We start from the raw sequence: 72,089 nt of genomic DNA, 5'->3' as shown, positions 1-72,089 counted from the left end.
CACATACACACGTTCCTGTGCTGGTCCCACTCTCCACATGGCACAGCCTTGGTTTACTTTTCCCGTTCCTACCTACATCTCGCATTACACGGAAAATCACAGGAAAAACAAACGATAGATGGATGGCGGTATTTTTCCTATTTTCCCAGCCTGGATCGCTCCTTCCGCCAACGGCCCACACCGCTCTGTTTGCAGTCAGAGTCCACTCCACCGCCGCCACCATCAGATGCAACGATGATGGAGGAAAGGGACATTCCAAATATTTGTCTTTCGCTTGCTTTCGCTGCCTACTCTGGCTAATTCCCATTCCCTTGCAGGCTGGAGACCAAACGAAAAAAAAGTGACGTTTCATGCGGGTCCCTTGGCATTTTCAGTTTGCTCTTTTTTTCCTGTGTCGTCGGAAGCTTGTTGGATTCGCTAAATTTATTTTTCCACTGTTTTTTTTTTGTTGGCTAATCCGAGACCAACGAAAGGCCACTTAAACTCTTAAGAGTGTGGAAATGCTGGAGACACGTCACTGAGAGGATTTTGCCTTTGGGTAGCGGCTGTTGCTGTTGGCTTGATGACTTCCTGGTGAAATTATGGAAGCCGGATAAAGCGAATTGGGGATTGTTAGAGGATAGGAAAATTAGGTGATAAAATAATACGAAGTACAGAAAAATAACACAATTTTGATTGAAAGGACAAACATTAAAACAATTAGGTAGAGATCGATGAAACAGTGAAAAGTCTTATCATACAATAATGCGAGGTCTACCATCTGGCTGGAATAGAAAACATTGAAGATGGTATTGATGAGGCAAACAAAATGTTTTGTTGTGAAGATTCATGTAGTGTCAAGTGTGGTGAAGTATTTAAAAATTATTTTATACAATTTTATGTTGGAACTGTTAATACTTTATCACTGTTACATTTTGACAAACTCACAATACACAATTATGCTTTCTAAATTGAAAGAAAATATTGCAATATAAAACGAAATATATTAAAATAAAATCTATGTGCACTAATACGGCATTCCAATCAAGTATCCATCCTGACATTGTCCGTCCGCACCGTGGCCACCCAACCAACCGTCAACTGTCCCCCTCAGTGTAAACATCACCGGAGAACACGAACAGGAAATTGAAATAAATCATCACTTAATACTTAAAATTCTGTTACACCATATGGTGACATCGATCCTTCCCCCCACTTCAACCCTACCACGAATCTTTGTGCACTCGATCCGAGGCTCTCGCACACGTGTGGTGCCACCGGGCAAGAAGCATCCACCGAAGCAACACCGACTCGGCTGGACCAAGAGCACAAGAGTAGACCACTGGGTTCCGTGCGAACGACCACGTCTCCGGATTTGGTCCGTTGATGCTTATTTGTTTATAGGCTAAATGGCCCCCAGCCCGCTCGGTTGGCCTCGCACTGCGTCACACAATTTACTGGATCGATGCCTCGGAGGGGCAAGTCGGCCTCGCTTCGCGTCCATCCCAAGTCTAATTTAGAGCTGCAGGCCATAAATTGATTCGTTTGCCGTAGTCCTCATCGGTGTCGTCTGCTTTTTCCCCGATGGCGCGATGACCAACCGAGGTCGAAATTTATTCCAGCTAATAGCCCATCGACTCTGTTGCTCTCGTCGTTGCAACACAGTTCCCAAGCCGCCCCCTCGTATATGTAGGGTGACCATGTGGTACATGCCATGTGTGATAATGTGCCTACAATTCAGAGAAGTTTTACCAAAATTTGAACAATCAACGTCTTTATTTCGGCAAAAACCCTATTTGGTCACCCCGAATTGAACGGACAGACACTGCCTGTGTTCACTGATTTGTTTATTCGGACTCGGTTCAGTAACATCACACCCCACTCCGGTGTTCGCCATGGCCGCTCATCATTGTGTGTCCCACAGGTTTATTTTTGTTTGCGTTGTCAATTTTGTCCACGCCGAGGTTTCGTTTCACGTTCCCGGTGATGACCGTAATGAAAGGGGATGATGTTGATGGGGGTCGTTCTTTTTTCTCCATTTCTGCACCCGGGAAAACGACTTCATGCACTTCATTCCGCAGTCGGAGTGCAAATCGATCGGGTCAGTTTGGCTTGCGGAAGGGAATCTGCTGTTTACAGAGATACAAAAAATCGTCATCCATTGGAAAAACAACGTCCGACAAAGACCGACGACGAAAAAACGCGGCCCCCGTTTAAGAGAGTTACACTTTTTGGCGGAATCTGCAGTTGGGACAAAAAATGTCGTTGTTTGTGAAAATAATCGTAAATCAAACGGATCCGATGGCTTAAGCCGTTTACTCGATGATGGTACGACGCTGGGATATATATTTTTGGTGTTTTGTTGATAATTGGTTCGATTTTTGGCGTATGGGATCTGAGGAATCATTGGAGGTAAGAGTAAAATAGTGTCTTAAATTAAGCAGGTCTTTTTTTTTTGCACGGATCGTCACGACCTATAAGAGTGATGGATTTATTGTCTGTAAAATAACTTAAATAGCCGCCTTTAACGTATTGCCACTTGTAAACATTATGGAGGAATGTACGAGTTCATGATTATCACGCTTAACCTTTAGAAGGCTGGGACGACAGTCACCTCGTTCAAAGTGCTCGTTTTCAGTCATGCCACAATGGTTGGGCTGGGGCAGCAGGGACTATGTCCAAGGGCTTTACGACCCCTCCCGAAGTGACAGCGAGTAAGGGGGTCTGCCTGGAAGTTTGTGGGGTTTGGCAGTGGGCTCTGTGTAATCCCTCCCAAAAAACACAAGTGTCCGTAAGCAGACTCTATCAAAGCGACCGTGTGTCGCTTATAAAGCATAAGCTCAGGGAGTGCCATCGGCACATCAGGGTTGATTCCAGTAAGATCCTGATTATGGTATACTGACTCGATGCATGTTATTGGACTATGTTTTTGAATATTGCAATACATATTGTGAAGCGAGGGCTGCTAATCTGGACATTCTATTCTCTTAGTAAGGCCGAGTGGCACTGACCTGAAACGGCGAATGGGCTAATGGTCAGGCTGTCTTCCGTCCTATAAAACCGTGGCGGGCCTTGCAGCACACAGTTACAGTGCCATCTAAGAGTATAGATACGGAAACTCGTCCGGAGAGGATTTAGTGTACAGTTGGTCCCAAGGTCTTCCAATGGCAGTGGCAAGCGAAAGGACAAAGTCGATTATCGTCAAGACTAACGGTAAAAGCTACGCCGACGTCTTGAAGACTATGAGATGCAACGAAAAGCCTTCTGGTCTAGGAAGAGATGCTAACTGCATCCGTCGAACGCGGAAAGGCGATATGGTTCTCTTCTGAAACAGGATGCTGCTCAGAAGAGTTGTGAGTATGAAAAGTTGACAGAGGAGGTCCTGGGAAATGGAGTTCAAGTTAGAGCCCTATGCCCAGTTTTGAACATACAGTGCAAGGGTCTGGATGAGATAACCGAGGCCGGAGACCTGGTAGATGCACTGAGAAATCAGTGCAATGTCGATATCTAGGATTTGATTACGCAAAGGCTATGCGGGAATGCAGGTTGCCTCATTCCAAGTACCTGTGGCTGAGGCAAAGAAGGTACTGGATAAGGCAAAACTGAAAGTGGGCTGGTCCGTATGCTCGTTGAGCACAAGCCAACCAGTTCAGGCCTGTTGCAGGTACCTTGGGCCCGGTCTGAATCCTGTGACTACAAGGGGCCGTAGTAAGCCTTGCCGTAGGTGTGGAGCTGAAAACACCAAGCTCGCACCTGTCAGGCTGAACCAAGATGTCTGATTTTTCCCCCGGGCTGTCGGCCGAGGGTCGTTTAGCCGAAAGGGTTGTTTGGCTGAAAGAGTCATTTGGCCGAAAGAGTTGTTTGGCTGAAAGCGTCATTTGGTCGAAAAGGTCATTTGGCCGAAGAGGTCATTTGGCCGAAAGGGGCGTTTGGCCGAAAGCGTCATTTGACCGGAAGGGTCGTTCGTCCGAAAAGGTCATTTGGCCGAAGAGGTCATTTGGCCGAAAGGGTGATTTGGACGGAAGGGTCATTTGGCCGAAAGCGTCATTTGGTCGATCATTTGACTGAAAGTATCATTTGGCCTAAAGGGTTATTAGGCTGAAAGAATCGTTTGACTGAAAGTGTCATTTGGCCGAATAGGACATTTGACCGAGTAGGTCATTTGAAAAGTGAGAAATTATTAGTGAGGAGAGAGACGTCTCAATTCTCATTCCTCATTTCTAATTTGAACCGGTGCCAGCGAAAGTGGTACATAAACCATTTTTGTCGATTTTGTGTGTTTTACACTAACGGCTAGCAAAGATCTGCTAAGGGAATGACGAAAAATTGATTTTTGACAACCAAATCTGGAGATATGCACTTTTTAATTTCTGGTATGGCAATTGGCAATATGGAAATTTCGTTGACAAGAAAAGTGGTACATGTACAGTTCTTCCCACTAAAATCAGCTTATTGAAAAGAAAATTTAACAACAAAGATGTTCCCACAACAGATTTTAACTCTATTTTAAATTTCCAAGTGGTTAACTGTCGTTTAAAATAATTTTATGAATAAACATGTACCACTTTTACTGGCAACGATTTTCGGTTTCTGTTGCATTTTGTTGAACTTCCGGAGGAATTCCTGGAGGAACTTCCGGAGGAATTCCTGGAGGAACTTCCGGAGGAATTCCTGGAGGAACTTTCGGAGGAATTCCTGGAGGAACTTCCGGAGGAATTCCTGGAGGAACTTCCGGAAGAACTTCCGGAGGAATTTCTGGACGGGGGAATTCCTGGAGGAGCATCCGGAGGAATTCCTGGAGAAACTTCCGGAGGAATTCCTGGAGGAACTTCCGGAGGAATTCCTGGAGGAACTTCCGGAGGAATTTCTGGAGGAACTTCCGGAGGATTTCCTGGAGGAACTTCCGGAAGATTTCCTGGAGGAACTTCCGGAGGAATTTCTGGAGGAACCTGCGGAGGAATTCCTGGAGGAACTTCCGGGGGAATTCCTGGAGGAACTTCCAAAGGAACTCCTGGAGGAACTTCCGGAAGAATTCCTGGAGGAACTTCGGAGAAATTCCTGGAGGAACTTCCGGAGGAATTCCTGGAGGAACTTCCGGAGGAATTCCTGGTGGAACTTCCGGAGGAATTCCTGGAGGAACTTCGGAGGAATTCCTGGAGGAACTTCCGGAGGAATTCCTGGAGGAACTTCCGGAGGAATTCCTGGAGGAACTTCCGGAGGAATTCCTGGAGGAACTTCGGAGGAATTCCTGGAGGAACTTCCGGAGGAATTCCTGGAGGAACTTCGAAGGAATTCCTGGAGGAACTTCGAAGGAACTCCTGGAGGAACTTCCGAAGGAATTCCTGGAGGAACTTCGAAGGAATTCCTGGAGGAACTTCCGAAGGAATTCCTGGAGGAACTTCCGGAGCAATTCCTGGAGCAGCTTCGGAAGAATTCCTGGAGGAACTTCCGGAGGAATTCCTGGAGGAACTTCGGAGGAATTCCTGGAGGAATTTCCGGAGGAACTCCTGGAGGAACATCCGGAGGAATTCCTGGAGGAACTTACTGAGGAATTCCGGGAGGAACTTCCGGAGGAATTTCTGGAGGAACTTCCGGAAGAATTCCTGGTGGAAATTCCGGATGAACTTTCGGAGGAACTTCCGAAGGAATTCCTGAAGGAACTTCGGGTGGAATTCCTAAAGGAACTTCCGGTGGAATTCCTGAAGGAACTTCGGGTGGAATTCCTAAAGGAACTTCCGGTGGAATTCCTGAAGGAACTTGCGAAGGAATTCCTGTAGGAACTTCGGAGGAATTCCTGGAGGAACTTCCGGAAGAATTCCTGGAGTAACTTCCGGAGGAATTCCTGGAGTAACTTCCGGAGGAATTCCTGGAGGAACTTCCGGAGGAATTCCTGGAGGAACTTCCGGAGGAATTCCTGGAGGAACTTCGGAGGAATTCCTGGAGGAACTTCGGAGGAATTCCTGGAGGAACTTCGGAGGAATTCCTGGAGGAACTTCCGGAGGAATTCCTGGAGGAACTTCGAAGGAATTCCTGGAGGAACTTCGAAGGAATTCCTGGAGGAACTTCCGGAGCAATTCCTGGAGGAGCTTCCGGAAGAATTCCTGGAGGAACTTCCGGAGGAATTCCTGGAGGAACTTCCGGAGGAATTCCTGGAGGAACTTCCGGAGGAATTCCTGGAGGAACTTCCAGAGGAATTCCTGGAGGAACTTTCGGAGGAATTCCTGGAGGAACTGGAGGAACTCCTGGAGGAACTTCCGGAGGAATTCCTGGAGGAACTTCCGGAGGAATTCCTGGAGGAACTTCCGGAGGAATTCCTGGAGGAACTTCGGAGGAATTCCTGGAGGAACTTCCGGAGGAATTCCTGGAGGAACTTCCGGAGGAATTCCTGGAGGAACTTCCGGAGGAATTCCTGGAGGAACTTCCGGAGGAATTCCTGGAGGAACTTCCGGAGGAATTCCTGGAGGAACTTCCGGAGGAATTCCTGGAGGAACTTCGGAGGAATTCCTGGAGGAACTTCCGGAGGAATTCCTGGAGGAACTTCCGGAGGAATTCCTGGAGGAACTTCGGAGGAATTCCTGGAGGAACTTCCGGAGGAATTCCTGGAGGAACTTCCGGAGGAATTCCTGGAGGAACTTCCGGAGGAATTCCTGGAGGAACTTCCGGAGGAATTCCTGGAGGAACTTCCGGAGGAATTCCTGGAGGAACTTCCGGAGGAATTCCTGGAGGAACTTCCGGAGGAATTCCTGGAGGAACTTCCGGATGAATTTCTGAAGAAACTTCCGGAACAATTCCTGGAGGAACTTTCGGAGGAATTCCTGGAGGAACTTCCGGAAGAATTTCTGGAGGAACTTCCGGAAGAATTCCTGGAGGAACTTCCGGAGGAATTCCTAGAGGAACTTCCGGAAGAATTCCTAGAGGAACTTTCGGAGGAATTCCTAGAGGAACTTCCGGAGGAATTCCTGGAGGAACTTCCGGAGGAATTCCTGGAGGAACTTCCGGAGGAATTCCTGGAGGAACTTCCGGAGGAATTCCTGGAGGAACTTCCGGAGGAATTCCTGGAGGAACTTCCGGAGGAATTCCTGGAGGAACTTCCGGAGGAATTCCTGGAGGAACTTCCGGAGGAATTCCTGGAGGAACTTCCGGAGGAATTCCTGGAGGAACTTTTGGAGGAATTCCCGGAGGAACTTCTGGAGGAATTCCTGGAGGATTTTCCGGAGAAATTCCTGAAATTTACTACAATACTTTGAGCTCCTGATGTGTTTTCATGAAGTTTGAGCAGTCGCATGCCCAGTTTCATTGCTTTTGGTGATATGGCCCTTGCTCTCCCCATTCGGACCCCTGAATCCGGCCCTGGTCAAAATTTCAGAAGGTCAATTTCAAATTCAAACAGAGTTCTTTGAGCTCCTGATGTGTTTTCATGAAGTTTGAGCAGTCGCATGCCCAGTTTCATTGCAATTGGTGATATGGCCCCTGGTCACCCCGATTTTGACCCCTAAATTCGGCCCTGATAAGAATTTCAGAAGGTCAATTTCAATTGAAAATTAAATATTTAAAACTCCTGATTTGTAAAAATTGTGCAGCCGCATGCTTATTACGTCATGCAAATTTCATTGTAATTGAAGTTTTAGCCCATACTTTACCATTGTAACTCCTGAATGCGGCCCTGAATTCAGTCAATACTGCCCTACTCAAATGGTGAAAACATCGGAATCGACTAAAAATCTTTACAAATATCTTTTTGGGTTGGTTTGATGGGTGATTTGATAAATTTTGGGCATGAACACGTCCAGAATATTGAAGAGATGTTTGAATTATAGGAAAAACACCCCGCGCACTTATTTTTAGCAATAACTCGGACCTGAACAAAATTTCTATTTGAAAATGCATCAGAGCAAAATATAGCTATTCCCATTGAGCACAAACGAAACCGCGAGGAATTCCGACGATCAGGTGCTGAATGCGAGCCATTTGAAAAAAATCCGTTCGTCCCGGGTCTTAGAGGGTTAATAGTGGTACATGTGCATTTTGTTCAAACAAACTTGAAATTTGTCAAGAAACTTCGCATATTTCTCATTACTACCTTTAGGCACACCAGTCATAGCACGTTGGTACAGTTGAATTGCAGAAAATAGCTAATTCGAATTTTATTTTTGAAGTTTTTGGAAAAATGCATCTCCTGTAAAATTTACTCAATGTAACATGTACCACTTTCGCTGGCACCGGTTCATTTCTTACTGTGAAAAATGAGAAGCGTGAAGTGAGTAGTGAGACGATTCACTACCCACTTCGCACTACTCACTTTTCAAAGTGAAGAGAGTACTGAGACGTCTCATTTCTTACTTTTCATGTTTCTCTTCTCATTGTAGAAAGTGAGAAGCGCGAAGTGAATAGTGAGGCGTCTCACTACTCACTTCACGCTTCTCATTTTTTCACAGTGAGAAGTGAGTAGTGTGGAGTGGGTAGTGAGACGTCTTACTACTCACTTCATGCTTCTCACTTTCTACAGCGAGAGAGAGAGAGAGTGTGAGACGTCTCACTTCTCACCCTTTCATCCAAATGACGCTTTCAGCCATACGACCTTTCCGGCCTAATGACCCTTTCGACCAAATGACCCTTTCGGCCAAATCTAGACCAACATTTGAAAAAAAAAATTATTCCTTCTGATTCTTTGTCCACTTATATTCGAGTTCATACGGAATTTATTGGAATTTTTGGGTTAGGTTCGAGAGGCAGAGGGTAGTCTTGGTTAACTGGCTGCCAATGTGATAGATGAGAGAAAGCAACTGATGTAATTCCTAATTGGGTGTAGGAAGCGAGCTTTTTAGTTCATTTACAATTCTAGCAGATACTGTTACACACTTAAAATTCTAATTTTGGTAAACTTTACCGAGTCATCGGTAATCGTTACCGAGATCTCGGCAAGAAAGCTGTTTAATCTCTCGGTTCAGCAATGCGAATTTCCCGTCCGTTGGAAATTCTCTTATATGTTCCCAATCTACAAGAAAGGAGACAAACGAGACATCCTTAATTATCGTGGAATCACCTCTTTGTGCGCCTGTTCTAATAATTGTTCAGAAATCACTCTTTTTGTGCTCTAAAAACTACATCGACACCGAGCAACATGGATTTTACCCAAAGCGATCAGTCTCAACAAATTTGATGCAGTTCACCTCCAACTGTTTGCGGTGCATGGATAAGGGGTGATAGACTGAGGCTGCGCATATGGACCTAAAGACGCCATTCGAGTACCAGCGATTATCAGTTAATGATAGAGACAATCTCCTGAAATCAAATGGATATGCTGGAACTGCTTCAGGACGGGGCACCAGGCGAAGGATTGTAATACAGCTGCAAAAACTGCAAGGGACGTCACCATACTTTGGTATGTTTTAAGTCAGCAAAGGAGAAGTTTGGCAAGAATACGGTTGTTGCTGGGGGAAACGTGCCTTTTACTCCTGAAGATCAACCGGAATCATACAGTTCATCTTCCTAACATGTGGCTCACATGTCGACTACAGAGTCTGTAATGTCCGCAACAGATCATTCGCATCAAGTTCTGTTGGTTACGGCGGTGGTGTTAATTGAAAACGATAAGGGAAATCGTATTCCAGCTGTTGGATTCCGGGTAGGAAAGTAATTTTATTACGGAGAATTTATGTCAGCAAATTAAAGGTACGTGAGATCAAATGGATATCACTATCCCAGACATCTGACAAACAGGTACAAGGGTCAAACAAAGGATTCATGCAACTGTTCGTTATCTTCGTTGTTATGTGCGATGGAACGATGTGAACCTTCCAACCACAACTACCAACAAGCATAACTGGTCATTTCCAATAGGAATTCAATTAGCAGACGTACTTAGAACGCAAAGAAGTTGATCTGGTACTCGGTAAAGAATCCTTCTTTGATTTCTTTCAAATTGGACGGAGGATTTTCTTGGTTGCAGGGAGTCCCTCTCTCAACGTATCTGTTTTCGGCGGTGATATTTCGGCGCCTAACCGCTCGCTACAAATCAGCTGCATTGCGTCAACTTTGGATGACCTTGACATGCTGATTTCTCGTTTCTGGCTGTGCGAAGAAATAGAGTCAGGCAAAGCTCTTTCACCGGAGGAAAGGAGGTGTGAATACATTCGTACTACATTCGTACTGTTTGTTTGCGTAGTACCCACCCAATTACAACCCTGTTGTGCAACCGGCGAACGGTCAGCTTCTCGATAGCCAGACAGTTGTTTACATCTGATATACCATTGTTCTTCACGGACTGTACTCTACCGGTGCAGCGATCGTCGATAGGTATATAATTGGATAGAGGTATCTAACCACGGAAGGCTCTGCGCTATGCATCGTATTGGGATGAGAGTCTTTAGAGAGACTAAGCATATGGAGATTTGGGCTAGAGTCGAATGATAGGGAGATTAGAGAAGACGGCCAGTTGGAATGTACATAGGTCAGAGAAGATTAGTTAGTTGCAAAGAGGTCGTCGGGAAATCTGTATCGCTTGCTGATATGCATGAAGAATTGTGTAGTTTGTAATTAAGGTAGTTATAATGTCGGGAAATAAATGTAGAGTGTGGACTGAATTAGTGTAAGAATAAACTGTTTTACGGGAATAAAGTGTACATTTTCTGGTATAATCGAGTTGTGCGAGTGGTATGTAGTGAAAGAAGAACCATTAAGACAATCATTTACAAGACAAGGATTATTGTTTCCCTCTGAAGCCATATTGGGCAGTGTTCATTTCATACCACCCATCTGTGAGTCCAAATTACGTGTTGGTGTTCTGGCGATCATCAATTTAGTTCCGCTGAATCGAAGGTAGATAGGACCAGGCCCAACATATGGTCCTTCGAGCCGGATGAACTCCGATTGACATTTAAGATTTGGACCGACAAAACCTGAAGTTTACGCCAAAGTTAAACTTGTTGGAAACCGCGGAAGTGCATTGTGTACCATTGTCTGTGAATACAATCACTCTCTTGTACCATCGTGGAACGTTGGAAACGCGGAACATTACCTCAATGATTGGCGCCATTGGTCTGCTCCGGCTCTACAGCTACGACATTTTGGAATTTGATACACTACGGCATTCTGACAACATCTATGACTTGTGGCTACAATCGGTTTGGAATCGACATCATACGGGAGATTGTAGCATAGAATACTGAGTCTGGACGACTTTCTGTTTGCACAGGTAAGCTTTATAAACTCAGTATATGTCTGCCGAAGCATATTTCGCATCGATACTAACACAACAATCTCGACCCTACGACCATTCGGGAACCTGCGTGACGAATAACGACGGAGACTCACCATATACTGAAGTGCTCAAGATCAACTACTACCGAGGAGCTACAACAAGGCAATTGGTGCTACGTCAATTGGGGTTACAAACTGGTTTTGCCGCTGGACTTGACCTACCTTATCTTCAATTCAATTTGGAACGGGTAAACGGATGTTTGTGCCAGATACACTGAATCGGCACGTCTTCCTGTTTCCACAGGTAAGCTATTATATTCAGTATATGTCTCGGCCGAAGCCAATTCTGGAACGATACTAATTACACGATTTCGACATTCACCTATCTACCTGTTCGAGCAACTTAATTGCTGTTGGGAGCGTGACTGGAACGAATTGCACCACACTGGACCTGACTACGACTAGATGACAATTGATGCCTTTTTACATACGAATTCTGCGACAACATAAAGTATTTCTGGACATCAGTATAGCAGCACGCCTGAAGAAGAGGTGGCGCAACGGGTTTTCTGTCCAGGTAAACTATTTTAACAGTATATGTCTCGAAGCAAGGGCTCAGATATACACCTGATTAAATCAAATTCATCCTCTTCGAATGATTGTGCGTGATTTTCTGGCTGAGTAAATTGTGATTATCTCGAATCATAATTGTATAATTGGCTCCTTATCTTTGGAATTTATTGGCAAGGTTGGCCTGCCCAGCTGTTAGTTTCTCCAGGTGAGACAACAGTATATGTCCAGCCGTGGCTTGACACTTTTGATACTACATAAATCCTACCTTTCCTTTTTGGTAAATCGTGTGACAATATTTTCGGAGTTGTTTGAGAACATCGAGCGATTGACGCAGTAGTATTTCGAACAGTTTGTGCTTGGGACATCACGCAACAGTTTTCCAGCTAGGTAAATTAACCTTGGACAGTATATGCCCTGTCGAAGTAAGGATCTACTGCGGAAGTCTACATTGCAATTTTGTATATTTTCTAACAATCGCTCTGAGTCACAACATGCCGGCGACAACGAAAAGGAAGACAACTTCGCTGAAGGTGCTGATGACCAAGTTGGGAGAGTACCAAAGTTCTTTCAACGACATTTGGGAATTCGTGGAAGACGTTCCAGCCGACGCCGTAGCTTTCGATATGTCCATCCGGATAGAGCGATTAGACGAACTGAGGGAGAAGATAGAGAACACTATTATCGAAGTGAAGTCACACTCCAGCTACAGCGAAGAGAAATACCCCATCGATAGCAGAAGGAAAGATTTCAGCGTGCGCTTCTACAAGATGAAGGCTTTCCTCATGGATCAGTTGAAGCAACTACAGGAGCCTACACCTATATTAGATCGGTCATTTCATGCAGGAGAATCATCAGTAGGGGGTAGTTTAGATCACGCTCGCTTACCGCAGATTAGGTTACAGGTTTTCAATGGAGACATTAATGAATGGCTCAGCTTTCGCGATCTGTTCACCTCACTAATTCACTGGAGAACAGATTTGCCTGAAATAGAAAAATTTCATTATTTGAAGGTGTCTCCAGGGTGAGCCAAAGGGCTTAATAGATCCGATCCAAATTACTAAGACCAATTACCAGGTTGCCTGGAACCTGTTAGTTGAGCGGTACAGCAATAGCAAACAGTTGAAAAACGGCAGGTGCAGATTCTTTTGATCTACCCGTTCTTGCTAGGGAGTCAGTAGCTGATTTACACAAACTCGTCGACAGTTTCCAAAGAGCTGTACAAACACTCGATCAGATAATTCAACCAGGAGACTACAAGGACCTTCTTCTGATCAACCTGCTAATTTCGCGTCTGGATCCTACAACAAGACGAGGTTGGGAGGAATTCTCATCGAGCAAGGACCAAGAAACACTTAAGGATCTGACTGGGTTTCTTCAGCGACGAATCGGAGTACTAGAAGCAATACCACCACGACAAGTGGACATCCGGGCGATGCAAAGGCATGCAGTTTCATCATCAACGCAGAAACCAAAGGCAATCGCAGTGAAAACTAGCTTTAACACTGTTCAGGAGTCCAGTAAAGGTTGCGTTTGCTGCTCGGCGGACCATTTTCTCTTTCAGTGCCCAGTATTTTAAAGAATGACGTCATCCGATAAGGGAGCATTGTGACGTGATCATGGCCTCTGCCGTAATTGGCTTGAACAAGGTTATCAAATAGGGGATTGTCGTTCCAAATTTCTAAAGTGCCGACAATGCACAGGGCGCCATCACGCTAGTTTGCTTTAAACCTGAGAGAGATGGAAATGGGGCTGCGAACACTTCTACAAATACCAGTAACCTTCCTGCCAAGCTACCACAAGGCACGTCATCAAATCATCCTCAGATGGTCAACATGGCGATATCTGATGCCACAGTATCCAACTCTGCTCGATGTTTTTCGTCTCAGGCATTGCTAGCTACAGCAGTGGTGATCATCAAAGATGATTACGGAAATCAGTTTCCGGCGAGAGCCCTTTTAGACTCCGGATCGGAGTGTAACTTCCTCACCGAACAAATGAGCCAACGTCTGAAGGTGACTAGGAATACGGTGGACATTTCCGTCCTAGGAATAGGCCAATCGGCGGCCAAGGTTAACCAGCGTGTCCGAGCTGTGGTGTGCTCAAGAGTTTCAAGCTACTCTCGTGAGTTCAATTTCTTGGTTCTTCGAAGAGTGACCGCAAATCTACCCACTACATCGATTGATCCCATAGGGTGGAAGATCCCAGACGGAATCGAACAAGCTGATCCGACATTCTTCATTTCAAGAACTGTGGACTTGGTGCTAGGCGTGGAGGCATTTTTTGATTTCTTCGAAACGGGGCGGCAGTTATCGTTGGGGAATCAGCTACCAATCCTGACTTCGGAACTTTGCCATCAAGTCAAACGCCGATTACGTGTCACGTATCGGCATCTAAGGAATTAAAAAAGATGGTGGCTCGATTTTGATCCTGCATGGAAATCGATACGTCAAGGACATATTCTCCAAAACAAGCCCGCTGTGAACAACTATATTCATACACAGTTCAACGTGACACAGACGGTCGATATACTGTATCCATTTTGAAGGATGGAGACGAATTCAAATCTTTAGGTGAATCTCATGATATCGCAATTCGACGTCTCCAAGGAACAGAGCGACGACTGGCAAAGGATGCCATACTACGAGAGCAGTATACAGCATTCATAGAAGAATATTTGGCATTAGGGCACATGCAACCTGTAGACGACACTCACGATGCGGTAAAGCGATGCTATTTACCGCACCACCCGGTGATAAAGGAGGCGAGCACCACCACAAAGCTTCGCGTCGTATTCGATGCTTCTAGTAAAGACGACTACAGGGGTCTCATTGAACGATACTTTGCATGTTGGGCCCGTTATACAAGAAGACTTACGGTCTATAATTCTGCGCTGCAGAACAAAGCAAGTTATGCTGGTGTCTGATATCGAAAAAATGTTCAGGCAAATCAAGGTTTTACCAGAAGACAGGCCATTGCAGTGCATACTATGGCGAAAGCATCCAACTCAAGATGTTGTGACGTACGAACTTGGAACAGTGACGTACGGAACCAAATCAACGCCGTTTTTGGCCACAAGGACGCTGCAACAGCTGGTGGCGGATGAGGACAATGTTTCCCACAGGCAGCGAAGGCTATTCTTGAAGACACGTACATGGATGACGTGATTACAGGAGCTGATACGATTGAAGAGGCGACAGATCTACGGAAGCAACTCGTAGAGATTCTGCAATGCGGAGGATTCCGCCTGCGAAAGTGGGCTTCAAACGAAGCAGCAACATTGCAAGGGTTGACCCAACAAGAACTTGCATATCCGGATACAACAGGGATAGAATTAGATCCAGATTTCGCAGTTAAGACCTTGGGACTTACGTGGGTTCCATCAGCAGATGAATTTCGGTATCAGTTCAAACTTTCAGACTTGGACGTTAGTGAATCAATTACCAAACGTAAGATTTTGGCATCGGTAGCAAGTTTATATGATCCTCCAGGCTTGCTAGGACCTGCGATCACGATGGCCAAGATCTTTCTCCAAGAACTATGGACATGGAGGAGCGAAGATGGGCATAAACTCGATTGGGATGACCCAGTACCATCAACGGTGGGTGAGCGTTGGCGTAAATTCTACGAACTGCTACCAATGCTGAATCAAATTCGCATCAGCCGATGCGCAGTCATTCCAAAGTCAGTCTCACTACAACTTCACTGTTTCTCGGATGCTTCTCAACGTGCTTATGGGGGATGCATCTATTTACGTAGTCAGGATGCAGAAGGAACAACAACTATTGAACTCCTAACATCAAAATCTAAAGTGGCGCCGTTGAGGTGCCAGACTATACCTCGGTTGGAGCTCTGTGGAGCTCTTCTCACGGCACAATTATTCGAAAATGTTCAACAGTCCCTCAAAGATGATGTCGCAGCGTATTTTTGGACAGACTCGACTTGCGTATTGCGTTGGCTTCAAGCACCACCCCTCACTTGGGCACCTTTCGTCGCCAACAGGGTTGCCAAAATCCAGGCAATCACGGAACATTTTCAGTGGCGTCACGTAGCGGGTGTTCATAATCCAGCAGATCTGATATCCCGTGGGCTATCTCCAGAGCAACTAATACGGAACCGATTTTGGTGGAATGGGCCAAATTGGTTAGAAGATGATGAAAGCGAGTGGCCTATAATGATTGATTCAACAGAGGAAGACGATAAGCTGATCGAAAAACGTACAACTACAGTAGCAGCAACAACAACTTCGGCAAAAAACTTTATCGACACGTACATCAGTAAATTTTCTAATTATACAAATCTCGTACGATGCACTGCAGTGTGGCAACGATTGATAAGGCGTCTACAAAATCGTTTGGTTGGAGATTCCAAGAGAACGCTCACTTGTTCGGAATTCCGAGTAGCAGAAAATACCCTCATTCGTTTGGTTCAACACGATTCCTTCCATGAGGAGTGCATTTCAATTGCAAATCGAAGGCTGGTCTCTAGAAAATCACCTTTAAAGTGGCTTCATCCGTATCTTTCCGAAGATCAGCTTCTACATGTTGGCGGAAGGCTTATTCATTCAAACGAACCCGAAAGTACAAAGCATCCATTGGTCCTGCCGGCACACCATCAGTTTACAAGACTGCTTATGGAACATTATCATCGCCTTTTATTGCATGCCGGACCTCAACTTCTACTCACCACTGTTCGTTTAAGGTTTTGGCCTTTGGGAGGTAGGAATATGGCTCGTCAAGTTGTTCACCACTGCGTTACGTGCTTCAGGGCAAAACCAACACCGGTGCGGCAATTTATGGGTGACTTACCGCCGTGCAGGGTCACTGTATCTCGTCCTTTTTCTAAGACGGGCGTAGACTACTTTGGGCCAATATATGTAAGGCCTGGTCCACGACGTGCTGCTGTGAAAAACTACGCTGCCCTATTCATTTGTATGGCGACAAAGGCGGTTCATTTAGAACTCGTATCGGATTTATCCACTGACCGATTTCTGCTAGCACTACGTCGGTTCATGGGTAGAAGAGGCAAGTGTACTGATATATTTAGCGACAACGGCACCAATTTTGTTGGGGCGAGAAATAAACTGCAAGAGCTTTTCCTATTGCTAAATGACGAACATCACCAACAAGCAATTTCCAACTATTGCACGAACCAAGGCGTACGGTGGCATTTCAGCCCACCGATTGCTCCCCATTTTGGTGGATTATGGGAGGCAGCGGTCCGATCTGCAAAGCATCATTTACTGCGCGTTGTAGGAGAAGATCCATTGAACCCTGAGGAATGTCAGACACTGTTGGTTCAGGTCGAAGCATGTCTGAATTCTCGGCCAATTACACCGCTTTCAGATGATCCCAGTGATTTGGAACCACTGACGCCAGGGCATTTTTAATAGGCGCGTCACTGCAGGACCTTCCAGAACACGATTGGCAGGGCATTCCAACAAACCGATTAGATTATTACCAAAAGCTCCAACAGAAGTTTCAGTCTTTCTGGACTCGATGGCATAAGGAATATTTAAGCCAACTGCAAGGACGTACGAAACGGCTGGGCCCGATAGCAAACATCGAAGTAGGCAGACTGGTGGTAATTTGCGATAAAATCTACCACCAATGCGGTGGAAAATGGGGAGAATCCATGAAATTCATCCAGGGCAAGACGATGTCGTACGAGTCGTGACACTAAAGACGAAAAGATGGGCTGCTTAAACGACCTGTGGAAGGGATTTGTCTATTACCTAGGTTGGAGAACACTGAAACTGGCAATCTACAAGGAAATTGACCTGCATGCTTTCTTACAATCGAGATGATGTCATACCAGTCTTTCGAAGAGGAAGTGTTTTATTATCATTTCAGAAATTATTGTAATTTCAGGGTGGGTGAGGATGTTTGTTTGCGTAGTACCCACCCAATTACAACCGTGTTGTGCAACCGGCGAATGGTCAGCTTCTCGATAGCCAGACAGTTGTTTACATCAGATATACCATTGTTCTTCACGGACTGTACTCTACCGATGCAGCGATCGTCGATAGGTATATAATTGGATAGAGGTATCTAACCACGGAAGGCTCTGCGCTATGCATCGTGTTGGGATGAGAGTCTTTAGAGAGACTAAGCATATGGAGATTTGGGCTAGAGTCGAATGATAGGAGATTAGAGAAGACGGCCAGTTGGAATGTACATAGGTCAGAGAAGATTAGTTAGTTGCAAAGAGGTCGTCGGGAAATCTGTATCGCTTGCTGATATGCATGAAGAATTGTGTAGTTTGTAATTAAAGTAGTTATAATGTCGGGAAATAAATGTAGAGTGTGGACTGAATTAGTGTAAGAATAAACTGTTTTACGGGAATAAAGTGTACATTTTCTGGTATAATCGAGTTGTGCGAGTGGTATGCTTAGTGAAAGAAGAACCATTAAGACAATCATTTACATAACAAGGATTATTGTTTCCCTCTGAAGCCATATTGGGCAGTGTTCATTTCATACCACCCATCTGTGAGTCCAAATTACGTGTTGGTGTTCTGGCGATCATCATCTAGTTCCGCTGAATCGAAGGTAGATAGGACCAGGCCCAACACGTACAGTTCAACGAAGTTCAGATAGTCGGTACACCGTCTCATTACCGAAGCAAGGAGAAGCCATTTCACGTTTGGGCGATTCTAGGAATATCGCATATCAGCGCCTTCAAGGAACTGGACGGCGTTTGGCTCGGGGGACCCTTCGCTCAAGAAACAGTACCACGACTTCATGGAATACTACTTCAGGCTTGGGCACATTCGATTGGTGGAGGAAACAGAATTGGAAGCTGTGAAGCGATGCTATTTACCACACCACCCCGTAGTCAAAGAATCGAGCACTACGCCTAAGATACGGGTGGTGTTTGACGCCTTGTGTAAGACAGCAACTGGTGTATCACTCAACGATGTACTTCTGGCAGGGCCAGTGGTTCAAGAGGATAACCGGTCAATTATATTGCGTAGCTGGACACGACAGAAATGCTCGTTTCGAATGTTGAGATAATGTTTCGCCAGATTCTTATTTCTCCAAAGGATCGTACACTCCAATGCATTTTGTGGCGCCCTTTATCCGAAGAAGTTACTCGTACTTACGAGCTCAGCACCGTAACGACGACACATAACTGGCGTGGATGAGGAGGAAACAGCAAGGGAAATGCAACTGCAACTGGATGCGATGTCAACAAGTGGTGGATTTCGTCTACGCAAATGGGCATTAAACTCTTCAGCTGTATTGCAAGGCGTAAGACAGGAAGATTTTGCTATTAATACATCCGAAGGAATCATTTTGGATCCAGATCCCTCAATTAAAACTCTTGGTCTAACTTGGATGCCATGTACGGATACTTTGAAATTCCAGTTCAATATTCCCTGTCTAGACCCTCGAATACCAGTTACTAAACGGATAGTGCTTTCTGTGATCGCCACGTCATTCAACCCTTTGGGTCTGTTAAGAGCTGCTATAACATCGGCGAAAATTTTCCTGCAGCTGCTCTGGACACTAAGCGATGAAAACAATCAACGGCTGGGATGGGACCATCCACTTTCTGCGACGGTGGCTGAGTCGTGGAAAAGACTTCACGAGCAACTTCCTTTGCTCAACGAAATTCGTATAAATCGTTGCGTGATCATCCCGAAGGTTGTTTCAGTTGAGCTCCGCTGTTTCTCAGACGCCTCTGAGAAGGCCTACGGAGCATAAACATTGACGTGAGAAGTCAAAATGCAGCAGGTGAGGTGCAAATCCGTCTACTAAGGCAATTCGAACTACATGGACCAAATTTCCAAAATTCGTCGCAAATCAGGTTGCTAAGATACAGTCCATCACACAACATTCCCGTTGGAGTCACGTCCCAGGTGTTCAAAACCCAGCAGCAAATTATGGGAGATTTAACTTCATCGCGAGTCACGATGTCACGTGCTTTTCTACGAACAGGCGTAGATTATTTCGGACCACTATATATTTGCGTGGTTGGCGAAGTGCAGCCATGGACCGAGCTGAATGGAGAAGACTTTTATGTGCAGCACATGCCACTCCGGCCTTAGTCTGATAATGAATAAAATATATTCGACCAGCTGCAAGGCGGCCAATCGTCAAAGTATATGTGACGATTTTTATTTGTATGATCACAAAGGCGGTGCATCTCAGGCGGTCTCAGCCTTGTCAACGAACAGATTCCTCCAAGCTCTGCGACGGTTTATCTCCAGAAGAGGTCGCTGTACGGATATGTTTTCTGATAAAGGCATAACTTTGTTGGTGCCAGAAATCAACTTCGAGACCTCCTCGAAATGTCCTTCAACCTTCAAGCATCATGGAGCAGTATCAAAGGAGTTGGCGAAGGAAAGGATTCGGTGGCACTTTAATCCCCCAAGCGCACCACATTTCGGCGGGTTATGGGAGGCCGCAGTTCGCTAAAAACCACCCGATGAAAATCCGTTGTTGTTGTAACGGTACTTGATAACGGGTTCTAGGAGGAGGGACGCCATTCATTAAGTAAACGATTCACTTCGCGGAAACGTGTCTAGTCGTTTTATTGTTTGATCTCAACTGGCAAATCTTGACATTTCACGGGGACTACTGACAGCTGTCTCAAGGTATTTAACAAAGGTAGAGAAAACTAGCGTAACTTATGACAGCTCTTCCCCCCTAACACATGAAATTCGAATTCAATATAAAGTAGTTCCACAGTTAATAAAATTGTCTGAGAAATATTAAAGATTCAGTCTGTTGGGCGGTCGGATGACCCTACCAGATCTCCTCGGCGATTCTCTATTGGGTCTCTGGTTCACCTGTTCTCTGTTGACGATTGGCGGTCTTGGATCCGGAACAGCTGCGATAATTCCGTTCCTTGAAACTCCGTCGGCTTGCACTGACGGGTCGACGGAAATCATCGGATTTGACATCGGTACATCAGTTGTCACAGTGGGTCTGGATGGTGTGATTGGTTCAGGAATATCCAAAAGTTCAGCTTCGGCAGGTACATCCTCGGTTATAACAGGTGTATGATCACGTCCACTAAGCAGTTTTGGACCAACCTTCCAACCTTCCAAGTTCTTCCATCGTCGAGTTGAATGTGATAATGCAGCTTACCGAGCTTCTCGGAAATCACGCCGTACTTCCACTTGTCTTTATCGAGATAGTCTCACGCCGCAACTCTTGCCCCTACAGGAATGTAACGCACCTTGGCAACAACTTCCTTGCTTGCAGCAGCATTGTTCGGTATCAACAAATCCAATCGGGAACGTATCTGCCTGTTGTACAACATCATGGATGGTGACTTATTCGTTGCAGGATGGATGGTTTTTCGATAGGCAAGAAGTATGTTGCACAACTCTGCATATTTCAAGCTCACGTCACACTGTAGGCTAATCAACTTTGCTTTAAACGTCTGAACAAATCTCTCCGCTTGTCCATTCGTTGCTGGATGATACGGAGCCCCCATTTTGTGGTAAACACCGTTCATTTTCAAAAATCTCTGGAACTCTTCAGAAGTGAACTGCACCCCGTGGTCACTCACCAGTACAGACGGAATTCCATACGTAGCGAAATACTCGCGGCAAATTCGAATCGTGGAAGTGGTTGTAATGTTGTTCATAATGCGCACCTCTGGCCATTTGGTGTAGGCGTCCACCAACACAATGAAGAAAGTGTTCTTAAACGGCCCTGCGAAATCCACGTGCACACGTTCAAACGGTTTCGTTGGTGCCTCCCAGCAGTGCGTCGGTGCCTTGGCGGGTGCAGCTCTTGTTGATTGACAGTTACTACAGTTGCGTACCATTTCCTCGATGTCCTTATCAATTATTTCCCACCAAACGTATCCTCGAGCGAGCGACGTTAGTCGGTTTGTACCGAAATGGGTTGAGTGCAATTCGGTTAGAACTTTGGACCGTAAGTTTGGAGGAACATGTACTCGGATACCACGCATCTGCAACGTGAATTCCAGTTGGTCTACACCAAAACGTTCTTTGCATCCACTTCCTTTCCATTCCGTAGTCCCTGTATAAGCACCTTCACAGTGTGGTCCGCAGCAGTCGCCTTTGCGAGCTCGTTGACGGTCACCGGCAGCGTTTCGATAATGTTGATCTCCAGGTAATCTGCTTCCTCAATCTGGTTTTCTGCTATCTTCTCCTTCAGTGGTAAACGCGAAAAAACGTCCGCGTTACAGTGCCAGTGTTGGCTAGTTGGTCTGAACTGAATATCGTAATTGAAAGACGCCAGAAACGTGGCATAATGTTGCATCCTAAGAGCACTCATCTTGGGAAGACCCTTTGTATCGGAGAAGATTTGCTTCAGCGGCTTGTTGTCGGTCAGCAGTATAAATTTTCTCCCGTACAGGTATTGGTAGAATCGGCGAACTCCGAAAATTATTGCGTATGCTTCTCGGTCTACTAGTTTGTAAACTTGTTGTGTAGCATTGAGCGTCTGAGATGCGTACTGTATCGGTCTCTCTGAGCCATCGGGGTAGACATGACTCAGTACCGCGCCGACTCCGTATGGCGACGCATCGGTGGCAAGGACCAACGGTTGTGTGGGATCGTAGTGCACCAGGAACTTACTCGACTGCATTTCCAGCTTGACCTTGTTGAACGCCTCGTCACATAGTTTCGACCACACAAAACGAACGTCATTTTTCAGGAGATTATTGAGAGGATACAATGTCGAACTCAGGTTTGGAAAGAACCTACCGTAGTAGTTCACAAGTCCTACGAAAGAGCGAACTTGATCCTTGTTCACTGGTACAGGCATGTTTTGGATCGCAGTTATTTTCTTCTGGACCTTATGAATACCTGTCTTGTTGATCAAATACCCGCAGTATTCAATTTCGTCTACGAAGAATTGACATTTTTCCAGATTTATACGCATATTGTATGCACTGAGACGCTTCAGTACTTCTTCAAGTCGTTCCATGTGCACCCGGTCGTTCGGGCCAGTAATCCGAATGTCGTCTATGAAAACGGTAACGCCAGGTATCCCATTTAGTATTTGCTCCATTAATCTCTGCCAGATAGCAGGTGCAGACGCAATGCCGTACATTAAACGTGTAGGTCTGTAGAGCCCCTTGTGTGTGTTCAGGGTTAGCACCTCTTGATCACCCTCCTCAACCTCCAATTGCAAATATGCTTGTGTCAAGTCAATCTTGGTGAATTTTTCTCCTCCAGCGACGTTGACAAAAAGCTCTTCGATCGTCGGCAATGGGTGATCGTCGACAACCAGGTTAGGATTGACCGTAACCTTATAGTCTCCGTACAGTCGCACCTTGCTGTTGGCCTTAGGAACAGGCACAATGGGTGTAGCCCACGCACTGTGGTTGACTTTGACAAGCACTTCGTTTTCGACCAACTTGTCGAGCTCCGCTTCTACATTCGCTCGCAGTGAGAATGGAACGGGTCTGGCTTTAATGTAGACTGGATTCGCATTTGGTTTTAGGCACAGTTTTGCAGATAATCCTTTGACTCGACCAATCGACTCGTCGTAGAGAACAGCATACTTCTCAATAAGCAGTTTGACATCAGCAGGCGTCGTCCTCAAAGACGCGACCGCAGCAGCAGCATCCAGATTGTTCACGTCAGCATAGGCGATTCTATTCAGATCCACTCGTATCGCTTGCATCCACTGCCGGCCCAGCAGCGGATGTTTCTTCACATTCGAAACGTACAGTGGAAGAAGCACTGATTTTCCACCGTAAGCAACATTCACTTTCAGCATTCCATCGATTTGAATCTTCGTGTCACAGAAACTCACCAACTGTATGTCCGACGGCAGCAGACCATCGGTAGCAAAAAACCTTCTCTTATCTTCGGCACTAGTTGTCGAAACCGGTGCACCCGTTTCCACTTCGAAACGGATCACAGCACCGTTTACTGTCACATCCAACCAGAACTTCGACGACGGCGGCCGGGCCGCTTCCTCCAGCTTGCACCCTTCGTCAAAGGAAATAACTTCCGAAGCACTTCCCTCGTCGTCAGGCTCTTCCAGCAAATGAGCCTCAGATTTATTCACTTTTCCTTGACAATTCTTTTTCTTTAGGCACACTTTTTCCAGATGTCCAGCAATTTTGCAATAATTACACTGAGTACGAATGTGAATACACTTATCGGCGAAGTGTGCATCACTGCCACAACGAAAACAATTGCCTTTTTTCTTCTGTTGTTCACTTTTAGCACTTTTCTTTTTGTTTGCATTCGTACGCGGTACCTGGTATTTAGTAGCACTTTCTCGAGAATTTTGAACTAAATTCACTTCCGTTTTTCCTTGCCTTGACTGAATTTCTCGTCCGCCTTTATTCGAGAGCTCCATCGAAACTGCAACCTCTCGAGCTCGATCCAGTGTCAGGTTTCGCACCTCCAGCAATCGAGATTGAATCGCTCTATCTTTTAACCCAAACACGAACTGATTCCGAAGAGCGGTGCTAAGATATGCACCGAAATTACAGGTAATTGCAAGCTTCCGAAGAGCGATCAGATAGTCGTCGATCGTTTCTTCCGGTCGGTCATCTCCTTGCTTTCTGCACTTAAAGCGAAAATTCTCCAGAATCTCCAACGGCTCCGGGTTGAAGTGCGCTTCCAGTAGGATAACAATCTCGTTGTATGTCTTTTGTTGAGGTCGGCCGGGTGCAAGTTTGTCGCATACGATGTCATAGGTTTCTCCCCCCATGTAGTGGAGAAGCATGAACAACCTAACCTGGTTCTGCACGTCGAATAATACAAATGCACCTTCCAGCCGCTCTACCCATCTCGACCACTTCATCTTGTGTCGGTCGAACGGGTCTATTGAAAAAGATGGCGGCACAGCAGCTGGAACAATTACCGGCGGCGGCAAAGCAGCAGGAGCATTTGCCTGTTGTGCATTCGGATCCGCGTTCATAATTTAAAGCAGCTTGCAAAGCGTCCAAACACACTCCTCGTCGCCAATTTACTTGTTGTAACGGTACTTGATAACGGGTTCTAGGAGGAGGGACGCCATTCATTAAGTAAACGTTTGTTTGTTTGTTTGTTTGTTTATTACTGACACGTTACACCAGAGGGGTGCATTCGTGTTAAGAAAAATTAAGTTCACTTACAAGTCTAAAGTTTTTCATAAAATTGTGTTTGGAATAAATATTTCAATAGGTTTTCAGTTGAAGTTTCTGCATTACCCAGGGCCTCGCGTAAACTATCGCCGATGTTATTTTCACGTCTTTCCTTTTCGTGCTTCTTGCATTCTAAAATAAGGTGCCGAACATCCAGCACGGTTCCGCAGCATTCGCAGATTGGCGGGGGTTCCTTTTTTAGAAGAAACGAGTGAGTGTATCGAGTATGGCCGATTCTCAATCGCGTTAAAACGCGCTGATCCATCGTGATATTGTGGTCTGTCCATCTATAGGTGTCGTTTTTCACTTCTCTTAATTTTGCATCTCTGGATTCGTACCATTCGTAGTCCCAGTGACGACGTATGGCATGCTTCACAACTTTCAGTGAGTCCTCGCTTGGAATGGGTATATTCATAGGATGTTGGCTTCTCGCCTCGTTAGCTAGGCGATCAGCTTCCATGTTTCCAGTGATGCCAGCATGCCCTGGAATCCAGCAAAATCGTACAGCTTTATGTTTTATGACGTTTTCAATATCTTGGATCCACGGGTGTCGGGATCTACCTGCTTCTAAAGCCAGCAAGCAACTAGCCGAATCCGTAAGGATCACCACATCTTCAATATTTGGGATCGAAACGGCCATTTTAATGGCGTATGCTTCCGCAGAGAAAACGCTGCACTCTTTCGGAAGGCTATACGTCCTTGTGAACCCAGTGTTGTATAATGCGGCTCCTACGGCATCTTCACTCTTGGAACCGTCAGTGTATATAATTGTCGAGTGGTGGAACCTGGAAGCTAGTAGCTGTTGAACAACTGGTCGTACTTTCTCCGGGGGGTCACCTGCCCGAACAGTTTTCTTCACATCCCACACAATCGTCGGTTTTCGTGAATTCCACTCACGATCACCATACCTAGTAAGGCGACTAATTACGGGGAGCGCTGTATCCGTCAATTCAGTCAAACGATCGAATATTCGTGGAACTATAGGAAGGGTATCGTTATTTCGGTTTTTAGCTTGTATTCGGATAGCAATACGCGCTATAAACTGCGCCGCCAGTAATTCGAAGGGGAGAGTTCCCGCTTCAGGCATGATCGAGTTTACCGGGCTAGTCACGAAGGCTCCGGAAGCAAACCGAACCATTTTGTTGTAAGTGGGAGCAAGTGTTTGTAATGTTCCTGGACCTCCTAAGCTCACCAGGCCGATCCCGTAGGTAAGTTTCGAGGTCACTAAGGCGGAGCCGACCTGCAGCAAAGTCGTTCGGTGGCCACGCGGAAGCTTGGCGCCGATTATTTGCAGAATCCGTAGTCGAGACTTGCATGATTTCTTCATCATCTGGCAATGTGGCTTGAAGGTCAGCGTTCGATCCAAGGTTACGCCCAGGATCCTCAGTCTGTTTGTCCTTGGTATGGCTTTCCGGTCAATGGTGATATTCTGCGCTGGTTCACGACGCGCATTCGGGCTGCAGTAGAATATTTGAGACTTCGTTGCTGACATCGCGAATCCGACACTCTTGGCCCATTTGTCGACGGCCTTGACGGCAGCCTGCAGTTTACGTTGCAGTCCTTCGGTTTTTTGTCTACGTACAACGAGAAGAATGTCGTCCGCATACAGGAGAATGTCAACTCCGCTCGGCAGTATTCGGTAGATGGGTTGCATCGCAACGAGAAATAGCGTTACGGAGAGAACTGATCCCTGCGGTACTCCGTTTTCCAGTTGGTGCTCACGAGACAGATGTCCTCCCACGGACACTTGGAACGTTCGCTCCGAAAGAAAGCTTCGCAGCATGTTTATCATCCGACCACGTATCCGCCATGACTTAAGAGTACGCAGTATGCCATGCCGCCAGGTGGTATCATATGCCTTTGACAGGTCCAGCGAGGCTATCAGGCAGTGCTCGTCAACGGTTGGTAGTGATCTCTCCAGTTCGGCAAAGTAGGTATCGGTGCCAAGGCCTGAGCGGAAAGCGTGTTGGCGCTTATCAAGCCGTCCAGCTGATTCCAGCTCAGTTATCAGTCGGCGGTTGATTATCCGCTCCAGCAGCTTCGCCATGCAGCTAGTGAGCGATATTGGTCGGAATGAATCGGCTCCAGGCTCGTGGCAGTGTGGTTTTGGAATGGGAACGACAATGGCGTTTCGCCAGCTGTCAGGAAACTCACCGTTGTGCCAGATTTTATTGAGCAATTTAAGGAGTGTTATCTTCACGGATAGGGGTAGACGTTGAAGCAAGGGATACCCTATCGAATCGGAACCTGTAGAGACACTTCGCCCTTTGTCGAGGGCCCACAATAGTTCATTCAGGGTGATGTCTATGTTGTACTCATCATCGGTATTGGGCGAAATTTCTATAGACCTTCGTTCTGCTACTGCCTTTGTCTTCTGGAATGATGAAGGGTAGCTGGAGGTTGCCGATCTCTGGCTGTAGAACGTCGCTAGTTCTTCCGCTACTTCTTCAGGGTTATTCGTGAACCCGTCCACTTGCTTGAGTACTACAGTTCGTTGTTGCCTACTGCCACGCAAGGTATTCACTGTTCTCCATAGCTCCGTCGTCGTACTACTCGGTGATATTGTCGACACAAAATTCTCCCACGACTGCTGTTTTGCTTGCCTAATCGCCTTTCGTGCTGCCGACCTGGCTTCCTGGAACATCGCCAGAGCTTCGGGTTGATCAGGAGCGTTTTTTTTTTGTAGGCGTCGAAGGGATCTTAGACACTTCCTTCGCCACCGAATTGCTTCCTTTGCTTCAGGGCACCACCATGGTACCGATTTTGGTCCACGACGGCCGCTAGTTCGTGGTATGGATTTAGTTGCTGCTGCTATTATGTGCTCTGAGAAGTTGTCGACATCCCAATCGACATCTGGGTGAATAGTTTCGGCGGTGATACGTTCGTACAACGACCAGTCTGCTTGGTCGTAGAGCCATTTACGTCGCGTCATTTGCGAGTGTGACCATCCCGGGATAGATACCACTATAGGGAAGTGATCACTGTTATGCGTGTCCGTCAGAGTTCGCCAGGTGAATCGGTGAGCTACTCTTTCTGAGCAGAGCGTGACGTCGATTGCCGAAGTTCTTCCCGTTGCTGGGTCGATTCGAGTTGGGGAGCCATCATTCAGGATAACCAAATGTTTTTCCAACGAAGTTTCAGCGATGAAACGGCCAAGTGTGCTACACGACTCCGAACCTCACGCGAGATGATGGGCATTGAAATCACCCAGGAATATTACCGGACCCTCCAGCTGCTCAAACAGTTCACTCAATGCTGTCTGACACTGAACAGAGCTCGGCGGAATATATATTGACACAACAGTTATCTGAATTGGTGCGTGAACACGTGCTGCAATAAGATTTAAGGTGGTATTGATTTGCAAACGCTCGAAGGGAATGCCTTCCCGGATAGCAAGGCCAACTCCGTGTTGCCAATAATGGACGTTGTTCGATTGTAGGAGCAACGTATAATTCCTGCCGATTAGATTCGGCGAAACGACCGTCTGGTTGACCTTAGTCTCCTGGAGCGCAATAACTGATGGTTCAAGGTCGGCGATGAGAAGTTTCAGTTCGTTAATGTTCGCTCGGAGTCCACGCAGGTTCCACTGCAGGGCAAAGCAGCCGCCAGAGCGACCGTTCGTTGCAGATATTGTTGTAGATGATAAAGAAGAAGCAGATTCTCTTCGCATCTGCGCTCTTCGGTGCGAAGGGTCGGCTGTAAAAGGAGAAGGGGCCGTAGTTTCTGCTAGAGAGTGAGAAAAACTAGAACTTGCCTGTGGGACGTTTTGCCCCACAGTGCCAGCCGCTGTCGAAACCATTACACTTGTTCTACCAATACCGACAACAGCCGGCACTGGGGAAATGCTTTGTGTAATATTCGCTCGTCGTATGTTGGATGGTCCTTCTCCAGGGGATGGAAGTAACGTTTTGCGGTAACCTGTAAATATATCAGGCACAGCAGAATCTGCCAACGGATGGGAATATATAAGACTGACCTGTGGGACGTCTTGCCCCACAGTGCCAGCCATTGCCGAAACTACTACACTGTTGTTTCCAGAACTACCGGCAACAGCCGGCACTGGGGAAAGACTTTGTGTAGTGTGTAGAAATTAGTGCTGAATGGTTTTTTGTTGGCGTGAGTTCGATTCCATCTGTTTGTGTAGAGTAGCGGCCAGGGCACAGAAGGGCTATTCCTTCTCCCTGTTGTCTTTCTCGAGTTTGCTGAGTTATGATTACATTGTTGTTTCCATCGGCTACAGAGGTGAATTCACTATCAACGGGTTGGGGTAAGACGTCCCGGATAGTTCCTTCGACCTGCTGCACTTGCGTCGGAAGGGGTACTGCACATTCCCCTCTTCCGAACCGATTGCTCTCGTTGTCCGTGTTCGTGCGTGGGTTGTCATTATTATCCAAACGGTGTTGATGAGTGAAGTTATCGAATGTGTTGATTCTTGGATGTCGACTCCTCAGTCTCTTCGCTGCAGTACTCTACCTCGATGGGGCGCGACGTTGTTGCTGATCTCTTAGGAGGTGGGCTAGTTTCTGGTGACGTGACAGGTTTTCCGTTGTTGTGCTTCAGATGGCGTCCGCGCTTCGTTTCCTGAACTACAGGGGAGTTATTCCTAGATCGGGTTGTTGGGCCTATTTGCGTATGAGCTGCTTTTTGTTCTCGATTATGGTGCGATTTTTCTTGGCTGCATTGCGACTGATTAGTGAGTTTTTGGTTGCTGATGACATTTTGTTGGCTACTACTTTGGTTGTTGACGTTACGCTGTTGGCTGGTGATGTGCAACTTCAGCTGCGTAATGCGGTTCTGCATCTGTTGCATTTTTCGTCCTTTTGTCTACTTTCCTCGCGCATTTTGATTAGCTCATCACTTTTGCTTTCAAGGCTGCTATTACTTCGTTCAACTTTTCTCTATCGCTTCTACCTTCGATTCTTGTGATGCTGCCTGAGCGTAGCTACCTCTGGCTTGCAACTCAGCACGCTTTCTAGCTTCCGGAAAAGACACATTGTCGCGAACTTTTATTTGTATGATTTCAACCTCCTGTTTGTACACCGGGCACTGACGACTGGTTGGTCTGTGATTCCCCTTGCAGTTACGACACATAGGGGATTGATCGCATTCATTTTCTCCGTGGGACCCACCGAGCTCCCCTGAGCAGTTATAGCAGCATTTCGGTCCAGGGCAACGAGCGCGTGTATGACCATAGTTGAAACAGCCATAGCACAGCATGGGATTCGGAAAGTATGGACGAGTAGGAACATTGATTAGCCGGCCGACCAAAATATGTTCCGGATACGTGGTCTTACAGAAGGTAAGAATCAACGCAGGCATGTTGACACGTTTTCCACCTTCATTCCTTGTAATCCGCTGTACACGGATGACGTTATCGGCGGCCATCTCCTCTAGGATGTCTTCTTCGGCCATGTGAATCAGTTCGTAGCAGGAGATAACGCATCTGCTAGTATTTAGACTCGGATGGGGAACTATCTCTACCTCTGTTCCGTCGATGAGTTTCGTTAACTTGAGGAGTCTTGCGACTTGGGCTGGATCTCTAACGCGGAGTGTGTATTTTGATCCTTGTGCTTCGGATCTAGCGCTTTCAATCAGTCCACCGGCATAGGCTTCAACTGACTTTCCAACAGTATACACGTTTGACGATAGCGATACACCATCTTTCCCGGTCAGCAGTAAGAATGTCAGTTCACCAAACTTGTTGGTCGGGTCCATATACGTTGGAACTCTTCGTCTGACTGACCCTCCCGGGTCGCCGCTACTAGCGGCCGGCATCACGTTCTACGTCGGGTTTACTCAGTCGGCAGCGGTCACCCGTTGCCTACCCCAAAATCAACATAAAAGGTCTTAACATAAAAATAAACTACCTGTTTTATCCCTTCGACGTTAGTTTTCTGTATGTGTTCACAAAATTGTGTGCCGCACTGTGAATACACACTTACGAAATGCACTGTAATACCCTTCAGATATCGATCGTTTACTTTCCTTCTACAGATAATTTGCGAATTCTCAGAAACTTTTCGCCACTTTTTTCTTTCCCAAAAGGTTTCCCTTTGGACGCACCGTCCACCACACCACCAAAAAAAATCAATGAAACCAGTCGTGCAGCCGGATGAATATGATTTGTTTTGTTTTGCACAGCCTTTGAAGCACAATCGAAATCACTTTTTTCCTCCGTTTTTTCACCGATTATCACCGGAATTTCACTGTTGGACTTTTCTATATTACTTCCCGCACTAGTCCGACAAGGGTTCGGCCGCGGCAATCGCGAAACACACGGAAAATCGCTTTTTTCGTCGAGACCGCGCAAAGTGGTAACCGTACCTGACGGTGTGTCGGAACGAAGTCGATTAAGTAAACGATTCACTTCGCGGAAACGTCTCTAGTCGTTTTTATTGTTTGATCTCAACTGACAAATCTTGACATTTCACGGGGACTACTGACAGCTGTCTCAAGGTATTTAACAAAGGTAGAGAAAACTAGCGTAACTTATGACAGTTGTGCACATTGCTGGAACAAGTTGAAGAATGCCTTTACTCTCGTCCTCTCACCCCTCTTTCCGATGACCCAAATGATCTCCAGCCGTTAACGCCTGCGCTTTTTTTGATCGGAGAATCACTGCAGGCCCTCCCGGAACCAGATTTCACCAACTCACAAACTAACCGACTCAGTCTACTGCAGTTGATACAGCGTCGTCTGCAAGATTTTTGGAACGTTGGAGAAGAGAATATTTGTGCCAACTACAAAGTCGCACAAAACGGTGTATCTATGTTGGTGTACTCGCAGTCATTCATGATGATAATTTACCGCCTATGCGGTAGAAATTAGGACGGATTATCAAGATCCATCCTGGATCCGATGGGACAGTGAGAGTAGTCACTTTAAAAACCACACGAGGGCTACTAACTCAACCAGTGGAGAAAATTTGCATACTCCCTATGCCACAGGATAGCGATCGCAGCGAGCTGCAATCATCAGAGCCAACAGTTCAGGACCAATGATTGCCTCCCTTTCCTCGGCTCCGCGAAGAGGATTTTCTTTCTTGATTTGCACAAACTTGGGAGCTTTCTGGGTGGGTGAGAATGTTCGCACCCGCAAATACAGGGACTGCCCCCCTAGCAAGGAAGTCAGCTGTAGAAACTCTTTTGCCCTCATCGGCCCGTATGTATAGGACACGGAATACAGGTAGAGGATCGTTATCTACCCATTGCATCGTCCGTTATCAGCGTATGTGATATGGAAAGCAGAGAGTAGATTGTCGGAATTAAACCGATCTGATGAACTACCGAAACGATCATCGTTGGAAGAAGGTCTCTCCGGTACCTTCCCAAGAGAACATCGGCAGTCGCAACTAGATCACGGTGCGGGGCGCAAGGATGTTATCGATCATTTAGTAATTTGCGTTCGATCATTTAGTAGTTTGCCAATAACTCATTCCAGAAGCTGAATTTCAAAATGTGTTGTATGGTGGACTTCTAGTGCGAAGGTTTTTCTACAACTGCCTAATGTTTCGTTGTTTGAACTCTACTAGTAACGGAGTTATAGCTATAGTTTCAGTAACTTAGACTAAATGATAACAAAATTCCAATCATTTAGTTAAAGCTACTGCAACTAGCGCTATAACTCCGTTATTAGTTGAATTCTAACAGCAAACTTTTTGGCAAAGTTGTAGATAAACCTTCGCACTAGAAGTCCACCACACAAAAAATTTTGAAATTCAGCTACTGGAATGAGTTATTGACAAACTACTAAATGATCGAACGCAAATTACTAAATGATCGATAACATCCTTGCGGGGCAGATCACGTGCAACATACACACGGTCGGGTGGTTTTTAATGTGTATAGATATAAGTGTCGATTTTAGAAAATAAAGTTTGTCATGTAACTTAAATGTATTAAGGGTAAATGTAGTTTTAATGTATGTGCTCTGCAGTTTCGTCAAAACCTGGGCAGTCAGGGGGCAGACGGGGCTCTCCGCGTGCCCAAACCTGTGGAGGTACTGCCGGAAGCCTCGGGGTCTGGTTCGACTCGAAATGCACCTTTGGGAAGCACATTGTGTATCTGACACAAAAATGCCAGAAACGAATCAACTTCATGCGAACGATAACGGGAACTTGGTGGAGAGCGCATCCCGAAGAGATCTTATCACGTTGTTGTACCGAACAACCATTCTGTCGGTTCTCGAATACGGTAGTTTCTGCTTCCAGTCCGCGGCTATAACACACATGCTGAAGCTTCAACGGATTCAGTACCGCTGTCTCCGTATCGCGTTGGGTTGTATGAATTTGACTCATACGATGAGTTTGGAAGTACTTGCGGGAGTACTGCCTCTGACAGATCGTTTCGCGGAATTATCGCTCCGGTTCCTCTTCCGCTGTGAGGTTCTCAATCCATTCGTCATTCACAATTTCGAGAAGCTGCTCGGTCAAAACCCTAAAGCTCGATTCATGAGTATTTACCACTGGTATATGATGCTGGAGGTAAGCCCATCTTCGGTTGACAACAATCGTGCTAGTTTCTTAGAGTTCTCTCACAGTTCCTCTGTTACTTTTGATCTGTCTATGAAGGAGGAGGTTCATGGAATACCAGACTTCCTTCGTCGGAGGTCATATCTCTATTATTTGCAAGCAAATATGGGCATGCCAGCGACGAGAGACGCTTTTTTACAGACGGGTCAAAATGGATGATTCCACTGGTTTCGATATTTTGACCGTTTTTCATAGCACCTACTGTAAGCTGAAAAAGCCTAGTTCCGTGTATACCGCTGAGCTAGTAACTGTACACTATTCACTTGAGCATATTGCATCCCTACCTCCTACCATTTCTTCATCTTCACCGACAGTCTAATGAACCCTGTAAAGCACTCAGCGTATCTTCTAACCGGGATACGGAATGCTTTGAGTGCTGTATCAAAAAGGTCATTCACAATCACCATGGCTCGGGTCCCTTCTCATTGCTCGATCCCGGGAAATGAGAAAGCGGACTCTTTGGCTAAGATGGGCGCTGTGGAAGGTGATAGTTACGATCGGCAAATCACCTTCGATGATTTTTTCTCATTGGTTCTTCAGGAAACCTTGATCAGCTAGCAGCAGAAATGGATAAATGGGGAGTTGGGTAGATGGCTGTATTAAGTTCGCCCGCAGGTGTCAAAGCGTCCATGGTTCAAAATATTGAATATGGGACGAGACTTCATTCGAACCATGTGTTTTCTCCTGGTCCGAGGAAAACAATCTAAGATCTCGAATGCATGTCCCTTGTCCAACAATTTGTGAAAGTTGCTGATGTGAGACTGCCCATCCCCTTGTCTGTCGTACCCCATATCGAATGTCTTCCTTGTTGTCCATTTCAATGTCTGTCGTTAGGCCCTTTCGTTTGTCTTCCTTTCATTGGGAGACAACAACAAAATGTTAGTTTGTCCCGTTACAGATGTGAAACATCGTCAAAAATATCAACTATGTGAACATCAGCATCGTAATTACTTAAACACCCTAAATTCCCTTCCATTCCTATTGTATTATTGTATTCCCTAACCTCGACTAAAGCCCGAGTCTTTTGGTTCCCCAAAACTAACACTATGTATAAGAATTAAGAAATGAATTGTTAAACTTGATTTGAAACCTCTCATTTCGGTTACATTTATTTAGTAAATATTTTGTACAGAATTTTTCTTTTCCACTGAATTTTTGTTATTATTTTCGTCGTAAATTTTACTATTATTATTATTATTACTATGACTAATGCTTTGGCTATTACTATTTAAAATTATGAATTCGATGAGCTGAGGATAGAATAATGAAATAGAAATAAAGGAAAAAATGAAATAAAAATTTCGAAAACAATTCATTCCCAATCCTGTTGAACACCCCTATACCACAAGCCGTTACACCCTGGGACGGGACTTGCAAAGAGGAAAAAATGTAACTTCATCTGCAACCAGCAAGCGCTGTCACAAATTGTCAGATGCAACCAGTGTAAAAGTATTGGTATCCCTCAAAAAGTATTCCGAATGATTTTGTTTTACGAGTACTTTTTCACTTTGAAAAGTTGTAACAAGCCCCACGTTACAATCAACATGTAACAATTAACAAATTAAAATAATGCACGTTCTCTCCTGGTGCCCTGAGAGAGACGGCTAGGTGGTGCCCACTACGGGAAATGACGAGGTTTCATATGAGATTTTGGTCCATCAGCCAAATCCCGCAGATATATTTTTATTGCGCATCGCGCTTTTTGTCTACAGCAATTAGTTTGCTGTATTCATAGCTGAGCCTTTGTGTAGGATTCTTATCCTATTTGGGCCCCTCGAATCAATTAATGCCATTTAGCATCAACGATTCGATGTCTGTGTCTGGAACAAACTTGGGACAAATCACAACTAAATATTTTATTGCCTACTTTCAGGCTTTCCTGTTCAGTCCAGACACAGAATCAACAAATAAAACATACACCAAATAGCACAAATGATACATACTCGATCGAATATTTACAACTATTCGAACAACATAAAACCAGCCCGGCTAGCTCAGTCGGTAGAGCATGAGACTCTTAATCTCAGGGTCGTGGGTTCGGGTCCTACGTTGGGCGCCATTGAAACACAAGGTCTGCCGGGGAAATATCGAACCCGATCAGTCCCGAGTAATGTCGTTTTCGGTTTTAAACCTGGGTCAGGTCCGACCCCGACTCTGAATAACCGAACGAAAAACGAATCGGGGTCGAGTCAGTATGATGGTATTAGTGAGAACTCAAGCACTATCATCTGTTTTGTTTTCAATTTGCACTTTTATCAGCCGGCAGAAACAGACATTTCATCTATTCAATTTTGTTATAAATATTATTTTTTTCTTGTTTTATGAATGATGGGGAAAATCAGATGTTTCTTCTGTTAATTGTTCAATTTAATACATGACTATTAATCCATCAATAAAATTTGGCGCTCCGGAACATTGCCGGTAATTATGCCAATCCGTGTTTCCCGATAAACTATTATGCTGGTTCTATATGGCTTTTTGGGTAACAGTGATTGTGTTACAGTAGATTTGAATTATCAATTATGTCATTCAAATGGAACAGAACAAGAAAATATGGAAACACTTTGTAAGAAATCCAATACCTACAAAATTTATTGAGATTTGGGGCCCTTTATTTTAAAACAAAGAATCAAATCCTTTTGAGTTGAATAGCATTTTGCATTATTTTTTTGCTATTTTTCCGCCAAGGGGGACCCTTTGGGATAAATTGCGATATCGTCAGAACTGCAAAAACCAAATATACAAGAGATGCAAATAATTCTCCACTACATAATCTAAACAGGATATAACATAATAAGTATCAATGGGATAAAATATGTCTTTGTCGATTTTTTAACAACTCAAAATTCTTCTTTCCCTAAAAATAATGCTCAATTCGTATAAAAACTGTTCCTAAATAAACATTAGAATTTAAGGTCTGACTATTATTCTTCCATTTACTTCCACCATTCACTTTTTATGTATCAACAACCAGATACGTATTTCGTTTCCTACTTGGAAACTTCTTCAGTGTTTGTTATCGACTTGTTAACACTGAAGAAGTTTCCAAGTAGGAAACGAAATACGTATCTGGTTGTTGATACATAAAAAGTGAATAGTGGAATAAATGGGAGAATAATAGTCGAACCTTGTAGCATTTCCCGTAAGACGCTCTAAAATAATTAATCATTAGAATTTATTTATAAATAATCTGAAAAACAATGTGTCATTAATAAATAAATACAATATTTTTTTAATGGCAATATAGCTGCCACTGCTTAATAAAGAATACATTATGTTTATATTCTTGATTGATCCGTAACCCTAAACAAATTATTCACCGAACTGCAATAATGAATAAAATAATGGTATGAAAATTTTGGTATAAATAACTTCATATCGGCAGATACTCCGGTACGCTATTTTCCCATTGAGAGAGCAATTATACCTAAAGTATATGTTCGAATACACAACGTAATAGTGAATAAATATCAGCTATCATCTTGTAACTGCATTTTATAAATCACATTTTCAACAAAATTTTCAACCCTCATTTTGTTTATAATGGAGCACCATCTGAAGTAATCAGCGAAAAATATGTCGATATCTGAATCCAATTAACCATCATAGAAACTTGAAGACAGCACACAATTAAAATAATCCATTTTTGCGTGGAAGACAGCAACATAATTGATAAATTTAACAAATGAAACAAATAAAATCAAATACCCACCCGTGTCTTATACGTTTTCATTTTCCTTCAGCGTAAACATAAACACCAGTTTGACAGTTTATGTTTGAATGTATTGGTGAACCTAGGTTGGATCTCGATAAATCGGCAGAGCGAACCTCATTCATTTTGGGTCGGATCTGGTGCGGATCGCGATCCAACCTGAACGAATAACCGAACGTTTTGACAGCTGTTAGAGCGGATCCGGGGCAGAACCAGGTTCGACCCAGCAATAACCGAAAACGACATAACTTTGTTGCGCGAGGGTAGGTGTCCAGGCCAGCAATACGCCTATTCTGCGCCACGAGTGTTTGATAGCGGTTATGGGAACACTTTATCCAGAAAATTGATCGTCCACTGTTACACGATGTTACGCCAAAGCGCGTGGCTTGACCTAGCAACAAGATGGCGGAAACAAACGTTTCAGATAGGTGGTTCTATTCAATTGCCCGCAGCTCGAACTCACCTGCCTTTAACTGTCTACCGGCACAAACTTCCTGACAGCGAATTTACGTTTCGATTCTGGTTTGGTGATTAAGGCTCAAGACTCCATCACAATGTTTTGAAAATTGATGACTGTATCACTTGTTTGTAATAGTGATGTAATTGGTACGGAAAAATGCAGCAGCGATAAATAAAATGTTGTTTACAACTTGGGTGGTAAAAATATGTCAGCTGATGCATAATGTTGCCAGACTTGACGAATTGTTTATTTTATATCATAAGACATGTTCATGGTGTATCAAATATATGGGTATTTATCGGTTTAATTTTTTTATACACCACTTGGAATGTAATAGAAGCTTACGTAATATGTTTAAATATTTATTTTTTGTTTTATTGTTCAATCCGACAAACAGCAATGATTTATTTTTTTTCAATAAATAAATCTGGCAACTGCGAAGAGATGATTATTTCCTTGTGTATGCACATCTTTGTTTGCGTGTTGGCTGGCGTATACGTTGTATTGTTCGGATTGAATGAAGTTGCATCGCGTAGATTTTGTACTCACCATTTTACTTATTGCGCTAGTGAATTTGAGTCTTCCGCATTTTATTGCATTCACAATACGGTCGTCAAATTTGTCTCTCACTTCGATTTTTGCAAAGCAGTTTTCAACAGTTTTTGGGCGTGAAGTGAATTAATTGGTAGTCAAGGTTGACGAAAAATGTGAAACTCAGTTAGTGAATATGTTTTAGGAGTGATAAAATCAAGGAAACAATGAGAAAAGATCCAGTGAAAAATCAAGTGAGTGTGTATGTGTTCGATCCGAACGTTCGAACGTTAGTATGCGTTCGATGAACAAACGAATATCGATTTAGGAAAAAGGCAGTTTTCAGCGTTTTTCCAGCAATTCCTCAGTAATTGCTAGTTTTGATAAGTGAAAAATTAATATGGAAATGCCATGAATATATTATGATAGAGGGTAAGTCCGTAAATAGCCCCAAAATATTGAATTTAGTTCAAACCTTTATTAGTATTAGTGCGGATTTGAATAATATCATTGTCATTATCGGATTGATTACGGTTTATAGAGCCTTAACGATTGGATATTTTATTTTTGCAATGCACGCCTAGTGCCTTACAAGCTGCACTATCTACACCCTAGATTGGACACTGACCAAAGTCTGATGTGCTGGCAGCCTCACGAACCGACGCGCACTGATGCTCACCCGTCTTCTGCTCGCCAACTCGTCTATCTAACCGAGCGACGTTTTATGAGCAAGGGGAAAGGACCGATGAGAGCACTCTCTACTCTCCCGCCTGTCTCGATGGAGTACCCGCGGTGGGCGTCGATCTTTCACACGATCACTTTGTGTGGGTTTGACTTCGGTTGCTTGCATCTTATCGCGATTGTTAGTGCATCCCTCTCCGCCGTAAGTTGTGTGTGTGACGAATGTGATTTTTAAAGATGCGTCGTTTCTCTTTACCTCCGTCTGTTGGCGACACTTTGATGATCGTCGTTCCCGGGCTAAGTGTTGGTGAATTGCTGTTTGCGCATCTGCTGGATGTGTTGTGGGTTCGAGGTGGCGTAGATGGACAGGGGTTTACAACTATCAGCTCGCAGAGCATTTACCTTAATTTGGGCCGCAACGTAAGGTTTTTGGCCACAATCATAACTTCAAACAACAAGCAAAACGTATACGTAACACAGCATTACCATGACGGCAGAATTCTTCATGAGTCGATGGCTATTGACTCATGAAGAATTCTTAAAACTTCTTTCAAAGTTGTCAGAGACGAGTCCTATCAATCTTCAACTCCAGAGACGAGCTCTAGACATAAACTCAATCTAAATGCTTAACTAAATCACAAATCTCAATAAATGTACCAGCGACTCCTGGCAAATTTGATAGCGTACCAGCTGAATTCTGGCAAATTGTCTCTGACTTCTAGCTTCTCATGACTAATCGCCGCCATGGCAGACATTCAACTTAATCCTAAATAGTTATTGGGCTAAACTAAGTGGATTAAACATTTAACGAGAAACTATATTAGTGTTGGATAGTTTGGTTGGCTTTTATTGTTATCTTAGGCTAGGGGCAAGAAGCATTTCCTCAACTCTAATCGTCATGAGCCCATGTTAGGAGTTTTACCGCGCCCCGGGTCACGTTACTTTCAGTGGATGATTTTCATGACGACCCCCTAAAGATAACTAATGTTGGTGCTTCTTTTTGGATTCTGTAGAGTATCTCTGGATTTCGCTTTAGTGCTACTATCACCAATCCAGGCAGGTGAAGATCTTCCGCTTCGCGTATTTCTCCTCGGGGAGGTTTGTGGCTGGTGCTGCCCATAGCTTGTGGTGGAAGTTGGGAGGTAGACTTAATGTTGTTGTTGCTCGCCGAACTCGCCTGCACGATTTGTCTCGATCGGCTAACGGATTTGCCACAGAGTGGGTGTTTTGTTGGTTGTCCTCAGGCTTTCCTGTCTTCATAGCTGTTTCAGCTCTTATCAGCCAGATTCTCTAATCGCAATTATTTCAAACGTTACACAATCCCCCCGCAAAGAGAAATTTTTTTCAAGGATCAACTTATTGATTCTTGAAAAAAATTTTAGCTACTTCCATCTTACCTGACCATTAAGTGCGAACTATATTAAAATACATCTTAACCTAAAGCTGAATCACAAATACTGAATGTCACAGCGAATCCTGCGAAATCACGTGAGCCACGAGTTCTCACTTACTACTTAACATAAATATCCACAAATCTTCATAATTCTTACAGCGAATCCTGCGAAATTTAGTCCTACGCCAACGAGTCTTGGCAAATTTTCTCTGGCCAGCCTTCTTCATTCTCCTGCACCTACATTTCTTTGCGGGGTAACAAACAAAAGAATTCCTATCTATTTTACAATGCAAAATCAAAAGAATTCAACAAATATGACAAAACTGACTAGCTCTACCTTGTGGGTTATTTTGTTGGGCGCCATGTTACGTTGAAAAATTGGGGCTTCTTCTCTCGCCGGAAACAACAGACCAAATCGTACACTTTCACAATTATTTATTGTCCAATACCCTAGCTGACCCTAACCTCACTACCTCAGTATCATTACCTAACATTTCTCGCTCCAGACTCCCATGATGCGTTGTTGGTTGACACACCGCAGCTTCTGGATCCCTTCGATTCTCCTGGTTTCATTCTGTGTGGCAAACCGTGCGTCCACGGTGCCGTCGAGATTTCCTGGACCCGCCACCGGATCTGCATTTTCGGACACACATTCCATCAATTCGCCTACCACCTCACTCTGCATTGCCGTTGTCGAGCTTGACCGAGAACGAGACATAATGCTGCCAGAAATAGAGAACACTTCTCGAGACGTGACGATGTATATGTTCGGCCGCGATTTCGCTTTTTCTTGCGATCCGTCGGACGGTCTATCTGGGACTAATCCTTGCTCCTCTCATAACGTTTCGCATGGTAGAATCGACGTCGATCGCTTACGAGAGTCAGTCTTGATCGCATCTCGCTCTTTCAAATCGCTTCCCACAATTATTCTCTCCCCCAACATGGCAACAGCGATGATGAAGCTGAGTCGGTGGGAATGAGATCGTTATTTTTCCGGATTCATAGGCGTTCAGCATCTAATGGCGTCTCTCTTCAGCCCTCTCGGTGATTCTCTGATTCAGTAGGTCTATCGGTTTTGCACGCATACTATGTAAGTGTTTAATCCGAACAGTCACATGGCCCGGATCGCGTGCAACACGGTTATCTACATGGAATGGGGTTCTCGGTACAAGGTCTACGGATCAGCATTTTGTTTGTGGACTGGTTGTTTTGTGTTATAGTTTCAATCAATTAACCAACTAAAACCTAGATTCTCTAATCGCAATTATTTCAAACGTTACAAAGTATTCTAGAAAAGCCGGACAGCTTAATATTGAACTGTTATGAATACGTGTTTTATTTCCGATAGGAAAATCTTTATAAAAATTAGTTTACAAATCCGTAAATCACAAACACTTTTATTGTGCTCAGAAGATTTTACCTGGGATTTAGGTGAAGCACTCAAGGAAACAGTTGAGAATCGATGATCAACTGTGATGAAAAGAAGAACAAGTGTCAAAACAAGGAAAAAGAAGCCGTCTTTGCAGGTCTCGTCTCAGGTTACACCATAACGTCACTGTTGACTATGATTGTCAACGAAAATTCCTATACCAGGAAGGAGGAATTCCTTTATAAGCGGCTGTCATCGCGACGGACGCCCTCTAATAGGTGAACACTTTTGACGCCTTCAGTTGTGCGAATTCCATTTTAAAACTAGTTTTCTTCAATAGTGTGAACGCCATTACGAAAAAGTGATCGTGCCCCGACAGGTGAATCGCTTCGTCGTCATTCGATCCTCGTGGACATCATTATGACGAAGAACGCTCGATCATCGATTGGGGCAGCTATGTAGTACCGCAACGGACGAACTCGAGGACCAAACCCAACGGTCTAGGCCTGAAGAATAGGACACAGACACAGAATAGGACTGGTTGGTGGATGGTACGTTTTCTGCAGCACCGCAACAGTTCAGTCAGATTTTCTCAATTCATGCCCCTGTGGGTCTGGGGGCAAATAGAAGGATCCTGCCACTCGTGTTCACTTTGCTCAGCTCTAAAACACAGGAAGTTTATACAGAGGCTGTGATAAGGAGAGCAGGCATGCTTTTGAAACCACGGACGGTACGTATTAATGGACTTTGAGAAGGCAGTTGTGAATTCTGTGAGGGACGTTCTCCCAGACACAGAATGCTTTGGATGCTATTTTCATTTCGATCAAAGTCTCATACGAAAGCTTAATTGCCTTGGACTTAAAAATGATTATTCCAGTGATGTAAACACTTTTATGACCATAAAAAAAACTCCAGGCACTCACGTTCCTACCACCCGATCGCATTATTGACGCCTATGTGGATTTGCTAAATATCTTGGCTGTGCATATGCACAGCACATGTTTTGAAATGGACAAATTGATATGAAATTTGCGAAAAAGAATCCACGTGTCTTGGAGGGACTCGAACCCTCAACCTCCTACTCTCTAGATAGGCGTGATAACCCCTACACAACAAGACCACAACAAGGTCACGTTTGCGGAAAAGCCATCAAAATCCGAGTACCAACCTCCACCGCGGTTAGCTTTTTCTGCAAATTGAATATCTTTCGGATGCTTGATTTGTCCAATCTTCACGTGTGCTTTACTGTTGTATATCCACAGCCAAGCGAGTGCACATTGTTTATTAATCGAGAGGATCACACTCTATGCCCCTAACAACGGGATGGGCGGGCTGGTATAGAATGCGAATCAATCGTACTCTGCTGTGCCAAAGGCTTGCTTGGCTAAAGCATTTGATGAGTTTGATTGCCCTACGCATGCGGTCGCGTGTACAAAGACGACTAATGACGGTGGAATACCGACACTTGTTTACAATTAATTGCATATTATTCGGCCCATAGTAAAATCAAGTTAGATGTTTCAATACTCGAAATTATTAGGCTGTTCGAAATTTATTTAAAATTGTTCCCGTGCACTAACATTCATGAAATTTTGGATCTAGGCTCAGTTTTTATAATAGATTTAAGGTATGTAATAATCTCATAAGGCTCATGTCCAAATTCAGTTAAATAGGTTAACGACCAACGTGCATTACATTTTTCTACCTGAATCTCATTTGTCGTGGTTGATGAATGACACTAAATTTGAGCACATAAAAGCACGAAAATCATAGCCTTCAACCTTCTGTTCAAAGCATTGGAACGATGTTCATTGAAATGTCTTGTAGAACATTCAATGGGAATGAGGAAATTGTAAATGTCAAAAGTAATTACCCGTGTCGCACGAGGCTGTTATGTTTTACTGCGTTGGAATAGAGCAGCACAATCGTTGGAACTACTTTCATGGCCTTTTGCGACACAGCCCCATAATGAACCTAAGGAACCTTCCCATAAATCTCGCCACTATTCCAACGCCAGCCAGTGTTGAAGAAAATACGACCTTCGCCTCGGGAGGATTAGGATCATTTTTCACCATTTAACGCCTTTCTACGACAGCGGGCATCGTCCCCCCGTCTTTCCACGATGATGAAGATCGGTGCGGGATTGCTGCTCCAAATGGGGGAACATAAATCGATTCTTAATACTCACAGATAGCGCACTGTTCTTGGCCGGCGGATATGTTTGTTGTTTTGTCATCATTTTCATTATGTCCGCCGTTGTGCGTCGTCGGTCGGTAGCGTGATTTGCGCTTCCGGCTTTCCGGACACAAATCGAATGATTTGTTTCACACCAGGGGAAACATTTGTCCTGCGTTCTACCGTTCCACCACCCGCACAAACGTATAAACACTTAATCCATTAATAAGCGAATGTGGCAAATAAATCGTTCCACGTTTCTCGTCGCCTCCAGCCAGCTGTGTGTCATTCCTGCGTCGTCGGTCCCCATTCGAACACGCAACCTATCCTGGGGAGATAAATTATCTGCAATCGTTTGTTTTCGTTTTTCTTGTGTTTCAAATTAACTGCAGGGTCGGTCAGGCTTCGTTCGCCCATGATGCGGATTAAGAGATCACAGCCTGGCTGGCTGAAGAAAAATTGGCCGGAAAATGGAATCCAATTAGCTATTAATCACCACCACTTGACCACTATCGGCAATTCCATGGATGCTGCCAGCGGAAACGGATGCTGGTCACGATATCAACTAAGGCGAATTTGGATATCAATCCATTCGGGAAGCAGTAAACTAGGTATGTAGTTTGCAACATTTTGGTAACTCTGAAGATGCTGGTCGTATCATTGATAACCATTTTTACCGAAATATAGGTTAAACATTTTACAAAATTCTCCCGTACTCAATAAGCCTTTCAATATCAAGTATGGGTTTAGTTTAACGGGAAGATTAGTTCGCAACATGTTGTGATTATAATTATTCTGAAAATAGGTTTCAATAAAAGTTAAAGAAAACTCGAAGCTATTTTCCGATCAACGCATTATAGCAACAGGAAAGGCTGATAATGAGGGGAGGCTAAAATCCATCTCAGTGGAAATAGTTTCTGCCAAGGCACATCACTTTCAAACTAATTGAATATTTATGTCCTCCATGCCCAACCAACTCCTGCCACTAGGAAGTGGTGTGGAAAATCTTCCACACTTTCAAATCGGAAAACGCTACCCACATATCCTTGGGATACTTTGCAGAAGCCGTGTTGGCAAGAGTCCCACCATAAAACACTTTCAATGTCATTATAAATCTTCTTAAGATTTGCCAGCCCCATCCCCCACTCCTTCAGCCTTCAAATCTTCACACAAAGTCTATAACTAGCGAATAAGGCGGGATAGGATTTTCACATTCGACTTTTCCCACCCCACTTGGTAATTCAGACAACTCCGAGCGTAGTGCGGGAGTGGGAGGAAACTTTTGTATTATCTCAAAATCCCGCGCGTTTTCGTCATGCCTGACTTGTTCGGATACATTAACCGGGGCAGTGCCGTCTGTTTAGGAGGAATGATAAAACGCTATTGTTTGGAAAGGATTTTGATCGCAGCAGTTAGGTAGGTGAGGTAGGGAAAAAGTTGTGTCTGTTACTGAGTCTATCCCCCGGTTTAAGTGAGACATTTACGGAAGTTCAACCGAGTCGCGTACGGTGAAATGGAGGTGTCGCGTCTATTGTTAATTACCGAAATGTCAAGCAAGTGTGATATGTGCCATACAGCGTGACGAGTGAGACAAATAGGCACCGAAAGGTGAAATTACTTCTTCGAAATTTGAAAGCGGTTCTAAGTTGTTAAATTTATGGAACATTTAGCAAAATTAAATTTATGGATCTAGTCCCAAAGTTGTTTGAACGAATAAACCATTAGGCCGAAAGGGTGTCGTTTGGCCAAATAGGACATTTGGCCGAATGAGACATTTGGCCGAATAGGTTATTTGAAAAGTGAGAAATTAGGAACAAGAAGAGAGACGTCTATTCTCCTTCCTCATTTATCGCTTCTGTGTGTGTGTGTTTTTCATCCTTTATCCCTCACCCAGCTGGGGGTGTTGGACAAGTAGTACTGCGAATAATTCGATCAAATCTCATGCTCCGTAATGGTGCTCTTTTTGTTAATAACGCTAGTAATACATAGGATTCACTTTTGAAGCAAGAAAAGTGTCTTCAGAATGTGTAGGGGATTGGGATTTACTAGCTGTTCATAACAGGTACAGCAAAAAATCACAAGGACGCCCTTATGAGCACTATCTATGAAGGGTATGAAGGGTATGAAGGTATAAGGGTAAAAGGGTATGAAGCAGTGAGAAGCGCGAAGTGAGTAGTGAGACGTCTCACTACTCATTTACCGCTTCTCACTTTTTGAAGGTATAAGGGTAAAAGGGTATGAAGCAGTCAATTATGATTTACTCAATCTAACGCGAATTTAGCCAAATAATTCGAAATTTTGGGAACCTTTGATCAAGATGAAGCACGAGAAAATAATTGGAACTTTCTCACCAATCTTATCGACCCATTTTAGAGTCAGCTACATAGAATTTTCCATGGGGGACCATCAGCGGAAGCAAACGGAAACATGACAACCATCACTGGGTAATATTTTCGCGTTCGTCAAAATCTTGCCAAGACACTCGGTAAAATAAAAAGAAAATCCCTTAGTCTCTTCTTCCGCCATCACTTATCACTTGAAATACTTTTTCACTAGGGGTTCACCCTCCTGTAAGTAAGTAGTAAAGTAAATTCGCACAACACGCAAGAGCGCCTTTTTTCTTAAAAACTAAACTCAAACAAAATTTATGAAAATTCGGGAAAATTTAAAAAAAAAACTGAGACAGGAAAAACAAATTATGCCAACCGCACCCGTCGATTGCTGCGATCTTTTTCTCACTCCCCATTTATTACTTCTCGCTGTAAAAAGTGAGGAGCGCAAAGTGAGCAGTGAGACGTCTCACTACTCATTTACCGCTTCTCACTTTTTACAGTGAGATGAGAAAAATGAAGAGTGAGAAGTGAGACGTCTCTCTTCTCATTCCTAATTTCTCACTTTCCAAATGTCCTATTCGGCCAAATGACCCTTTCGGCTAAATGACCCTTTCGGCCAACCCAAGTAGCATACGCAACATCTTCCAAAAAGCACCTTGTTTCTATTCAGTTTCATTAAAGGCATTAGAAAAACATCAAAGCACGAAAAAGTTGCATCAAGATGTCAAAACCTTCAAATTGTGGCCGTTTGGCATTTGGAAACAAACAATCAAAAAATACTGATCTGCGTGTTGTATACACGAAATAAAAACATTAAGTTGTATATTTCTTACCCGAGTACAAAACTTCATAACCGTATGGTTTTTATGGTGAGTCGGCATACAATCCCTTCTAAGTGTTGAATGGTTCTGTGGTAGAGTGAAGGACTATCAATCACAAGATCCATAAATCGAATCCAGTTTTATATTTCTATTCTATTTTTTGCGCTGCAGTATTTTGCAACACGATTGCCATTTTACTGCAATCGAAGGATGTTTCTGTAGGCTCCACCCCTTGCGCTTTTTAGATTGCAAGAGAGTTTTATTTGATGGCACATACGCAAAGATTGTTTCTTTCCGAATAGTTGCAACACAGTGAAATGTTCAGTAGTGAAACAAGTTGTGCTGCTTGAGAAATTACCCTTCCGGCCAAATGACCCTTTTTGCCAGATGGGTTACGGCCTAATGGTTTGTTCGGCCTAGTGGCATTCGGCCAAATGGCTTTTGACCAAACGACCCTTCGCTGAGTTAATCATTCATTAATCTTATTCATCCAGAAAATATGACTTAATCATTAATCCACACGAAATCCTGAAGGAATTTCCGGATGAAAGTTTGGAAGAACTTTCGGACGAAATTTTTGAGGAACTTCCAGACGAAAATCTGAAGGAACTTCCACACGAAATCCTGGAAGAACTTTCGGACGAAATTCTGGAGGAACTTCCGGACGTCATCCTGGAGAAAATTCCACACGAAATCCTGGAGGAACTACCGGACAACATCCTAGAGGAACTTCGAAACGAAAGCTTACAGGAATTTTCGGACGAAATTCTGGAGGAACTTCCACACGAAATCCTGGAGGAACTTCCTCACAAAATTCTGGAGGAAATTCTGAACAAAATCCAAAAGGAATTTTCGGACGAAATTCTGGAAGAACTTCTACAAGAAATCCTGGAGGATCTTCCGGATGAAATCTTGGAAGAACTTCCGGACGAAATTCTGGAGGAACTTCCAGAAGAAATTCTTTAGGAACTACCGGATGAAATTCTGGAAGAACTTCCACACGAAATCCTGGAGGAACTTCCAGACGACATTCTAGAGGAAGTTCAACACGAAGCCTTGGAGGAACATCCGGATGAAAGATTGTAATAACTTTCGGACGACATTCTGGAGGAACTTCCACACGAAATCCTGGTGGAATTTTCAGACGAAATCCTGGAGGAACTTCCAGACCACATTCTAGAGGAACTTCCGAACGAAATCCTGGAGGAACTTCCACACAAAATTCTGGAAGAACTTTTGAACGAAATCCAAGAGGAATTTTCGGACGAAATTCTGGAAGAACTTCCACAAGAAATCCTGGAGGAAATTCCGGATTATATCTTGGAAGAACTTCCGGACGAAATTCTGGAAGAACTTCCCCACAAAATCCTGGAGGAACTTCCAAATGAAATTCTGGAGGAACTTTCTGACGGAATTCTGGAGGAACTTTCCGACGACATCCTGGAGAAACTTCGACACGAAATCCTGGAGGAATTTCCGGATGAAAGTTTCGAAGAACCTTCAGACGAAATTCTTGAGGAACTTCCACACGAAAATCTGAAGGAACTTCCACACGAAATTCAGGAAGAACTTTCTAACGAAATTCTGGAGGAACTTCCAGACGACATCCTGGAGAACTTCCACACGAAATCCTGGAGGAGCCTCCAGATGAAACCCTGGTGGAAATTTCCAACGAAATCCTAGAGGAATTTTCGGACGAAATTCTGGAGGAACTTCCACACGAAATCCTGGAGGAATTTTCGGACGAAATTCTGGAAGAACTTCCACTAGACATCCTGGAGGAGCTTCAGGATGAAATCTTGGAAGAACTTCCGGATGAAATTCTGGAGGAACTTCCACACGAAATCCTGGAGGAACTTCCGGACGACATCCGGGAGGGATTTCCACACGAAGTCCTGGGGGAAATTCCACACGAAATTCTGGAGGAACTTCCACTTGAAATCCTGGAGGAACTTTCGGACGACATCCTAGAGGAACTTCCACACGAAACCCTGGTGGAAATTCCACACGAAATTCTGGAAGAACTTCCATACAAAATTCTGAAGGAACTTCTGAACGAAATTCAATAGGAGTTTTATGACGAAATTCCGGAAGAACTTCCACAAGAAATCCTGGAGGAGCTTCCGGATAAAATTTTGGAAGAACTTCCGGATGAAATTCTGGAGGAGCCTCCATACGAAATCCTGGAGGAAGTTGCGGACGAAAGCCTGGAGGAACTTCTTGACGACATTCTAGAGGAACTTCTGGATGAAAGTTCAAAAGAACTTCCAGACGAAAATCTGAAGGAACTTCCACACGAAATCTTGGAGGAACTTCCACACAAAATTCTGGAGGAACTTCTGAACGAAATCCAAGAGGAATTTTCGGACGAAATTCTGGAAGAACTTCCACAAGAAATCCTGGAGGAGCTTCCGGATGAAATCTTGGAAGAACTTCCGGATGAAATTCTGGAGGAACTTCCGGACGACATCCTAGAGGAACTTCCACACGAAACCCTGGTGGAAATTCTACACGAAATTCTGAAGGAACTTCCACACAAAATTCTGAAGAAACTTCTGAACGAAATCCAAGAGAAATTTTTGGACGAAATTCTGGAAGAACTTCCACAAGAAATCCTGGAGGAGCTTCCGGATAAAATTTTGGAGGAACTACCAGATGAAATTCTGGAAGAACTTCCACACGAAATCCTGGAGGAACTTTCGGACGAAATCCTGGAGGAACTTCTAGACGACATTCTAGAGGAACTTCCACACGAAATCCTGGAGGAACTTCCGGATGAAAGTTTGGAATAACTTTCGGACGACATTCTTGAGGAACTTCCACACGAAATCCTGGAGGAACTTCTGGACGACATCCTGGAGGAATTTCCGGACGACGTCCTGGGGCAAATTCCACACGAATTTCTGGAGGAACTTCCATACAAAATTCTGAAGGAACTTCTGAACGAAAGCCAGTAGGAGTTTTCGGACGAAATTCTGGAAGAACTCCCACTAGACATCCTGGAGGAGCTTCCGGATAAAATTTTGGAAGAACTTCCGGATGAAATTCTGGAGGAGCTTCCATACGAAATCCTGGAGGAAGTTGCGGACGAAATCCTGGAGGAACTTCTTGACGACATTCTAGAGGAACTTCTGGATGAAAGTTCAAAAGAACTTTCGTACGAAATTCTTGGGGAACTTCCAGCCGAAAATCTGAAGAAACTTCCACACGAAATCTTGGAGGAACTTCCACACGAAATCCAGGAGGAACTTCGGACGAAATCCTGGAGGAACTTCTTGACGACATTCTAGAGGATCTTCCACACGAAATCCTGGAGGAACTTCCGGATGAAAGTTTGAAAAAACTTTCAGACGACATTCTTGAGGAACTTCCACACGAAATCCTGGAAGAACTACCGGATGAAATCCTGGAGGAACTGCTGGAGGAACTTTTGGACGACATCCTGGAGAAACTTCGACACGAAATCCTGGAGGAATTTCCGGATGAAAGTTTCGAAAAACTTTCTGACGAAATTCTTGAGGAACTTCCACACGAAAATCTGAAGGAACTTCCACACGAAATCCAGGAAGAACTTTCTGACGAAATTCTGGAGGAACTTCCGGACGACATCCTGGAGAAACTTCCACACGAAATCCTGGAGGAACTACCAAACGAAATCCTGGAGGAACTTCTGAACGAAATCCAAGAGGAATTTTCGGACGAAATTCTGGAAGAACTTCCACAAGAAATCCTGGAGGAGCTTCCGGATGAAATCTTGGAAGAACTTCCGGATGAAATTCTGGAGGAACTTCCACACGAAATCCTGGAGGAACTTCCGGACGACATCCTGGAGGAATTTCCACACGAAATCCTGGTGGAAATTCCACACGAAATCCTGGAGGAACTTCCAAACAAAATTCTGAAGGAACTTCTGAACGAAATCCAAGAGAAATTTTTGGACGAAATTCTGGAAGAACTTCCACAAGAAATCCTGGAGGAGCTTCCGGATAAAATTTTGGAAGAACTTCCGCATGAAATTCTGGAGGAAATTCCACACGAAATCCTGGAGGAAGTTGCGAACGAAACCCTGGAGGAACTTCTTGACGACATTCTAGAGGAACTTCTGGATGAAAGTTCAAAAGAAATTTCATACGAAATTATTGGGGAAATTCCAGACGAAAATCTGAAGGAACTTCCACACGAAATCTTGGAGGAACTTCCACACAAAATTCTGGATGAACTTCTGAACGAAATCCAAGAGGAATTTTCGGACGAAATTCTGGAAGAATTTCCACAAGAAATCCTGGATTAGCTTCCGGATAAAATTTTGGAAAAACTTCCGGATGAAATTCTGGAGGAACTTCCACACGAAATCCTAGAGGAAGTTTCGGACGAAATCCTGGAGGAACTTCTTGACGAAATTCTAGAGGAACTTTCACACGAAATCCTGGAGGAACTTCCAAACGAAATTCTGAAGGAACTTTCCGACGACACCCTGGAGAAACTTCCACACGAAATCCTGGAGGAACTTCCACACGAAACTCTTTTGGAAATTCCACACGAAATTTTGGAGGAACTTCCCCACGAAATCCTGGAGGAACTACCAGACGAAATCCTGGAGGAACTTTCGGACAAAACCCTGGAAGAACTTCCACACAAAATTCTTGAGGAACTTCTGAACGAAATCCAAGAGGAATTTTCGGACGAAATTCTGGAGGAATTTCCACACGAAATCCTGGAGGATCTTCCGGATGAAATCTTGGAAGAACTTTCGGACGAAATTCTGTAGGAGCTACCGGACGAAATTCTGGAGGAACTTCCCCACGAAATCCTGAAGGAACTTCCACACGAAATCCAGGAAGAACTTTCGGACGAAATTCTGGAGGAACTTCCAGACGACATTCTAGAGGAACTTCCACACGAAATCCTGGAGGAACTTCCTGATGAAAGTTTGGAAGAACTTTCGGACGAAATTCTTGAGAAACTTCCATACGAAATCCCGGAGGAACTACCAAATGAATGCCTGAAGGATCTACCGGAAGAAATCTTGGAGGGACTTCCGGACGAAATCCTTGCAGAACTTCTGAACGAAATCCTGGAGGAACCTATGGACGACATCCTGGAGGAACTCTTCCGGATGAAATCTTGGAAGAACTTCCGCACGAAATTCTGTAGGAACTTCTGAACGAAACTCTGGAGGAACTTCCACACGAAATGCTGGAGGAACTACTGAACGAAATCCTGGAGAAACTTCCTGACGAAGTCGTGGAAGAACCTCCGGACGAAATCCTGGAGGAATTTCCGGACGACAACCTGTAGGAGCTTCCACACGAAGTTCTGGACTAACTTCCGAACGAAATCCTGGAGGAACTTCCACACGATATCTTAGAGGGACTTCCGGATGAAATCTTGGAGGAACTTCCGGACGAAACTCTGAAGGAACTTCCACATGAAATCCTGGAGGAACTTTCAGACGAGATCCCGGAGAAACTTAGAGACGAAATCCTGGAGGATCTTCCGGATGAAATTTTAGAAGAACTTCCGGACGAAATTCTTGAGAATCTTCCAGACGAAACTCTGAAGAAACTTCAACACGAAATCATGGAGAAACTTCCGGACGAAATCCCGGAGAAACTTCGGATGAAATCCTGGAGGAACTTCCGGACGAATTTTTGGAGGAACCTCACGTTGAAATCCTGGAGGAACTTCCGGACGAAATTGTGGAGGTACTTCCGGCGACATCCTGGAGGAACTTCTGGACGACATCCTGGAACTTCCTCACAAAATCCTGGAGGAACTGCCGGACGAAACTCTGGAGGAACTTCCACACGAAATCCTGGAGGAAATTTCGGACGGAATTCTGGAGGAACTTCAGGACGACATCTTGGAGGAACTTCCAGATGAAATCTTAGAAGAACTTCCGGACGAAATTCTTGAGGATCTTCCAGTCAAAACTGTGAAGGAACTTCCACACGAAATCCTGGAGGAACTTCCGGACGAGATCTTGGAAGAACCTAAGGGCGAAATCCTGGAGGAACTTTCGGACGAAATTCTGGAGGAAGTTCCACGCGAAATCCTGGAGGAACTTCCAAACGAAATCCTGCAGGAACTTCCACACGAAATCCTGGAGGAGCTTCCAGATGAAAGCTTGAAAGAACTTCCGGATAAAACTCTGAAGGAAATTTCTCATGAAATCCTGGAGGAACTTTCAGACGAGATGCCGGGGAAACTTAGATACGAAATCCTGGAAGAACTTATGAACGAAGTCTTGGAAGAACCTCCGGACGAAATCCTGGAGGAACTTCCGGACGAAATCCTGGAGGGACTGCCGGACGAAATTCTGGAGGAACTTCCGGATGAAATCCTGGAGAAACTTTGAAACGACATCCTGGAGGAACTTCCGTACGAAATCCTGGAGGGACCTCTGGATGAAATCCTTAAGGAACTTCCTAACGATATTCTGGAGGAATTTTTGGACAACATCCTGGAGGAACTTCCACACGAAGTCCTGGAGGAACTTTCGGTCGAAATCCGGGAGAAATGTTCAGAGGAATTTCTGAAGCCATCGAACTCGTGTTAAAAAAAAATCCTGAGGAATGAGGTGCTTCTGAAGAAATTCCGGAGAATTTTTCATGCTAGAAATTCGTCCACGCCAACCCACGCCGCCGCCGCTGGCTGAAAATAATTTATCACTCCGCCGCAAAAATCTAAAAAAAAATCTTCACCTTATATGATTGATATTCCGAGCATCAAATGCTAAAGTAGTTGACTGCTAGCGCCTCTGCAGGAGGAATCACGCCAGATTATTCATATACGATGGATTAGAATGAAGTGTAACGTCTGTTTGTCTTTGGTAGCACCTTTGAATTTTTGCTTCTAACTTTGAGAATTAGGTAAGATAGCATTTCATTAAATGCACCTTGCAGAATGCATAAGGGTTGTTGAATTTTATTTAGCACAACTCATGTGCATTCTTCAAGGCCCATCCTATGGAATTTAAACTTTGTTCACGAAGTGAGAAGCCAAAATTCAGCTTTGCAGAGCAGAGAAACCAATTTTTTATGAAAATACGTACTTTTGTAAATTTAGTTCCGTTTTTCACAACACATATACTGCCTTTGCAAGCATAACAGTCCCATCTTTGCTTGATTTTTTATCTATATGAGACAGTTATGCTTTTATGGGCAGTGGACGTGCCAAACAAAATTCTTCAATCTATATGCCTTCTGTAGGGCCCATTCTATGAAATTCAAATTTTATTCTCAAAGTCAAAAGCCAAAATTTAGCTTTGTAGAGCAGAGAATCCAAATATCTACGAAATTACGTGGGAGAGATATGTATAAAATGCGCCACCCCCATTTCTTGGTGCATAACCTAAATTTTGTCTCAATATCGTAAGCAGCTGAAGCCTAAACACATTTGTTAGCCATCAAACAAAACAACTCAGTCAAAAAGTTTGTATTGAAAATAAAAAAGACACAAAACATATTTTCTCCTTATTACCATCAGTCTGAGACAATTCTTGTGCAGAAGATTTTCAAAATTTTGGTGAAAAATATTGGAATATTTTGATTATCATTTTTGAGTGGCGCATATTGCCCAGCATCGTTCATTTTGGATTGAAATTCTCAATTTTGGAATAAAATTATTTTGTTGCAATATTTCTAGCTTTACATGGAAATTTTTGGACCATATAATGACTGATATGTTGAATTATTGATAAACACTTCGAAAATACATGTTTTCGGAGGAAATCACCATGATATTAAATGATTAGTTTAGGGGGCGCATATCGACCGCATCTCCCGTACTGTTACAGAAAATCTAAATATGTATCTGAATTCAGCGTAAATTTTTTTTTTTGAATACATTGAAAATGGTTGAAGGGAGCGAAAAAAGCTTAATTTCGTTGGATAATTGAAAGTCCAGAGTGTCATTCGTCAGCTGTCCTTGATGTTATGGTCAAATGATAAAAACTTTAATTCTTTGCCAAGATAAATGACCAAAAAACAATGAGCACTGATGGCTGAATGAAGGCTTAACTAGCAAACCGGACTCTCACCCGTAAAATGTCTAATTTCCGTAATAAATCACACGTCCGCTCCGGGACGGAAACCGACAACCCTCCAGTGGTAGGTAACAGTTGTTGTTTGTAATTTCCTGCGCCCCACCCTTCTGAACCCTTGTTCGGTTATTTGACTGCGCATTCAACTTGTGTTTCGAATTTCCAAATGCCATTTCAGAAACCCGAAAAACTTCTTATCACACCGTAACACTATTTCTCACTCACTGAAGTTCGGTCCGGTTGCGGCCCAATCTCCCAACCCCCTCTTGATTCGTCCCGAACCAGGAAGGCGAACAGCAGCCGCAAAATTATTATGTGTGATACACACCGGTTGGAAAATCTGCTTGCTCTCCGTCCCCCAGGAAAGGATTATCAAAAAACATAAAATTTAACTTTTCGGCCACAAGATCGCTTCGAAACTTGAGGAGACGGATTCGAGGAAGTCGCCCACTTGATTAAGTTATAAAACCTCACTCCATTGCCTCGGAAATTCTAAAATGGGTTTCTTTTGAAGCCAAATTCCGGTTTGAACAAACGGCAGTTAAGATAACACATCCTCGCAAACTCACACACGGGCTCGCAACGCTCGAACGGCAAAGGCAAGTCTTTATAATGCTCGCTCATATGGCGAAGGCTTCCCCCGGTTCGGTACTTAAAAACTCTCCCGCTCCCGGGAAAATCGGATCCCCGGCTGGATCCTAGAGCCAGCCGGCCATCAGCCACATGGCTGCGGATGGAAGGAAAAGCCGTGATAATGTACGGCCGGAGCACTTTGTTCAAACACAAATTACGCGGCTCACTTTTATGGCCGAACGCTGTCGGACCGGGGACGGCAAAAGGGTTAGTTGCCATCTCGGGTTCGGCAGCCACACGACCACGAACCCATCGCTTTGATGGAAGGTCAAAAGATTAAGATAAATTACTTTAACGAACTAATTATTAAGCCGTTTTATCAAAATTACCACAACGGGCCCAAACTTGGGTACCCAAGTCGGTGGGGGGTTTTAGAAAACTTTGACGAGAAAGTCCATAAGCTGTTAGCCGACCGGGAAAAAGAGGTAACTAGTGGCAAAACACATGATGAAGACAATGATGTGATATTTTACAGTCAACGGAATAAGTCAAGAAGATTCGCAACGGAGTGCTAAGAATCGATTTCTCGCTTTGAAATTTTGCTGGTCTAGGGTCGATTCGAATAAGGCTGTGAGGTATCCTTTTTGGAGCGAGGTGTATACGAGACTCATTCTACCAGCTTCCTTCCCCTTGCTTAGCTTGTGCAACCGGCACGCAGTGAGGTTGGTAACACTGCAAACTGAACAGCATACGATCGCGGCGCGCGCTTGGCACGTAACCACCTTCGTCATTGTTCAGCGAGGCTCCGAGGAGGTAAGTTGTTTCCCAGCAAGTCACCGTGTTTCCCTCGCCAAGTGATTCTTCCGTTTGGCTAGCTCCTGGGACAAAATTGACAGCATTAAAGTAATTAACAATTTACATTGGCGATCCTGCCAGGAGAATATAATTATGTTACTAAGGGGAGCAGAGAAGAAATCACTTGGCGTGGAAAAAAAAACTTTTTTTTTTGTTTAAAAAAAAACAAAATGGCGGAGAAATAACGCAAGCGAAGAAAATTGTGTGGGTAATGAAAACCCTTTGGATAATAGTGAACATTTGTGTATGGTAATGAAAACCGTAAAAAGGGTAAAGAAAACCCTGCCAAGGTAATGAAAACCTTGCGCATCATAATGCAAACTATTCGAACGGTAATGAAAACCCTTTGAATTATAGTGTAAACTATCTTTGACGGTAATGAAAACCGTGCTAGGGTAACGAAAACCCTCCCAAGGTAAAGAAAACCTTGCGCATTGCGATGAAAACTATTCGAATGGTAATGAAAACCCTTCGAATAATACTAGTGGAAACTTTAGTGAGGCAGTGCAAACTGTCTTGAAGGTAATGAAAACCGTATTAGGGTAGCGAAAACCCTGCCAAGGTAATGGAAACCTTGCGCAAAAATGCGAGAATTATTCGAATGGCCGTACAAATAATAGTCGAATTTGTGTTTGGCAGTGGAAAGTGTTAATGGCAGTAAGGAAAACTGTAACAAGAACTGTAATAAGAAAAAACTACAATAGCAAATGTGTCAGATGGTAATAGAAACACTTCGAAAGATTTGCATACAAGTAATGAAAACCTTTACACAGAGAAATAAAACTTATTTTTTTTCAATTCTGTATTGAATAATGTGTGGTTGAATGTTTCAAGAGTAATGCAAATCTATGACGTGAATGAAAAACGGTGATAATATTATCTTTGATCATAATAATATGTTAGGGATCAAATAAATAATATGGAAGAATCGTTGAGTGTATAAAAATCAATTTGTTCTCGATCTTCCATTTTGACTTTACAGATACTTGGAATATTTTGGAAACTTAAAACGGGAAATTCAAAGTCGAAGCAATGTCAATGGAAGGCAAATATGTCCGTCGTTACAGAGAGAGTGATGAAGAAGTCGAGACAGAAGATAACGAGGAGCTCCCGAGCGTTGGAAGGTATGTTCGTGCCCCTGAGTTCGTCGTTGAAGAGAACAGCAAGAAATCACCAGATCAGTATGTCCAAAATGAAACTACAAGCAATCTTTTCAAAGAGAATGAGATGCTCAAGCGACAACTTGCAGAATTGACTAAGTCGGTTGCAGTAATAACTGCGAGAAACAGTCAAGCACCAGACACTGAAGCTAACGAAGCCGAGGAAAGTTGGACTACAGCACGTTTCCTCCCGTCGCCGCACTCCTATGAGAATACTACTAGCATCCGTTGGGACCAGATGAAATCCTTCCCGAAGAGCATTCCGGCGAATAAGATGTGGGAAGAGTGGACGAAGTATATTGAAAACTTCGAAATCGCTGCCTCTTTGTCAAATGCTACAGACCCTGTTCGGCGATCCCAGCTACTGTTCTTATCGATGGGTGAAGAGTTGCAAGGCATTGTACGTGCTGCTAAATTGAGACCTAATCTAAACGACCGAAACTGCTACACGATCTTCATGAAAAACGTCGAGAACCACCTTCGATCTATGACCGACACAGCAGTGGAGCACGAGGCCTTCTCGAATATGCATCAAGAAAGAGGAGAAACGATTGTTGGTTTCCATTCAAGGCTCATGGAAAAAGTTTTTTCAATACTTACCAAAGGTATGTCAAACAGAGAGTTGGCTAAAACGGCGAGAACATTCGGCCATGAAATTAATTTCATTGTACAATCGGCAACTCGCGACGAGGCATATCAGCCTGGCCCATCTCAAACAGTTGATATATATGATTCTGGCATCAATCATCTAAATGAGCGTGGTGCCTGGCGTGGTGGTTTCAAACGACCCATGGTGAAACGTGAAGGCCGTTCCAGACCAACAGATGGACCATACAACAAACGCTCTCGTTTCAATAACCGGTTCGGCGGCAATCAGCAGCGTCTTTGCCCCAGATGTAACAGATGGATGCACAAGAACCAAATCTGCCCGGCGCTTAAACTCAAATGTAATGAATGTGGCATAATGGGTCATTTCGCTGTGGTGTGCCGAAAGAAACGTGTCCATGCGATTTTCGATACTGGGAGTCAGTCAGACGTAACGAATGTTGCTAAGGAAGAAGAGGTAAAATAAGATAATATAATCCATTTTTATTCGAAGAAATAAATATTGTCAGTTGAGTTTATTCATACACGTATTTTTTTCTGCTATTCATTGACAGTTAAACGCGTTATCTTTCGAAGACGTGTTAATCAAATGCCGTGTGGGATCCTCTAGCCCAACCCTATTTCTGATCGATTCTGGGGCAGACGTCAACGTAGTTGGTGGAAGTGACTGGCTATGTTTACAGCAGGAATATTTATCAGAAAAAGCGGAACTCAATCCCATTGAAATATCCTCACATAGAGACTTGAGAGCGTATGCCTCCGGAGTCCCAATGAAAATTGAATCTGCTTTCAGAGCACGGATCGAACCAGAAGGATTTACACAGTCTGTAATAGCGGATTTTCTTGTGGTAATGAATGGTAAGCGATCACTTCTTGGCAGAACAACTGCGAGCGATTTGAAGCTGTTATTCGTAAGCTCTCAAATTAACGGCTGTGAGGATTCAATGGACAAGAAATTTCCGAAGATGCCAGGAGTTAAAATCAAGTTCAGCGTTGATAAAAGTGTTGCTCCAACTCGTAACGCATACTACAACATTCCTGCTGCATATCGCGAAGGGGCTCGCCGCCGTCTACTGGAAATGGAGGAAAGTGGAATTATTGAAAGAGTAATAACGGCTCCCGAGTGGATAAGCGGAATGTCAGCGGTGGCGAAGGGAAAAAACGATTTTCGTCTGGTGGTAAATATGAGAGCCCCCAATAGAGCCATCAAACGCGAGTATTTCCGTCTCCCTATCCTGGATGAAATGAAGATTAAACTCCATGGAGCTAAGTATTTCACCAAACTAGATCTGAAGAGCGCTTACTATCACCTGGAATTGAGCCAAGAATCGCGGGATCTGACAACATTCTTAGCCGAGAACGGAATGTTCAGGTTTACGCGCCTAATGTTCGGAGTGAACTGCGCTCCAGAAATCTTTCAAAGAGAAATGGTCAGGATTCTGGAGACCATAGAAAACAAGATCGTGTACATAGATGACATCTTGATCTTTGAGGAGAATCTAGAAGATTTGCATAAAACGGTGGCACAGGTTTTGGAAATACTGAAAGCAAATAATCTCACCTTGAATCTCGATAAGTGTGAATACGACAAGACACGCGTCACGTTTCTAGGACATGAGCTGGATCAAAACGGTTTTCATATCGAAGAAGCGAAAATTGGCGCAATTCAGAAATTTAGACGGCCTTCCACTTCTTCGGAGTTGCGAAGTTTTCTCGGACTAGCGTCTTTCGTAAGTCCTTATTTAAAAAACTTTGCCAATGTTTCGAGTCCCTTGTGGGCACTGGTCGGATCTAAAGTTTGGACGTGGGACAAAAGGCACGAAGAAGCGTTCAACATTATGAAAGATCAGATAATTAATTGTACCGTATCCCTGGGATACTTTTCGGAACAAGAAGATACCGTACTGTACACAGATGCCTCACCTAATGCTTTGGGGGCAGTTTTGGTACAAGAGTCTGCCGAGGGAAAGTCACGGATAATAAGTTTCGCATCGAAAGCTCTGACAGACACAGAGAAACGTTACGCACAGAATCAAAGAGAAGCTCTTGCTGCGGTGTGGGCAGTGGAGCACTTTTCCTACTTCCTGCTTGGTAGGCACTTCACGCTACGGACGGATGCAAAAGGAGTGACATTTATCTTCAATCGTTCTCGCGAGACCACTAAGAGGGCTCTAACCAGAGCGGATGGTTGGGCGTTGCGACTGAGTCCATACAACTACTCTGTGGAATTTGTGAAAGGCAACGACAACATAGCGGATCCTTCTTCCCGACTGTACCAAGGAACTGACGAACCATTCGATGAAGAGTCTAGTCCCTGGAATTGGCACACATAGAGGCAAAAAGTGCTAACTTCCTAACGGAACACGAAATTTTGGAATCAACTACAATCGATGAAACGTTAAAACAGGTATTATGATAACAATTAAAATTTATTTGTAAAATAACATTGAAGTAATTATTACATGTGATAGGTTATCAAGGCATTGGATTCGGGAAAATGGCCAAAGCATTTGAGCAGGTTCCAAGCAGTTTCGGACGATCTCTCTGTGGAAGGTGGTATACTTACTAAGCTTGGATGTGCAGTGATTCCAGAAAAGTTACGCCAGAAAACTTTAGAAGTGGCCCACATTGGCCACCCGTTAGCAGCGAAACTAAAAAGTATATTGCGAGAACGAGTGTGGTGGCCAGGGATGGCAACGGATGCAGAGAGCTGGGTAAAATCATGTAAAACGTGTGCAATAAATGGGAGACCAGAGAAACCCCCACCGATGCACCGTGTATTTGCTCCAAAAACCGTTTGGCAGACCATAGCACTCGACTTCAATGGTCCCTACGCAAGATTTGGCGGAATTTCTATCCTTGTTATAATCGACTACCGATCAAGGTATGCCATCGCTAGATCGGTGAAGTCAACTAGTTTTGAAAGTACGAGAAAAATTCTGGACGATGTGTTTAACCGAGAGGGCTACCCTGTTGCGATCAAATCCGATAATGGGCCTCCATTCAACAGTGACGACTATAAGAACTATTGCAGCGAAAGAGGCATACAACCAATTTTCTCCACACCATTTTTCCCCAGCAGAATGGTCTGGTCGAAAATTTCATGAAGGTTGTGAATAAGGCCATGTCCACGGCGATGTCCAACTCTACTAACTTCAATGATGAGCTACAGGCGGCAGTGAATGCCCACAATGCATCTGCTCATACTGTTACTAAGGTGGCACCGGAAGAGGTCATGAGCGGAAGGAAAATTCGCCGTGGCCTGCCTCTGATTAACCCTGGCAAAGTGAATATCGATGAACAGTTACTGAACTCGAGAGATGCAAAGGCGAAGCTATATTCCAAGGCCATTGCAGATGCACGGCGAGGATCCCGGCCCTGCAAGGTCGGTCCTGGAGATGATGTCATACTAGAAAGACAAATCAAATCTAAGGGAGATACAAGATTTCATGAAAAAAGATATACAGTCGTTAAAGAAGACAATGGTAGTCTTCTCCTAAATGATGGAAATGGACACGTTCTTCGTCGTCATGTCTCTCAGACTAAGAAGGTTCATGCCTGGAGAGCTGCGGATTCTGGAATTCTGGGAGAAAAGAACATTGAGCAAAGAGAAACAATCCGAGGTTGCGAAATCGTCTAGATCATCTCGGAACAAGACAGGTGCCTACCTGTCTACTTATCGGATTATGTCAGGCATATGCAAGACGATCATTAATCATCTAGTGGTAAAAAAAATAAATTTCTCACGAATACTCACGAATTTAACTTGGAAAACTATAATCCGATTTTCTAGTCCAGTAAGAAAACTATAGGTATTTTTCCGATGTCCCCCGTAGTTTATAGAAAATTTCGCTCCCACGTTTTGATTAAGGCAATTCAAGGTCGGCCGGGTGCTCGTTTCACAACACCAATATGAAAGAAATCCGATGGGAAATTTAGGAAAACTGTTCCGTTGTTTGTTTTTTTTCTTTCGTTCAAGTTTAGTCGAATCAGAAGAAGGCACAAACAAATTCAATGGCACAGATTCCTAGGTGGCGAAGAAGTTCGAAAAAGCACGTTAGTATGAAGGTAAATAAAATTAAGCTGTGACGCAGCATCTACGGCTTTTCCAAAGATCTCTCGAGAGTTTATATGTATATACCATTTTGTTGTTTTCTGTCAAGCATATCGGATGTCACGAATATTAAACGATTTCCGCCCCTTTTGTTTAGTGCATTGAATGATGACTGCAATGAAATAATTTGACATCTGATGTCAAGCACTCATGAGAGATCAGAGGGGCGACACAGCTGTCAGAATCCATAGATAACCCATCTACCTCACATGTGTTTTGGTACTTTAGATTTTGGTACCCACTTATTGCAACGTTTACCCCAAAAAATGTTCATTAGAGTAAACGGATCATTGTTCCAATTAACGTATTTTCGATAATTAGCTATTTCTCGGCAAAAAAATGCTTTCATTTCATTGTATATTTATATATTTTTGAAACGAGATGATAATAAGTTTTTTGTCGAATGTATCTGGCATCATTTCAAACGTATTCTTATTTCGGACACTCTGCAATTGTGCATTTTCTTGTATTCCACAGTCGAATGAATTGGAATTCCTATTGCGCTATTTACGCCTTGTAGCTTAAGATCTATGCATTATTTGGTGGGATTATGTGGAAAGAAAAGGCACTGAAAATAATTTCAGGATCGTCGTACTATGGTAGATGGAATGGGATTGAAATCCAGAAAAATGTCTTAATGAGTATTTAGTATTAAATGTATTCATATGGCTCTTCCACAATCATTAACAGAGACGTCTTTAGCATCTGTTTGTTGAATGGCGTATCAAGGAGGAATACTCTATGCCTTCCTTTAGCATTATGCATTTTCTAACACGGGTGCCGCAGTATTTCGGAGTTGTTCTAGTTGTTAGATGGACAATCATTATTCTGAGACGACATTGCAAAAAAAATGTTTCATTTATTTATTGTCATTGATTCAGTTTTTACATGCATTTACCACACAATGTAAGCTTAGAAAAGATTGTCGCAGCGGCTGCGACAGTATCACATCCTTTACTCTACCCTTGCATGATATATTGGTACATATATAACCGGCGTGCAGCGGATGTTCTATCCTGGTTCGCCGAAACCCTGTAATGAACGAATAATATAATGTTCAGGGAATACTGATCATTTTGGAAAGTGAAATTTTAAACTTACCTTTGTTGACAAACCATCGTTTTTCGTGCAATCCGTTGAAGCTGATGCATTTGAGAACCACATTATTCCTATTTTTCCCCAGAGAAACAATTATTTTCTTCAACAGTTTTCGACTTGCGAAAGTGAAAATCCTTTTTGAGTCCGTTTACCGCGCTATTGCCGGAGCCCAAAACAAAAACAAATGACGTCATGTTGTCTAGATGTTGAGTAGGCAAAATTATGACAGTCGCATCCCCTTGTGATAGATGAGCACACTGCAACCGCCGGGGCGTTCAGGGGCGCCGGTTGTCGGGCATCGGGGGCAGTGGTTTCGGAAACAAGGGAAAACAATAGTTTATCGATGCAATGTTTGGTTGACTAATATTGAATAAAATGAAAAAAATAAATAAGCTGTTTTACCAATGAGAATAAATAGTATTTATTTACATTGCTGTTTTACGAGAGGAGTGAAATGACAGGGGACCAAACACTAATATTTAATTTTTATACGGAACTCTTGCGAAAATGAAATGAAATCATGATGTTTGCTATACAAATTTACCAAAACAAAACGCCGAGCCATCCAATCAATTGTTCAGCTGATCGAAACTGTCTCATAAAATGGCTTATAGTCAGGCCGAGCAATGATGGTTTCTATTTTTCGTTCAAAGCCTCGTTATTTTTAAACAAGCTTGTGTAAGCGTTTCGATTTGCTCCTTGATTTCTACTCCTAATTAAATTGATAAGGTAATCAATGGTAGCAAAGTAGAAACAAACTTGTCCAATATAACTAATTCAACTGTCAGTGAATGTCGTTAATTAGTTAAATTCACTCATAGCAATACAACACACGGAATTTTGTTGAATTTTGGATCTCAAAAATTAAACTCAAACTGGAAGAAAACATCTACATAACTATGGTAAAGTCACAGAGAAACAGACGTCTCACTCAACACATGTTCCATCGTTCAGCTTTTTAACGGTGGATTCAATTTTCTGTAGGTGGTCGATCGGCCACCGATGGCGCTTCCATCGGTTTTGTTTGTGTTTGACGTTTACTCACTACCGCCATCTGGTTGCCGCTTGACCACACACAGGGTATTGGGCGATAATTTTTTCATGACGATGATTTTGATTGCATTTTGTTCTAAGTGAGACGTCTGTTTATCTGTGGTAAAGTATCAGACATAATCGCAGAAGTTTTTTTTTTGAGAAGAAGGAGGATGTGAGGTATCCTTTTGGAGCGAGGTGTATACGAGACTCATTCTACCAGCTTCCTTCCCCTTGCTATGCTTGTGCAACCGGCACGCAGTGAGGTTGGTAACACTGCAAACTGAACAGCATACGATCGCGGCGCGCGCTTGGCACGTAACCACCTTCGTCATTGTTCAGCGAGGCTCCGAGGAGGTAAGTTGTTTCCCAGCAAGTCACCGTGTTTCCCTCGCCAAGTGATTCTTCCGTTTGGCTAGCTCCTGGGACAAAATTGACAGCATTAAAGTAATTAACAATTTACAAAGGCGTCCACTACTTTTTAGGATTTGAATACAAACCACCTTGCTTTGTGATTTTTTTTAAACCATCAAATATTTTATTCTTCGTACATTAAACACTTGAATTCAACTCACTCTTTGAAATCAGCATCATCCAAAAAATAACCTTGCAGGATCGCCGAAATGTGTGGCCAGAGTGAAATGCGATGACAGCAGCTCTCCGTGGCGCGTGTGCACGCCACGGAGATCTGACAAGAAGAGGCCGAGTCATGGCTTGCTACTCATTAATTGACACGCTCAGATGTGTAATATGTTAATATATAATCAAACGCAAATGGTAACTTACTCAAATTCCATAGTATCTTTTACAAGAGTCGGTTTTAAGGTCGTCAAAATTCTTGTCGGTATAAGGGTCGTCCAAATGTTTGAGCGTTGAGGCCTTAAGATATTGCATCGTGCACCAAGAAGATTTTGGAATACAGTGTTGGCCCGATTTTATCACGTTTTCAACCCGGCACCACAAAAATGTTTGAAAAGGTTAGTCGTTCTTTTTATTTGAGTAAATTAGGCTGTTACAAATATTGACATTCTGTCCTACTGGTTCCTAAAAGGTCAAGCCCCCCTTAATAATAATAAATATTAAAATGAAAAAAAAAACCAAAACTACTCGGATTTGTTAGAGAATGCTTTGAAAGTCCTCAAAAATATCCGAATTTTATTTTGATAAAATCAAAAAATAAATAAAACAACACCGCGCAACATCGATTTTATTATTGTTTTTATCTTGATTTTAGTTTAGTTTGGTCTTCCATATAATTTGTATGGAGCGAAAAATTATTGAAAACTTTGCCCCCATTTTTTCAAAACTAATTTTTTGTTACTCACACCCCTTTGCGTTTGACCCCCTCATTTGGCATATTAATTTCCCGAGAATTTCGAGAAACTAACATATAAATCCCGGGAAACCGGAATGGAAGCCCTACAGTAAGCCTTGTGAGCAAAGGCGTTGGATTGCCAATCCGGAGAAGGTGAGGTCAATTATCGGTCCGTCCCAGGCTGTTTTCTGGTGGGAAACATTTTTGACTCCCTGGGCATAGTGTATCCATTGTACTTGCCACACAAGATACTTTATCATGCATTGGCGGGCTTGAAAAAGCTTTCAATTAGTAATTGTGGAAATGCTAATAGAATACTAAGTTGAAAAGCCAGCCATGTTCCAGTTGAAATTTCGGAAAACTCTCGGTAAAATAAAAAAAAAACCTTTGAATTGCAACGTCGAAAAATTCCCCGTTAAAATCCAAATAATTTCTCGTTGAAATAGAATTTTTGAAAGAAGTGTTGCGATACTCTTACTCGTGAGTAAAAAAACTCACTCTTTACTTATTTTGTGTGTAATACTCAGGCCGTGAGCTACTCAATAAATACTCTTATTCACGCAGAGAGTAGGACACCTATCTCACGATCAGTATTACTCACTTAGTGAGTAACTCACCTGTGAGTATAGACTTTGAAACTCAGACGCGAGTGAGTAAAAGTACTCTTGATGAGTATGGTTGAAGCTTGTCATTCATATACGAAGTTTGTTTCATTAATAATGACACGTTTTTTTTATTAATGATATTTGCAAAAAGACGGCTTGCTATTTATTATACTACTACTGAAAAAATAAAAAAGCCATTTATGCTCCAATGATTTATTTTCGTGTGTTATTGATATGGGACAAGGGTAAATGCAAAATGAAAATTTTGAAATTGGGGACCATTAGGAAATCATGTAAGATTTAGAACTTTAATTGCGCGTTTATCTTTCGATAGATTTTCCAAATTCATATATTAATCGACTCGAAAACTCTCTATCAATTTGAAAATTTCAGTGAAACTTTTGATTATCAACGTTAAACTATTGAAAATTTCAATTCCTACCAAATCAAAACAAAAATCTTAGAAACAGTCAATCCCGTTCATCCCCAACACGGACATCAGTTTGATGTAAGTTACGGTCCTTTTGGCCCACCGCCCACCTTTTGGTGTACCGCTTCATTTTATCTATGCTTAAAAAGACCGGTGTTTCGGACACGCGCATCATTTTCGTTCGAGCAGTGAGAAGGTAGAAATGAGTCAGCATCGGAGGCGATCGTCAGGCGGAGAGCAGACCATGGCGTCGGATAGTGATCCGTGCGACAACGGCTGCCACATCGATGGCGTTGGTGGCGTCATCGATAGTGAGGCGGCGGTGGTTGCTGATTGTGATTGGAGACATGGAAAATAAATTGGTTCTCTCTAGATCCACCAAAGGGGAGAAGGTTAAACTGAGTGGGTTTTTGCCTTTCTCGTACAACAAAGTTGTACCAGAAGGCTATAATTTCACTCCAAAAGCCAAATTTTGATAGAAGGCTCGGAGACCCATAGTGTTATATACCAATCGACTCAGCTCGAAAAACTGAGCACATGTCTGACTGTGTGTGTGTGTGTGTGTGTAGCCCCGGGAATTTTTATTGTTAAACACGTTTCATATAGAAGGACTTGACTGATTCGAGTGCAACTAGTTTCATTCGACGGAGAAACTTTCCTAGTTGGACACTATTGTTTTGTTTGCTAATAAGTCATTCGATTTGAATAATATTTCTATTTTTCTTTTAACAAATACGCTGTTTACATGCACACTTTAAGTCATTAATCGATTTAGCCATGACGCAATCCATTACTCTTATAATAATTGCTTAAAAATTACTCAATTATTGAGTAATTTATAAGCAGCGTGATAGAGTTGCATCAAATATTTTAACCGCCAAGATGTAGGCAATTACCACAGCATTTACAACATTAATTCGAATCCAACATATCGAATCGAGAAAGGCATAATCACCACTTGGGGATAAATTTGGGTTTTTTAGAATGCAACCGCTAGTGTCTAGCAAATTCTTGGCGAGCAAATCGGCTGAGGATAAGTGCCTCAAATCATTCCGCCAATTTTCAATACGGAACAATGAGACAAGATTCCGCGTTGAATGCAACTTGTTGTTAGCAAAGTGCCTGATAAATGCCTGAAAAATGAGTGATTTTGTATGTGTTTCTTATGTAAAAAACCCTGATTAATCCACCTAGAGGTGATGGTGCCTTTCTCGTGCATTATAAAAATAGTATTTTGGCCATTACTCTTGAGCCCATAGTCCGATCTGGCCAATTTTCAATAGGAAAAAATGGGAGAGTATTCTGCGTCAAATGCAACTGCGAGTAAATCGGTTAAGGATAAGTGCCTGAAAATGAGTGACATTTTTTTTGGGTGGGTGCGCACAGACGCACACACACACACACACACACATACAAGTTAAATAGAATGCGGCACGCATTCATAAAAAAATATAATTTATTCCGAAATTGAATTACACTTCACACTACAGACTAACGATTACAGACTAACTTGATTTTCCCTAGCTGCACTGATTTTATTAACTATTTCTGATATGTCAGCAATAAGCTCTCCACCTGGTTATTGTCCTCCTCGATCGGATGATCGGTTCGATCGATGATGTGTGTCAGCAGTTTGTGCGTTGGCCAAAGTGCACTTCATCGCTGCGTATGCTCGTTCGTCCTATGTACCATGTTGTTGCCGGGTCGCTGTTGCTACCCGCGTGTTGGCATCGGTGTAGTTGCAGAGTTCTGATGCTTAACTCCTCCTAACGTCTCTTCCCTTAAGTGTCGGACGTCCTCGTTCGACTTCTCCTGAACTTCCATAACCTGAAGCCTTGGGGATGGGATGAACTTTAAAGGTATCGGTTTCCTTTCTTTTTGTAAAGTTTCTTGACTGGAAGCCTCGATCGTAACATCTTCTGCCTCAAACTTTGCTTTTTTGCTGTGCCACCGCTTGCTGTATCTGTGGAGATAAACTACGATCAAAAGAAAAATGGTTATGGAGGCAATCGTGACTCCTCCGATCACTTGTGATTTGGATAGTTGCATTCGGATCCTTGCGATTTCTTGCAGGTTTTCTAGGTTTACTTGATGAATATCTTCCATATCGGGGAGTTGTTTGTTCAACTCTATGTTTTGATGATGATGATGATGATACTACCATCTATTGTAGCAAGGCACCTGCCGATAGCACTGGCCATATCTGACAAACGATTCGATCATGATTATACTACTGTTTGTATTTCATCAGACTCCTGTATGAAGGGCCAAAAATGGGTGGGGTGGTTCCATAATCATATAGTTTCAACATAATTTGGTAAATATATATAATGGAATTCTCTCACCAAGTTTCAATTCCATGTCATGGACGAGAAAGGACCTCTCTGCAACGCCAGCTAGTTTTAGATTTATTCCTTCAGAGATAGGAAACCAATAGCTTTTCAAGAGATGTTCTGGTTTAGATCGGGGAATATGCTTCATTCTGGGTCAAAGTTCGAGAAATAGACTTCTTGATTTCTAAAAAATGAAATAAAAAGACGGATGGCAGTATCATACATAATAACATAATTGTTTCGATTAATATGAATATGTATTCTGACTTTTTTGCCTTTCTCGTACCTACAACGAACTTTTTTTTTTCTAAAAGTTTTTTCTTTTTTTTTCTGGGCAAAATGAGATTTTTATATATTCTGAAGCCTTGTCCAAAATAACGTAATCTGGCAAAAAAAAAACCTAAAAAAACTTAGTTCGGAAATGATTTTCGTTTGTTTGAAAAACTACCACACGCACTTTGAAGATTACGGAGATTATGGTTTGTTCAACTCTATGTTTTGTCCAAAAATTGGTGTAGAAAACTCTGCACTCGCTAAGGTTTGGAAATTTTGTAAAAATGTTTGGTTGAGGATTTTTACAGTACAATTTTCCGTTTCGATAATTGTAGGGGCTGCTATGATTCGGTTGTCTCCGCAAGAGTCTGATACGTGAACTCTCGCTCTGCTATCTAGTAGAATTGTGCCTGGGATAATTTCTTTGACTATTATTTGGTTGGTATCTTTGGACATGTTGCACTTTGCTGCTTGATTAGTTAGTATGTTGAAGACGCATCCGTCTTTCAATTTTGGCTGTTATCGCATAACACACACTTCTCGTTCTGTTTGTAGATGGAATTCTTGAACTTGGCTACGTATTGGGTTTCCAAGTTGATCCTGCTTCCGTTGATGTTGGTCGCCTCTAGTTGGATGAGCTCATATTCCTGACTTTCTACTACTGGCAATTTGATTATGAAAATGATATGGTCGTCTTTAAGAGTTGCAATGCACCTAACAAATTCAAAGATTTCATCATCGAAATGTAGTTCTATTCCCTGATTTTTGAAAAAAGTTATTATGTACTCTTTGTCTGAAGGTGTTAAAATGTTTTTGTTCAGTAGATTTGATCTGGAAAATATTATTTGCTCTTCTATGTCCTCTAGTATTTTAATAATTATGTCTAAGTTTAAAATCAAGTTAATTTCTTCTACGTGTTTACCAAAGTTTTTACTATCCTTACTAATTTGTTTAGTTATTTTAGCAATTATAATTGACACTTTGTTAATTGTTTTCTGTAAGGAATCATTAATTTTTATCTGCCTATCCTGATTGTTTATTATGCGGTTTTCGGTTGACTCAATTTTTCCAAGGTTATGTTGTAAAAGTTCGAGATCATCGTGGTCTGGATTTCCAGCTACGAATTTAATGACGGTTCCTAATGCATTTACTAATCCTCTCCTATGTCGTTTAAGGTACAAGCTGCTCAATTTATTTTTCGCGATTTTCAGTTTATATAAAAAAGTCTCAGTTAAATGATCCGTAAGGTTTAATTCAGTACTAACATTTTCGATGTATGCTAAGTTTGCTCCTATCTCATCGAGATCTACCTTATGAATGACTCTATGGTAACCTGTTCTGATTCTAACTTTTGAAGTTTTACCGTGATTAGACCGTTATGGTTGCTTATATCTTGGTATATTGTTGCATGGACGATTGATATTAACCTGGAATAAGAAATTTATCGTTTTAGTGATTTATTGTTTTACTCGGTTTTTATGAATTTTAATGTCGTTTGTATCCTTGAAAGTTAAATCGTTATTGCTTTGGATTGTTACCAGTTTGAATGGGTCTTTATCTTTGGTTAACCTTTGGGAGATTTTAACGTATTGCTGTTCGCCGGGCTCTAAAGTTTTAGGGTTTTCGTTATTTTTATGTTGTTCTTCGTATTTAGCTTTCCTTTTGAGTAATTCAACTTTTACTGCCGAGTGCAGGTTCTTAAATTTTTCCGAAATTTCCTCCATGTTTATCAATCGCGATTCGTTGAAAATCAAATTACGTGGTTGTTTTCAGTAGCTTGGTGAAAAGAGTTATTATAAATGTCTACGGCGATGTTTATTAATTCTGTTGTGTTTAAATTTTGGAATTTATTCTTGTTTGTCCGAAAAATTTCGATGAGAGTCGAATGGAATCGTTCAACTATTCCGTTAGAGTTAGAACTACTTGCAAAATGAATTTCGATCCCGAGATCGTTCAAAAATCCAATAAAATCGATTGACCTGAAAGCTGGCTCCTGGTCACTTACTATGGTTTTTGGTCTTCCGAAATGTCGGATGTGTTCCGTTATGGCTTTTTTGATATCTACTATTGTTCTGGACTGTAGTGGGATTGCATTCGCAAATTTGGAAAATGAATCAACTATAGTAAGCCACATGTGCCTTTTGAAAAAAAAAATATGTCAACGTGAATTCGATCGAAAGGGTTATCTCCAAAAGTGCTTTTTCGAATTAATTTAGGTGGTCTTCTGTCATATTTGGCTTTTTTACAAGTTTCGCATGTTTCGCAAAAAATTTTGATCTTTCGATCGAGCTGTGGAAAAAAGTATTTTTGTAAGAATATCTTGGCTGTGCATATGCACAGCATATGTTTCGAAATGGACAAATTGATATGAAATTTGCGAAAAAGAATCCACGTGTCTTGGAGGGACACGAACCCTCAACCTCCTACTCTCTAGATAGGCGTGATAACCCCTACACAACAAGACCACTTAAAGGTCACTTTTGCGGAAAAGCCATCAGTCCCTCCAAGACACGTGGATTCTTTTTCGCAAATTTCATATCAATTTGTCCATTTCGAAACATATGCTGTGCATATGCACAGCCAAGATATTTAACAAAAAATGGTTTTTGTACGGCCGAGTTGCCGAATAATATGCAATTAATTGTATTTTTGTAAGATTTGATTTTTGTTCTCCTTCTGTCCTCGGTGTCCATAGTTGTGAGTATCTCTCACTATCTCGTCCTGTTCGGTTTCCATTCTTACATCTTCGAGTAGGTTTTCTGAAATGAATATCTTGTAAACTTTGCTGGATGAAAAATGTTTTTTATAAGTTTCCTGAATCA

The 72,089-nt window shown here is 43.2% G+C and overlaps 2 protein-coding genes and 1 non-coding gene across 3 annotated transcripts; 2 read left to right on the top strand and 1 right to left on the bottom strand.

The window, feature by feature from the left end:
- Positions 1-20,897: 20,897 nt before the first annotated feature.
- LOC134207248 (uncharacterized protein K02A2.6-like) lies at positions 20,898-21,680 on the bottom strand. Its single transcript, XM_062682968.1, has one exon. It carries the CDS (start codon positions 21,678-21,680, stop codon positions 20,898-20,900), a length of 783 nt encoding a protein of 260 aa, XP_062538952.1.
- Positions 21,681-35,337: 13,657 nt separating this feature from the next.
- Positions 35,338-35,410, top strand: Trnak-cuu (transfer RNA lysine (anticodon CUU)). The gene has a single exon. It is a non-coding gene; the product is annotated as a tRNA-Lys (tRNA).
- A 20,734-nt stretch (positions 35,411-56,144) lies between these two features.
- Positions 56,145-60,231, top strand: LOC134207247 (uncharacterized). Its single transcript, XM_062682966.1, has 4 exons — positions 56,145-56,259; positions 57,284-58,524; positions 58,622-60,158; positions 60,224-60,231. The coding sequence occupies exons 2-4, from the start codon at positions 57,334-57,336 to the stop codon at positions 60,229-60,231; spliced, it is 2,736 nt and encodes a 911-aa protein (XP_062538950.1). The 5' UTR covers positions 56,145-56,259; positions 57,284-57,333.
- Positions 60,232-72,089: the final 11,858 nt, after the last annotated feature.

Source organism: Armigeres subalbatus, chromosome 1 (assembly GCF_024139115.2).
Source record: "Armigeres subalbatus isolate Guangzhou_Male chromosome 1, GZ_Asu_2, whole genome shotgun sequence".
NCBI lineage: Eukaryota > Metazoa > Arthropoda > Insecta > Diptera > Culicidae > Armigeres > Armigeres subalbatus.
Note: the sequence above shows the minus strand (reverse complement) of the source record. Positions and strands in the feature narration are given on the sequence as shown.

Bases quoted from the DNA above. Each gene is read 5' to 3' on its own strand.
- LOC134207248 (XM_062682968.1), bottom strand. From the start codon at position 21,680: ATGCGTGGTATCCGAGTACATGTTCCTCCAAACTTACGGTCCAAAGTT.
- LOC134207247 (XM_062682966.1), top strand. From the start codon at position 57,334: ATGTCAATGGAAGGCAAATATGTCCGTCGTTACAGAGAGAGTGATGAA. The intron at 58,525-58,621 runs GTAAAATAAGAT...ATTCATTGACAG, and splicing joins ATGTTGCTAAGGAAGAAGAG to TTAAACGCGTTATCTTTCGA.